The sequence below is a fragment of the Ursus americanus genome, chromosome X (assembly GCF_024610735.1).
Source record: "Ursus americanus isolate L20-20 chromosome X, mUrsAme1.1.p, whole genome shotgun sequence".
Lineage (NCBI taxonomy): Eukaryota > Metazoa > Chordata > Mammalia > Carnivora > Ursidae > Ursus > Ursus americanus.
The window spans coordinates 40,504,480-40,576,568 of record NC_142164.1 but is presented as its reverse complement, the minus strand read 5'-3'; the positions used below and the strand labels follow the sequence as shown (position 1 = coordinate 40,576,568).

The following is a 72,089-nucleotide window of genomic DNA, read 5'->3' as shown; positions in this document are numbered from 1 at the left end:
CATGGAGCACTGGGTGTTATACGCAAACAATGAACTATGGAACCCTACATCAAAAACTAATGATATACTGTATGGTCACTAACATATCATAATAAAAAAAATAAATTTTTGAAAATGGGAATAACTATAGTTGACATGCTAAAAAAAAGAATAAAAAAGAACAACTCTAAAGAAAAAAAGAATAAAAAAGAACAACTCTTCTTAAGAATATTTTGCTTTTCTGACAATCTTTTGGTCTGACTGTCAATATCTTATTTCATTTCTCTCTTCTGCTACACGTAGATTGAGATGGACTACAGAACAGATTTTTATTTTTGCAATTGTAGTTTTTTATAGAGCAAGAGACCAGGGAAGCTACAGAGAAGCTGGAACACATCAGAATGTGCTTCTGAGGACTGAGAAATCTTTACCTCCTTATTTGAAAAAAAGTTATATTGCTAAATTTGGAAAATAGAATATTAATGTGGGATTTGCCATAGTGAGAATAACCTCATATTGGTCCCCTTTGAGAAAAAGTAAAGGGTGGGAAGTATAGCAACTAGCCCACCACTATTATCTGGAGAATGGTATCAAACTAAATAAAGTATTTGCCACAGGTATTTGAAGGAAATATAATCAAACTGTCACCTATAGGGGTCTGAAAAATTATCTGCCTAACATTGTGATGTGTCACAGTCACTGCAAGTGCCATTGGATCTGCTGGGCCATATTGACCAAGTGGCAGAACAGTTTGCATGGCTTGGCGTACCACAGATATTTTTCTTGTTCTGGGCCCCACTCAAAACTGACAGCCTTGAGCATCCTCACTAAATGGGTAGGATTAACACTCCCAAAGAAGATATATAATGACTTCAAAATCCAAAGATGTCCATTAGGCATTTTCCTAGTAGTAGGGGCCAGTTGCTGCAACTTGTTCTTCTGCTTGAAGGATACTTCAATATTCTTTATACCTCTGAATCCCTAGAAAATTCACCAAGGAGCCCAGTCACTGGATTTTTTGTGGGGTTCATTTTCCACTCTCCAGCATGTATTCTTGCCACGATGGTTGCTACATCTTGCTTCATCAGCCCAATCAGCCTGATATCATCAATGCAATGGGACAATATAATGTCCTGTGGTATAGAGAGCTGACAAAGCTCTCTGAAGATTAGATTTTGACATAGGGCTGGAGAGTTAATATAGCTCTGACATAGAATGGGAAAGTAACTTGCTGGTCCTGCCAGCTAAAATCAAACTGTATCATATGGTCTCCACTGTTAAACATAGATGCCAAAAAGCTTCACACCTGGTTACAGCAGGATATGTTGCTTTTCTCCGGCAAAGAAACCACATCTTAAATAGCATCTACATTTGAGTCGTCATCTGACTGCTTTTACAATAATCCGCTGTTAACCTTTAAAATCCATCTCTGTCCTTCACAGGCCAGATCAGAATGTTGAATGGGAATGTTATGATAATCTCCACTCCCTGAATATTTCAAATCCTTGATGGCGGTGCTAACCTCTGAAGTTTCCTCCAGGTATACAACATTGCTTTCAGTTCACTATATTGGTAGTTAGAGACCGTTTTAGTGTCTTTCATTTGGCCTTCCCTATCTTAAGAGTTCATATTCTATGGATCAGAAACCAATTTGGGGATTCTTTCAGTTTCTGATTATGTCTATTTTACTTATACATTCTGTAATGGGAATAACGACAGGTTAGTGAGAGATTTGTCACTCACTTGAGTCAAAACTCCATTGGCATTTTTGGGGCACCTGGGTGGCTCAGTCGTTAAGGTCTGCCTTCGGCTCAGGTCATGATCCCAGGGTTCTGCTGTCGAGCCCCGCATCGGGCTCCCTGCTCAGTGGGAAACCTGCTTCTCCCTCTCCCACTCCCTCTGCTTGTGTTGCCTCTCTCGCTGTGTCTCTCTCTGTCAAATAAATAAAATCTTAAAAAAAAAAAAACTCCATTGGCATTTTGGATCTCCAGGAATTAGGATTACTTCAGAGTCAGTGTCTAGTAATCTCTGACAAATTTGATTTCTTCCCTGTTTCCTCATTGCACATTTACCCTGGTAAATAGATGCAAGTCTCTTTAAGGAAGACCAGATAAAGATTTACAAAATTTATTTCAGCTGGGTAGCAGAGTCTTTCTCCAAGGAGATCTGACCTCTTCTTTTTCACAGGGCACTGAGTCTATGAAGTGGCTCAAGTATGGAAATTGATGAGGAGCTGTGACTCATTATAGTGATTTAAGTCAGATTTCCATTCATTAGATATAGAGCTATTTGATCTCTACAGATGAAATAGAATTGAGTAGGCTGCCCATCTATTTTAGTTCTAGGGACACCATAACCTACTTGTCAACACCAAAGATCACTGTGAGTCAGAAAATTATTATTACTTAAGCTCTGCCACCTATTATAGTAATCATACCCATCTTGTCTTTTGCAAATATGTCTCCACTTGGCTCCTTTCAAACTAGGAACACAATGTTCCTTTTCAATTCAGGAAGCCCAATTTGATGGCAGCATTTTCCATTCTCATTTATGCCTTAACAAGATTATATATCAGAGAACCTCCAACGAAGCTGAGGCTCCCCTCAGGAATGTGTTTCTGACAGCTTTGGTAAAGAGAGTTTTCTGCACTTTTCTGGAAATCATAGTGGAGGTCTTAAGTGATAAATCCAGTCTATCTTTCCAAATCCTCTAAACCTTTGGATACCTTCATCTCCATTGTTCTAAGGAAGTTCTGGCATTTTAATTTCATTTACTGTAGGATATCTTTGGGTCCATGTTTCTGTCAAACAACCAAGCAAATTGTTAGGGTCATTCTCACCACTCAAGCTGACATATTAAATATGGAATATCTACTTAGTGAGACCATATAAATGAATTTGGCCCAAGGCTACATATTTTTTCATCCTGACCTAACAACTTGAGGATCTATTTCTACACATGTTTCATTGGTTTCTATTAATATAAGTGAAGAACATCATATAATTCATTTGATGTGTATCACATTTCTTCATAGGCTACACTTTTTACTTTATGCTCTGGAAGCTGCTAGGACTTGACTCTGATTATAAGTCTAAAAGCAATGGTAAGTATGTCCCATGATGGAGGTGTTAACTAACACTATGGTGGTAATCATTTTGCAGTACAGTAGCCCTTCCCTTATCTGTGGGCAGATATGTTCCAAGACCCCTAGAGGATGCCCGAAGCCATGGATAGTACTAAACCCCATTTATACTACATTCTTTGCTTTACATACATATCTAGGATAAATTTTAATTTATAAATTAGGCACAGTAAGAGATTAACAACAATAACAATAATAAAATAGAACAGTTATAACAATATGCCATAATAAAAGTTATGTGAATGTGCTCTCTCTTTCAAAATATCTTCTTGTACTGTATTCATCCTTCTTCTTGTGATGATGTGAAATGTTTAAGTGCCTACATGATGAGATGAAGTGAGGAGAATGACATAGACATTGTGACATAGTGTTAGGTTACTATTGGCCTTTTGATGATTTGTCAAAAAAAAAAAAAAAAAAGGATGATCTTGCTTCCAGACTGCAGTTGACCAGAGGTTACTAAACCTGTGGAAAGTGAAACCAGAGATAAGAGGGGACTACTGTATCTAAGTATATCTAATCAACACACTGCATACCTTAAACTTACATATATTACATGTCAATTGTATCTTGAAAAGTTGGAAAAAATAAAATGAAAGGAAAAACAATGATACATGGTATAGGTAAGTCCTGAGGCAGATCAGTAGTCCCTCAGAAGCCAACTGCCTCAGATAAGACAATTACAGGGTTTTCATGCTGCAGGATCCTGATCTGTTCAGACGTTGAGTGTAAAGACTGCTACTAATAGCAAAGGGAGAACAGCAGAATTTAGGATTTCAAGGAGTTTAGCTTCATCCTGATCCTCCTGTATGTCCCTACCTAAATTTTCATTGTTTCATCTTTTCCCTATCAATGTTCTAACTTTAACATGAGAGAACCCATGAGGTTGGAAAATAAATTTGCATCATACTTCAGCACTCCATGACACTATACTTTAGTTTTACTTTTCAGAAATCTCAGCCTCATGACTGCAAAAGATAATGATATGAGTACTCTGTTTTTTAGAGAACTCATAGATGGGATTTTGTTCCCTGTCCAAAATTTGCTCTGGGAATTTAAAGCTCTCAAAGCATCATGTTCTTTCTCAAGTTCTCTGAAGCGTGTAGATGCAAACAACCACCCCATTATAATCCTTATTTTCACTGAAGTGTTTGATAGCTGCAGGTATATTTTGGTCACCCGAAGTCTTTCCATGTACATGCACTTACTTCTAGGTGTCTACAGGTGATAAAATAAGAAACTGTTTTGCTGTTGCACACCATGAACTATCATTGTCCAGGTTAGGCTCACCTGCTTCCCACCTGTGTGACTTTGGACACATGCCTGAGAGTGACCTTTTCCTCACACCCTTGCTAGTGGCCTAGTAAGTCATTCCAAATAGGTTTAAAAAGTGGAAGAACTTTATCCTCTCAGTACTTTATTTCTGAAGATGGTTCTCCTTTTTGTGTTTTTTCCTACCAAGGTTGGTAAAAAACTGTCTTGCTTGGCTACATATATAATCTTATCCTGGATGGCTCTTTTGTGGGTTCCAGAGGTATGAGATGGCTTCATCTTGTTTAGAGTACCCAGGCCCAAACAAAGAGGGAATTTTCTTATTAATCTTCTTATTAATTAAAAATTAAAATTAATTTTTCTACTGAACTCCCCAATTCAATCAAAGCTGTACCACAGTTCCGTCTAACTGGAATAACTCAAATTTGTGTAACATCGTGCTTATTTATGTACTCTGATGGTGAGGTTGTGAGGTCTTCTGCAAAGCTACTTACTTGTTTGCTAGTTTCATCGTAGAATGATCAAAAGTTACTTAACTCCACACATCATTATCATTAACTCCACACATCATTATCCATTTGCAGGGTATAGGTTTTAGCACTTCCTGAGGAATGCAATTTCCCAAATATGACAGGCTCACTTTCTCTACTTGTAGTCAAAACAACATAGGGTACTTTGTTAGAGTTTGTTTCTCTTCTCCAGAAGCTTAATTTTTTTTCTCCACTTTCATCACACGTTTGTCTAATGATCATCTACACCATTTGGCCTTAGCATTGCCTCAGTGTTGGTCTGTTTTCTCTGAACCTGTGTAGCTCATCTTCATTAATTTTTTCCCTCCTTATTAGAGTTCTGGTGACTGTTGTAACTGGGCAATTTTCACTCTTTATATGAATCTCTGTCTAATAAAAAATTTACTCACATATATTACGTAGGTTCTACTTTCTCATCTGAGTCTTCTTTATCTCCAGGTTTTAACTTTTTTCATATTTTTCCATCCATTTATTCATTTCTAGCTTTGAAAGAAATATGTGAACATTGAGAAGTGTTTTAAGGCAGTGCTTGCAAAGGTGCCATAAAAGGATATGTTAATGGCATGACCCCATATATTTATACACATATATATGTTAATCTTGTGACCCAGCCAGATTTTAATTTTTATGTTACATGGGATAAAGTAATTTATGCCTGGAAGTCTAGATATTGAACACAATTATGTACTGAAGTTTTATTCTGTATACCATGATCCCGTATTGGGAATCCCCAATGACCGAATCTTTGCAGATTTTAATGTTTATATTTGCTTGAGGCATTAGGCTGAGGGCCCAAGGTCCATTGAAAAGCTACACAGACCTGAGGCCTTTAGGGAAGGTCGTCAGACATATCTAAGACATGCCTCCATTCTCTCATCTTTGAGTCTTGGGGTCATTCATGGCAACTGGGTGTTGGGATTGGGTTTGGGGCTTTGTGAGCTTTAAGAACAGTTCTACCCTGGGTATCTGTTATAGCCATCCTTAAAAGGGATTGCAACCCAGGTCTGTGTGTCTGTTGGAAAGGACAAAGCTATTAATGTTCTTTTGTGTCCTTCATAACCCACCGTTTGAAGACCTTTTTTTTCCTTCCATGCTTTTTTTTTTTTGAGAATTGTTGTTACCTTTAAATTTTTATTTACTAACTCATTAATTGGATCAGGAAGGCTATAAATGGCTGATGTTTAGATTAAGTGTCTACCTGTGAGGATGGATTTGTATTTTCTAGTTTGCATAGAAGCCTAACAATAACTTTATCAGAACTTTATAATGACATTCTGTTTTCTATGACACCTGGGTTATGCCCATATATCCTAAAACAGAAATATGTAGTAGTATATTTGCAAGCAGGAAAGGGAGGAATACCTGCGTTCACACCAGGTCTATTGAGTGCCCACCATTATTATGAGTTTTGTATTTTTTTAAAGGGGGCTATAACCGGGGCCAAGGGTCATCTGATCCTTTCTTTTGTGTGGGGGAAGGTGGTTGCTCCTGCCAAAGGAAGATTGACATCCTAATTGCGTACTGTATACTTCTTATTCTGTGATTTAAGATGACATGACACCTGTGATGGGAGGCTCTGGTGATTTTTGAATTCCAGAAATAGAGTTTTCCAAACATATTTTAATAACCCCAATCTCTTCCCCCCCTTTTCACTTCATCTCTGGTGGTGGTAGCTGATTCCTGTTGTCACTTCCTCTGTGCTATCTCAATGTCTCTTTCTTTTGATTCCCTTTCATAATTCCAACTTTTTATTTTTTTAAAGATTTTATTTATTTATTTGAGAGAGAAAGCACGTGAATGAGGGAGAGCACAAGCAGGGTGAGGGGCAGAATGAGAAGCAGACTCCCTGCTGAGCAGGGAGCCCCATGTGGGGCTCAACCCGGGAACTCTGGGATCATGACCTGAGCTGAAGGCAGACGCTTAACTGAGACACCCAGACGCCCCTGATTCCAAATTTTTAAAACAATGTATCATTAAAACCTATTTAAATAACTGTTGTGTGTTATTTTTTTTCTTTGCATTTGATTTTCAATAATTTCACCATAATGTGTTTAGGTGTAACGTTCTTTGTATTTGCTTTGGAGTTTGTAGCATTTCTTGAATCTTTTTGGATGACTTTCAATATTTTAGAAAATCTCTGCTATTTTAATTTCCTAGATTTCTTCCATTCATTCTATATTCCCTCTCATTCTGAGACAGTAATTACATCTCCCTTTAGTCCTTGCACCAAGGTTGTTGTTATGTCTAAGGCAGAGAACCTTAATTCAGGCAGGTGATTCAAGGCTGGAATTCAATCTTTGAGAGGGCTGATCAATTTCCAGTTAATTCTTATTCTTACTACCTAGTTCTTCATAATGCTTTACTGAAATTTTTGGGCATTCATACAGCTTTTTTCTGTATCAGACCCAAAAATCCAGTTTTTGTTTCTCAAGCCTCATGATGCTGCCGGAAGCTCTGCTCAGCTCTAAAATCTCTTAGATGCTGCTTTCAAGATCAGCAAATATCTTATGGGGAAACGCCTTGCCAAATTTGGGTCTCACCACTTCATGTTCTTTTGGGATTCTTTTCTCCTGCAGATTTGGCTGCCTCACTAGTTTTCTTATACCTTAAAGCAGGTAGTTTTTATCCTTTTTTCTTCTTCCTCATGGGTTTTTCTCAAGAAATTAGGTTTTCATTTCCAAAGCCAGAAATCTAAATAGGCTAATTTTATCATTTTTATTATTTTTTTATGGAAGTATGATTAACATACAGTGTTATATTAGTTTCAGGTGCATGATATAATGATTCAACAATTCTATACATTAATCTGTGCTCATCATGGTAAGTGTACTCTTAATCCCCTTCACCTACCTCACCCATTCCCCCACTCACCTCCCCTCTGGCAACCACCAGTTTATTCTCTGTTTTTGAGAGTCTGCTGTTCTGTCTGTCTCTTTTTTGTTGTTGTTGTTCATTTGTGTTGTTTCTTAAATTCCACATACGGCTAAAATCATATGGTATTTGTCTTCTCTGTATGACTTTTTTCACTTAGCATTATACTCTCTAGGTCCATCCATGTCATTGCAAATGGCAAAACTTCATTTTTTTAATGGCTTACTAATATTCACATCTTTATCCATTCATCTATGGATGGACACTTGGGTTGCTTCCATGTCTTGGCTATTGTAAGGAATGCTGCAATAAACATAGGGGCCCATATATCTTTTCAAATTAGTGTTTTAATTTATTTGGGTAAATACCCAGTAGTGGGATTCTTGGATCATATGGTAATTCTATTTTTAATTTTTTGAGGAAGCTCCATACTGTTTTCCATAATGTTCCCTAGATAGGCTAACTTTAAATTTCTATAGGGACTGCTGATTTTCCTTTCAAGGTGCTTTACTGAGTTCCCTACTTAGGTTATGCAAGTTATGTGTGTACTCATTTCTACACATCTTAATCAAGATGTAATATTATGAAGCTTTAAAAATATTTAACCTAATAGATGGTATGTAGTACACAATCGCTGTTTTGATATACATGTTTTCCAATTGCTATTAATGTTAAGCAAAGTTTCACATGCTTTTTGGGCACTTGCTTCTCTCATTAACATTTTTTTGGAGGTTATAATATATTTGATTATTCTCTGAAATCGTTCTAATTCATGATCACTTGGTCTGCAGACAGTATTTCCTGAAGAGTTCCCATCTTTGTGTGCATATAATTTATTTTTGCTCCATTTAAAATATTTTTGCTGCATTTCCAGATATATAGTCTTAAATGAATGCATTTGGTTGTTGATGACTGATTCACAAGTTGTGTTCGAAAATGGTAAACTGGATGATATAAAACTCTTGGTATTTTAGGGTATATTTTGTGAATGTCTTGCCAAGTTTAGTCAATCCTCTAATATAAAAATGTAAAAAATGTGAATTCTCTTTCTCCCTGATACAAAGTTCTACATATGTCTATGAAATCATGCTTGCTGTTTGTGTTTTCTACCCATCTGTATTCTTACATAATTTTATTTGTTATATCTCTTATTTTCTGAGCAAATTATGTTATAATCTCTCAGGAAGACCATGTCAGCTTTTGCAGTTTAATCACTCACTGTTTTAAATATTCAAATCTTTAATTATAAGTTCATAAAGCATTATATATTGCTTTCTGGTGGTTTATTACTTCAAACATTTGACAAACTATCACAAAATTTGTATGGCAAAGTAAAGGTACGTCAAGAACCAAGAACTATTTACATATGTGTGTGTGTGTGTGTGTGTGTGTGTGTATGTATATATAATTTAGATATATATAAAATATCTCTAAAATATGTATATTTTTATTTATAAAATTTTATTTTAAATTTTATAAATAAAATAACAAATATAAATTCTACAAATAAATTAATTAAAATATTTTTATAAAAAAAATATATATATATTTTAGAAAGAGAGAGTACACGTGCATGGGGGAGGGGCAGAGGACGAAGAAGAGAGAGAATCTTAAGCAGGCTCTATGTCCAGCACAGAGCCTGATATGGGGCTCAATCCCACAACCCTGAGTTCATGACCTGAGCCAAAATCGAGAGCCAGATGCTTAACCGACTGAGCCACCCAGGCACCCCAAGAATGATATTTTTAAAGAGAATATTAAGAATTTAGTTTTTATTATAATAAAAAGATTTGCTAAATCTTATTTTTAGAAAATATTTCTGGGAAGGATCTTTGCTTTCCAAAGGCTGGTATCAAAGTAAGAGCAGAAAGTTTCTGGCACTGGGGTAAAGGAGAAAAAAACAAGAAACTGCTACATTGGAGTCATGGCTGTATTTGGGAATGGGATTAAAGTAAGTGCTGCTATTTTGAAGCAATTCATTATCAGGATTTTCCCTTGTACATATACTTTTAAATCTACAGAGGATGAAGTGATGTTTGGAATATATTTTCTAATTTAAGAATCCAAAAATCTTTTCGCTGGAGAAATGCAGGTTACTTTTGCAACCAGCATATCTTTTTCGACTAAAAAGCAATGGTGGCAGAGTTAGAAAGCATGACAGAAATGAGGACATTTTTTGCGGGGGTGGGGGTGGGGGGGGAGTTACGTAACATAAAATTCAACATTTTAACGATTTTAAAGTATACAATTCAGTGACTTTAGTACATTCACAATATTGTGCAACCATCATTGTTTTTTAGTTCCAAAACGTTTTCATCACTCCCAAAGAAAAACTCTTAAACGTTAAGCAGTCACTCTTCATTTCTTTCTACCCCTAGTCCCTGGAAATCACTAATCGGCTTTCTGTCTCTATGGATTTCCCTAATTTGGACATTTCATAGAAATAGAAACATACACGTGGCTTCTTACAATCAGCATGCTTTCAAGGCTTATCCATGTATTAGCATATATCGTTACTTCACTTCTTTTTATTACTTAATACTATTACAGTGGATATGCCACATTTGTTTGTCCATTCATTACTGAATGACATTTGGATTATTTCTACCTTTTGGCCGTTATGAGTAATTCTATGAGCATACATGTACATGTTTTTGTCTGTTTTCAATTGTTTTGGATATACATCTAAGAGTAAAATTGCTGGCTCATACGATAATTCTATGTTTAACTTCTTGAAGAATCACCAAACTGTGCCATTGTAGCTGCACTATTTTACATTTCCACTAGGAATGTATTAAGATTCTGATTTTCCCCTGTCCTCACTGATTTGTTGTCTTCCACATTTTTGATTATAGTCATCATAGCAGTTTGGAAGGGGTGCCTCAGTATGGTTTGATTCACATTTCCTTAATACCTAATGGCGTTGAGCATATTTTCATGAGCTTGTTGACCATTTTTACATCTTCTTTGGAAAAATATCTATTCAAGACTTGCCCATCTTTTGAGTTGTGTTTTTGTTATTGAGTTGTAGGAGTTCTTTATATATTCTGTGTACTGGACCCTTATCACTTATATAATTTGCAAATATTTCCTCTCATTCTTGTGTTGTCTTTTTACTTTTATCATAGTGTCTTTTGATGCATAAATGTTTTTCATTTCTATGAAGTCCAATTTATCTATTTTTCCTTTTGTTGTTTGTCCTTTTGGAGTCATCTCTGAGTATCTATTCCCAAATCCAAGAACAAGAAGATTTACCCTAGGTTTTCCTCTAAGAGTCTTATAATTTTAGCTCTTACATTTAGGTAATTTATCTATTTTGGGTTAATTTTTATATATGGTGTGAGGTAAGAGTACACACGTTTATTCTTTGGCAAGTGGCTATTCAGTTGTCCTAGCACTGTTTGTAAAAAAGACTGATTTCCCTGCATTGAATTGTCTTGGCACCCTTGTCAAAAATCAGTTGATTTTTTAATGTATGGATTTAATTCTGGACTCTTAATTTTATTTAATTGATCTGTATATCTATCTTTATGCTAGTACAACACAATTTTGGTTACTGTAGCTTTGTGGTAAGTTTTGAGATTGGGAAGTTGAGTTCTCCAACTTTGTCCCTTTTCAAGATTTATTTGGCTATGCAGGGTCTCTTGAAATTCCTTTTGAACTTTAAGATCAACTAGCTTGTGCATTTCTGAAAAAAAAAGGCAGAAATTTTATAGGGATTGCATTGACTCTGTACATAAATTTGAAGAGTGATGTCATCTTAGCAATATTAAATTTTCTGATCCATGAAATCAGAATATATTTCTATTTATTTAGGTTTTCTTTAATTTCTTTTGGCAATGTTTTATAGTTTCAGTGTACAAGTCTCACACCCCTTGATAATATGTATTCCTAAGTGTTTATTTTTATGCTAATTTAAGTGGAATTTTTTCCCTTAATTTCTTTTTTTGGATTGTTATTGCTAGTATACAAAAAATACAACTAATATTTGAGTATTCATCTTGTATCCTGCAGTTTTGCTGAATTTGTTTATTAGCTCTATTAGGGTTTTTTGTGAATTTTCAAGGAATTTTTACAGCATGTCATCTGTAAATAGAGTTTTACTTCTTTTCCAACTTGAATGTCATTAATTCTTTTTCTTGCCTAGTTGTTCTGGCTAGACCTTCCAGTATAATGTTGGATAAAGTGGTAAAAGTGGGCATCCTTGTCTTGTTCCTAATCATAGGAACCATTGTTGTGATGTTAACTGTTTTTCCATGTTAAGAAGGATCCCTTTTATGCCTCATTTGTTGAATGTTCTTACCTTGAAGTGGTGATAGAAAACATGCTTTTCCTGCACCAATTGCAAAGATCATGTTGGGATTTTTCTTCGTTCTATTACTGAAGGTTATCCTTTTGTTGATTTTTATGGGATGAACTACCCTTGCACTCCTGGGATAAATCCCGAGATTTGGTCATGGTTTATAATCCATTTAACATGCAGCTGGATTCAGTTTACTAGTATTTTGTTGAGGATTTTTGCATCCATATTCATAAGACATATTGGCCTATAGTTTTCCTTTTTTGTAATGTTCTCATCTGACTTTATTATCAAGTTTAGCCTCACAGAATATATTAGGAAGTGTTCCCTTCTCTTCAAATTTTTGGAAGAATTTGAGAAGAATTGGTGTTATTTTTTCTTTAAATATTTGGTAGAACTCCCCATTGAAGCCATCTATTACTGAGATTTTCTTCTTTGGAGATCTTTGATTAATATTTAACCTCTTAACTGGTTACAGACCTATTAAGGGATTTTCCACTTCTCGAATCAGTTGTGTTCGTCTCTGTGTTCTAAAAATTTTCCCATTCCATCTAAATTATCTAATTAATTGGTTTAAAATTGTTCATAATAATCTCTTATATCCTTTTTATTTCCTGTAGTTTAGTAGTAATGTCCTGAATTTCACTTCTGATTTCATTAAGTTGAATGTTCTCTTTTTTTTCCTAGTCAGTCTAGCTGAAGATTTCATAATTTGTTGATTTTATTAAAGAACATAGTTTTGGTTTTGTTGTTTCTATTGTTTTTCTACTCTTCATTTCAATCATACTGCATATAAACTTTATTATTTCTGTCCTTCTGCTATTTTGGGAGTATTGTTTGTTCTTATCTTTCTGTTTCCTTAAGGCATAAAGTTAGGTTAGTATCCAAAATCTTTAAAACACTTACAACACTCAACACCCCAAAAAATGAATAATCCAATTAAAAAATAGGCAGAAGACGTGAATAGACATTTTTTTCAAAGACATCCAGATGGCCGACAGACACATGAAAAGGTGCTCAACATCACTCATCATCAGGGAAATGCAAGTCAAAACTACAATGAATATCACCACACACCTGTCAGAATGGCTAAAATCAACAACATAAGAAACAATAGGTGTTGGCGAGGATGTAGAGAAAGGGGAAATCTTCTGCGCTTTTGGTGCAGTGGCAAACTGGTGCAGCACTGTGGAAAACAGTATGGAGTTTTCTCAAATAGTTAAAAATTGAACTTCCCTACAATCCAACAATTGTGATACCATGTATTTACCCAAAGAACACAAAAATACTGATTCAAAGGGATACATATGCCCAAATTTTTATAGCAGCATTATCTACAATAGCCAAATTATGGAAGCAGCCCAAATGTCCACTGACTGATGAGTGGATAAAGAAGATGTGGTAAAATGGAATCTCTCTCAGCAAAAAAAAAAAAAAAACAAAATGTAATCTTGCCATTTGCAATGACGTGGATGGAGCTAGAGATTATTATGCTAAGCAAAGTAAGTCACTCAGAGAAAGACAAAGACCATACAATTCCACTCATATGTGGAATTTAAGAAACAAAACAAAAAAGCATAGGGGAAAAAAGAGAGAGGCAAACCAAGAAACAGACTCTTAGCTATAGAAAACAAACTGATGGGGGCGCCTGGGTGGCACAGAGGTTAAGTGTCTGCCTTCGGCTCAGGGCGTGATCCTGGCGTTCTGGGATAGAGCCCCACATCAGGCTCCCCCGCTGGGAGCCTGCTTCTTCCTCTCCCACTCCCCCTGCTTGTGTTCCCTCTCTCACTGGCTGTCTCTCTCTGTCGAATAAATAAATTAAAAAATCTTTAAAAAAAAAAAAGAAAGAAAGAAAACAAACTGATGGTTACCAAAGGGGAGGTGGGTGAGGGCATGGATTAAATATGTGATGGGGATTAAGGAGTGCACTTGTTGTGATGAGCACTGGGTATCGTATGTAAGTGTTGAATCACTATATTGTACAACTGAAATTAATATTATACTGTATGTTAACAAACTAGAATTAAAATAAAAACAAAAAAGCAAGTTAGGTTAATTGATTTTTTTAAGTTAAACAACTATAATTTGCTATAATTTGGCTTCTGACCATCACTTTTGCTGCATCATGTAAGTTTTGGTACCTTGAATTTTCTTTCTTTCATCTCAAAATATTTTTTAATATATCTTGAGATTTCTTCTTGATTCATTGGTTATTTAAGAGTGTATTCTATAATTTCCACACACTTGAAAATTTTCTACTTTTCCTACTGTTAATGATTTTTTTAAAGATTTTATTTATTTATTTATTTATTTATTTATTTATTTATTTATTTGAAAAAGAGAAACAGGAGAGGGACAAGCAGACTCGACACTGAGAACGGAGTCCCATATGGGGCTCAATCCCACAACCCTGAGATCATGACCTGAGCTGAAATCAAGAGTCAGAGGCTCAAGTGACTGAGCCAACTGTTAATGATTTTTTGTTTTATTCCAGTGTGGTCAGAGAAGATACTTTGTATTATTTCAATCTTTTTAAATTTATTGAGACTTGTTTTGTGGCCTAACCTATAGTCTATCCTGAGAATGTTTAACGTGTACTTAACAATGTGTATTTTGCTGTTGTTGGGTGAGTGTGGAGGGTTCCATATAAGCATATTAGGTCTAGGTGTTTTATATATAGTGTTTCCAAGTTTTCTATTTCCTTATTGATCACCTGTATAATTGTTCTATCTGTTATTGAAAGTGGGATTATTGAAGTGTCCAACTATTATTGGAGAATTGTCTATTTCTCCTTTCAATTCTGTCAGTTTTTGCTTCATATATTTTGGGGCTGTGTTGTTAGGTGTGTATGTTGTACATTTATTATTTTTATATCTTCTTGATAAATTGACAATTTTATCAGTATATAACATCGTAGTTGTCTTTTTAGTAGGATGAGATTCACATAACATAAAATTAACCACTGTAAAGTGAAAAATTCGATGACAATTAGTACATTCACAATATTGTGTAACCACCATCTCTAGTTCCAAAATGTGTTCATCTCCACAAAAGGAAACTTCGTACCTATGAAGCAATTGTTTCCAATTCTCCATCTTTCTAGACCCTAGGAACCACGAATCTGTTTTCTGATTCTATGGATTACCTGTTCTGGATATTTCAGATAAATAGAATTTCACATATGACCTTTTTGTCTGGCTTCTTTTACTTAGCATAATGTTTTCCAGGTTCATCCATGCATATATCAGTACTTCATTCTTTTTACAGCTGAATAATATCCCATTGTATGTACATACCAGAATTTTTAATCTATTCATTAGTTGATAGATTTTTTTTATTATGTTCAATTAGCCAACATATAATACATCATAAGTTTTTGATGTAGTGTTCAACAATTCATTAGTTGCATATAACACCCAATGCTCATCACCTCATATGCCCTCTTTAATACCCATCGCCCGGTTAGCCCATCCCCCACCCCGCTCCCTTCTGTAACCCTCAGTTTGTTTCCCGGAGTCCAGAGTCTCTCGTGGCTTGTCTCCTTCTCTGACTTCTTCCCATTTTGTTTTCCCTCTCTTTCCTCATGGTCCTCTGCATTATTCCTTATATTCCATATATGAGCGAAACCATATGATAATTGTCTTTTTCTGCTTGACTTGTTATTTACCTCAAAGATACAGATATAATGAAAAGAAGGGGCACACGCACCCCAAAGTTCATGGCAGCATTATCTACAAGGGCCAAACTGTGGAAGGAGCCGAGATGTCCTTCAACAGAAGAATGGATAAAGAAGATGTGGTTCATTTATACAACGGAATATTACTCAGCCATCAGAAGGATTTGCATCAACATGAATGGAACTGGAAGGTGTTATGCTAAGTTGATAGATGTTTGAGGGGTTTTTACCTCAGTAGCTATTGGGTATAGTGCTGCTATGCACATTTGTGTACACATTTTGTTTAAACACTTATTTTCAGTTCTTTTAAGTATATACCTAGAAGTAGAATTGTTGGGTCATGTGGTAATTCCATGTTTAACTTTGCAAGGAACTTCCAAACAGTTTTCCACAATAGCTGAACCATTTTACATCTCCACCAGCAATGTACAAATGATCCAATTTGTGCATATACTTGCTAACACTTATTTTCTACTGTTTTTATTATAGACATCCTAGTAGATGTGAAATGATACATCATGATGGTTCTAATTTGCTTTTTCCTAATGGATAAAATGTTCAAATTCTTTTCACATGCTTGTTGGCTAGTTGCATCTCTTCTTTGAGTAATGCCTTTTCAAGTTTTTGCTGATTTTAAATTAAGTCGTCTTCATTGTTGAGTTGTAAGTATTTGCCTTTAAATGTTTAGGTAAACTCCCCTGGATAGATGTTTCTTCCTGATAGAGTTCTGAGCTGGACAAAATAAAAGCATACTTTAACCTGGTTGTTCAGGGAACCACGAGAGAGGTTAAAACAAAAGCTACAATTTTTTGAAAATAAGGTTCATTCTACCCTTTCCAATATTGGGAATCTATACTGGAAATATGGCCTGCTGTTCAATGCTACCACTGATCTGGGAAGATAAGGATAGAGCCAAGGTAAGTTAAAAATGCAACAGAGCTCTATTACCAAGATTCAGGTATTTTTGTCATTTTTGTTATTATTGATTAACCATTCATCTGGTTCCTGTACACATCTGATTAGTTTCCAAAGTTCCAATAAAGATCATTCTGACAGTCTTTACCAATTTATTTATTGTTTTTGTAGAGAAACAGAATTTTGGAGTTTTCTACGTTTTCATTTTTACTGACATCACTTACTTGGAAATTTTATTTATTGTTGATCTTAGTTGGAGTGTGAAATACTGTGTGAAAAGTTTCCAGTTGCAATATTTCTCAAAGTGAACCATATTATGTATTTTAGCATTTTGGACAATCTTTTAAAAATTCATGTTTGTGCTAAATTTAGGATATATATATATATTATATATATATAATATATGGCCTTTAAGAGTATAGCATTACCCATTTACACTGCTGGTGGGAATGCAAGCTCATATAGCCACTGTGGAAAACAGTATGGAGGTTCCTCAAAAAGTTAAAAATAGAGCTACCCTATGACCCAGCAATTGCAATATGAGGTACCTACCCAAAGGATACAAACATAGTGATCTGAAGGGGCACCTGCACCACAATGTTTATAGCAGCAATGTCCACAATAGCCAAACTATGGAAAGAGCCCAGATGTTCATCTACAGGTGAATGTATAAAGAAGTGGTGTGTGTGTGTGTATTACTCAGCCATCGAAAACAATGAAATTTTACCATTTGCAACAACATGGATGGAACTAGAGGGTGTTACGCTAAGTGAAATAAGTCAATCAAAGAAAGACAATCATCATATGATTTCACTTATATGTGGAAATTTAAGAAACAAAACAGAGGATCATAGGGGAAGAGACAGAAAAATAAAGTAAGATGAAATCAGAGAGGGAGACAAATCATAAGAGATTCCTAACTATAGGAAACAAACTGAGGGTTGCTGGGTGGTGGGGGGGGGGGGATGGGGTAACTGGGTGATGGGCATTAAAGAGAGCACTTGATGTAATGAGCACTGGGTGTTATATGCAACTGATGAATCACTAAACTCTACCTCTGAAACTAATAATACACTCTATGCTAATTAATTGAGTTTAAATTTTTTAAAAAATGTAAAGGGGTGCCTGGGTGGCACAGTCAGTTAAGCAGCAGCCTTTGGCTTGGGTCATGGTCTTGGGATCCTGGGATCGAGCCCCACACCAGACTTCCTACTCAGTGGGAAGTCTGCTTCTCCCTCTCCCTTTGCCCCTCCCCTCTGCTCATGTTTGCGTGTTCTCTCTATTTCTCTCTCTCTCTCTAAATAAAGTCTTTAAAAAACTTTTTAAAGAGTACAGAGTTAGTTTAATTGTGACTCCCTGTTCCACTAAAATGGAGTAACTCCTTTCTTCCCAGATCCTACCTGTTACAACTAAAAGCCCTGGACAAACATAACATAACAAAGTAGCATAGAAAGGCTCTGAAATATCTAAAAAAGTGTAGGTTGTTTGGGACCTCAGAACTTGAGGAAAACATGGACGTAAGTTCCCTAAATGTCCTTATTGACTCCCATATTTCCATGAAAAAAAACACTACAGAAGGACCCAACCCAGAAACACCAAAAAGCACAGATAAATAAGCTCCAAGAAAATACCAGTCCCTGTAAGGAAAGGACCAGGAAAGAGTGGTCACCAACAGAAACTTTTTGTCACTACCTATCTTATTACAACTAAACACCAATGGAAAAATCTATCTTTTCCTCATGGTTTGCCAGGGATGGATGAGAAAGTGATCCCTCAGCACATTCCTCTACCCCACAAAAGCAAGTGCTGGTGTTAGTGAGACTGAACATGGTGCTGTGCGACTATTTCAGATCCTGCCAGGCAGAAGGAGACGACACTCTGATTCCCTTTCCAGGTGCTGTTGGGCAGTGAGGAGCTAATCTCCCATCCTTCTCCTAGAAGAAGCAAATGGTATGTATATTCTCTTGCCTGGGTAGTGTCAGCAGGGTTTAGTGGTGAACCAAGCATCCAAGTCTGCCTAAGAGCAACAAGATTTAATGAAGTGATGAGAGGCTGGAGCAAAGCAACAGTCTGCCTCAATCACCCTGCCAAATGCACCAGGATTCATGGAGTCCAATGAAGAGATGAACCTCTACATCTGCATGGCAGCAATAAGACTGAAGGAGGTGATGAGAAACAGAGCTATTAGACAACCTGCTTGCCCCATGCCCTGTTGTCAGTGGGGCCCAGTAGGATGCTGATACTCCAAACTGATCTGGAGCCAATGGTACTGAATGGGACAGTCTGAGGTGAATCTGCTCAACTGTTTCCTCCACTCCTGCTGTCAACAGTTCTCAGCGAAAGCTAAATTTCTTCCCCCACTCTGCAGAAATTTTTAATTTTTTAAATGTTTGGTAGAAATTACTAGTGAAACCATCTGGTCCTGGTTTTCAATGTGTTGGGAGGTTTTTGATTGCTGATTCAATCTCTTTATTTGTTATTGGTCTGCACATTTTCTATTTCTTCATGATTCAGTCTTGGTAAGTTGTTTTTCTGGAAATTCATATGCTTTTCTAGGTTATCCAATTTGTTGACATAATTATTCATAATAGCTTTTATAATTTGTGTATTTCCATGGTATCTGTTGCAATTTCTTCTCTTTCATTTATTATTTTATTTATTTGAGTCTCCTTTTTTCTTTTTTCCTAGCTAAAAGCTTATCAATTTTATCTTTTTCAAAGAACCAATTCTTAGTTGTTTTGTTCATTTGTATTGCTTTCCTATTCTCAATTTCATTTATTTCTGCTCTAATCTTTATTATTTCCTTCTTTCTGCTAACCTTGGATTTAGTTTGTTCTTTTTTCTAGTACCTTGAGTTGTGTTATTAGGTTATTTCTTTAGATCTTTCCTTTTTATTGATGTGTATGTTTATAAACTAAACTTATAAACCAAACTTTTCACCAAGAACTGCTTTTGCTGTATCCTATAAGTTTTGGTACATTGTACCTCCACTTTTGTTTGCCTTGAGATATTTTTGAATTCCCTATTTCATTTCTTCTTTTATGCATTGCTTGTTCAGGAGTGTTGCTTAATAGTTGTAATTTTCCAGCATTCCTCCTGTTATTAAATTCTAGGTTCATACAATCCTAGTCAGGGAAGACACTTAATATGATTTCTATCTTCTTGAATTTGTTGAGACTTGTTTTATATGTGCTTGAGAAGAGTGTGTATTCTGCTGAGGTTGGATGGAATGTTCTATATATGTCTCTTCAGTCCATTTAGTCTACAGTCTTATTCAAATTCATTGTTTCCTTATTGATTCTCTAGATGATCTATCCATTGTCAAGAGTAGAGTATTGAAGTCCCCAATTATTATTGTATTGCTGTTTATTTCTCCTTTTACTTCTGTTACTATTTCCATTCTATATTTAAGTGTCCTGATGGTGGGTGCATAATTATTTATAATTATTACATGTTCTTGATGAATTGACCCTTTTATCATTCTGTAGTGATTTTCTTTGTATCTTGTGACCATTTTTATCTTAAATATTATTTTGTTTGATGTAGATACAGCTGCCTTTGCTTTCTTTTGCTTACTATTTGCTTGGAATATCTTTTCCCATTCTTTCACTCTCAAACCAAGCATGTTCTGAAGCTCAAGTGAGCCTTTTGTAGGTAGCATATCATGGGATATTTTTAAAATCCAGTTAGCCATTCTATGTCTTTTGATTGGATAATTTAATCCATTTACTTTTCAAGTAATTGATAGGCAAGGACTTGTTATTGCCATTTTGTTAATTATTTTCTGTTTTGTACATCCTTTGTTCTTTGTTTTCTCACTTGCTGTGTATGTGTTCTTGTAGTTTGCCAAACATTTTGAAGAGGATTATTTTGAATTATTTGCCAGTTCATAGATCTCCATTTCTTTAAGGTCAATTATTGGAACTTTATTAGTATCATTTAATTGTGTCATTTTTATCTTATTCTTCACAATCTTTTTATCCTTGCATTGGTATCTGCACATTTGAATAAGCAGTGTCCTCTTCCAGATATTATTGGTGTGCTTTGGCAGGGAAGGAGCTTCACAAGTCAGTTTAGCTCAAAGTACTGTTTAGGTCAGCTGGTAGCATTCAAGAGTAGACTGGGCTTGCTATCAGGGTCTCTAGTTGGGTGACATTACTGCCTGTGCTCTTGGGGAGTGGAGGGGTACTCTTGCCTGGGCTCCACGGTTGGGTGTACCCATTGGTTGGGCTCCATGTTCAAGGAGGGCTTCATGCTGAGCTCTTTGGTTGGGAAGGGATGTTGGCTGTGTTCCAAGATCAGCTGGGTCCACTAGCTAGTCTCTGCAACCACATCTGATTTGGTGGGGCTTCCAGCTGTGCTCCCCAAACAACTGAATGGTGCCACTAGCTGGACATTCAGTTGTATGGGGACTCAGACTATGCTTTGAGATCAAGTGGAGAAATGCAGGTTGTGCCCTGTAGTTAAACAGAGCAATAAGCTGGGTTTTGCAATCAGGCAGGCTGTGCTCTGCTGTTGTTGAAGCTCATTAGCAAAGGTCTCTGGCCACAGTTAGGTAAGGCTAGAGACAATGTTCCACACTGGGGCTAGGTTGCAGTCTTAGCTGTCTGGTCAGCTGGGACCACAAGCTGTGCTTCCTTATTGCCCAGACTCACTGGCTGAGCTCCCTGCCAGGGTGAGGCCACAAGGTGTGTGGCTTTAGGCTTTGCTCTGCCATCTAGTGGGGTTATAGGCTGGGCTTAGTGGTACTACAGGATGGGCTCCAGTGATTCTCAGAGTCACTTTTCAGGCTCTCCAGTTATGCAGGATCAGATGCTCTGCTCAACAGTTGGTCAGGGCTACTGGCTTGACTCCCTGCCTAGGTAAGTCATTGGAAGGGCTCTGCACTTTCCAGGTGCCTTTGGCTGCACTTATTGGAGGGGTAGAACTTGGAAGCTATGCTCAGCAACTGGGCAAGACTAGAAATTTGCTCTTTTGCCAGGCAGAACACAGGATGTGTTCCACAGTTTCTGGGCACCTGTGAACATGATTTTCAGGGGGTGCCTGGGTGGCACAGTCGTTAAGCGTCTACCTTTGACTCAGGGCGTGATCCCGGCATTCTGGGATCGATCTCCGCATCAGGCTCCTCCACTGGGAGCCTGCTTCTTCCTCTCCCACTCCCCCTGCTTTTGTTCCCTCTCTAGCTTCCTGTCTCTCTCTCTGTCAAATAAATAAATAAAATCTTTTAAAAAAACATGATTTTCAGAAGGGCAGGACTGGTAGTTGTTCTTAGCAGTTGGGCTAAGGCAAATTAGTTCCCTTTCCTGGGAAAAGCCTTACAATGGGCTCCAAAGCTGGTATGGCCTGTTGACTAAGGATCCAAGTCAGGCAGAACTACCAACCAAGCTCCTTGGATAGAGGGAGTTATAGCTTCAATTCTGCAGATGGGCAGATCCACTGGCTGGGCTCTCTGCTCAGGCACCACTGTAAGCAGAAACAGCCCACCAAGATCTGAGTGCTGATTGCTGTAAGTCCCTCCCCCCTTCTCCATCTCTATTTAATCTCCAGTGATCAAGCTCCACAGATTTCCCCAGTGATCCCCATGAGATGAGACCTGGATGGGCCTCCCAGGAAGCATTCCACAATGCTGGGAAGCTGGATGTCCATCTTGGATTCTCTTTTTCTCACTGGAGAAACCATAAGTTCAGTGGGGTCCTGTCAGTGTGCTTGGCTTCAGGGAGAGGCAATGTGGTTAAAGTGAGGCCACTCTTCTGACCTTTCTAATGTGGTATTTCCCAGCCTCTGTGGTGCAGGGGTATGCTTCAGTCTCACCCTTGGGCCCTGAGATTTTTGAAGTGGTTTCTTGTCTATGAATAGCTGCTAGATGATCTTCTTGTGAGGGGAACTGATGTCAGGAATGACCTATGTCACCATCTTGAGGTCCTTCCTGCACTTCTCTTGAAGTATGTTAGATTCACTCATACAATGAAATACTATGCAGCAATAAAAAAGAAATTATGAATAAATTCAACATGGATGAATATAACATATGATGTTTATCAAAAGAAACCATCCACACAAAAGAATATAAGTTGTATAATTCAATTTATATGAAGTTCAAGATCAGAGAAAACTAATCTATGTTGATACAGGTCAGAAAAACTATTGGCTCAGTAGCTCTAGCTACTGATTAGAAAAGGCATAAGAAAATTTTCTATAATGGGTTAAGTGTTCTATATCTTGAACTGTGTGTGGTTATAAGAGTGTTTATATATGTAAAGTGACCCTGAGCTGTGCAATATTTATTTTAACTTTTGAAATGTGTACCTCAACTGAAAAAAAGTGAAACATGGTGGAAAAAATGCTGAAAAGTTAAAATTGCTAATTTAAAAATCACTACATTTTAGGAGGAAGAGTTAAGATGGCAGAGAAGTAGGGGGACCCTAAGCGTGTCTTTTCTTTCAAACACAACTAGATAGTTATCAAATCATTCTGAACACCCAAGAAATCAATCAGAGGTCTGAGAGAACAAAACTTGAAAGTCTACAAATAGAAAAATGACCACATTTTGGAAAGTAGGAGATGCAGAGAGTTGACTTGGGGGGAGATAGAGCTGTGGATAAGAACCTGCTTATGGAGGCTACTGCAAAGTATTATAAGCAGTGGAACACAAAATCTGAACTTTTAGAAGTCTGGTACAATGAGGACTGGCCTGGGTTAAAGGTGCTCAGGTAGCAAAGTGGGGCAGAACCCCAGGTATGAAAGCATGGTCTGAGGATTCCCTGGGTTGCAATAATAACAGATGGTGCCAACCATGCTGCACTGTTCCTAAGCATAGGGGCTGGGAAGCCAGCTGAGAGCAGGTCTTGGTGCTGGCTTTCCTCTCTCTTTTGCCATAAACTGCCAACTGCTGCACAGTTGAGTGACTGCATTCCTGGGACTGGCTGGCAAATGGCAAAGACATGGTGAGACCCTCCCCTGGAGGAACAGCACAGGTCCATGCCAGAAAAGTCCCTAAAATTTGGAGTTTTGAAACTCCGTCTCACGCCCGAGATTAAAAAAAAAAAAAAATCACCTCAGACACAGGCAAGGTAAATGCAGGGTTCAGGTGGAAACTGGGGACACAAGAGGTGTGATTGACTGCTCTTCTGTGAGGACTCACTAAAGAGTGAGTGGGGGGGAACTTTCAACTCCAGGGCTTGAGAGTGGGGTGCCACTATATTCAACCCTTCCATTAGCACTGAAAGCCATCAGGGAGTAAAAGAGCACCACTTAGTGGAAGCCAGAGTGGCTTACACCAAGCCCCATCCCCGCTGTGTCCCGGAGGTGCATTTCCACTGAAATAAGTCAGCCAGAGAATCAGCGTAGCGGGCCTCTCTCCCAGAAGACCAGCACAAACAACTCTCGCACCAATTCTACTGATCAGAAAGCTGCAAAGCTGCAGCTCTAGGGTAAATAAGATCTAGCTTCCTTTTTTAATTTTATTCCTTCTTTATTAATAATTACTTTTTCATTTATTGTCTTGTTTTTCAACTCCTTTTTAAATTTTTATTATTATTTTTAATTTATATATATTTTTAAATATATTTTTTAAATTTTTTGTTTTATCTTTATTTTATTTTATTATTTTGGAATCTAGATTCTTTTACCAAGCAGACCAAACACACCCAGGATCTAGTTTATTGGGGTTTTGGGGGGGGGGGTTGGTTTTGGTTTTTTTTTTTTTTTTTCATTTGTTTTGTGTGTGTGTGGTTTTTTTCATTTCCTTTCTGGACAAAATGACAAGACAGAGAAATTCACCCCAAAAGAAGGAAGAAATGGAAGAATTCCTAGAAACTTACAAACTACCAAAACTGAAACAGGAAGAAACAAAATTTGAACAGATCCATAATCAGTAAAGAAATTGAATCAGTAATCAAAAATCTCCCAACAAACAAAAGTCCTGGGCCAGATGGCTTTCCAGGGGAATTCTACCAGACATTTAAAGAGTTAATTCCTATTCTCAAACTGTTTGAAAAATAGAAATGGTAGGAAAACTTCCAAACTCATTTTACAAAGCCAGCATTCCCTTAAAAAAACATTTGACAATGTACAGCATCAATTCTTGATAAAAATCATCAACAAATTATGGATAGAAGGACCATACCTCAGTATCATAAAAGCTATGTACGAAAAGCCCACAGCTAATGTCATCCTCAATGGGGAAAAACTGAGAGCTTTTCCTCTATTGTCAGGAACAAGACAGGGATGTCCACTCTCACCATTGTTACTTAACACAGTCCTGGAAGTCTTACCCTCAGCAATCATACAACGAAAAGAAATAAAAGGCATCCAAATTGTCAAGGAAGAAGTCAAATTTTCACTATTTGCAAATGACATGATAGTCTATGTAGAAAACGTGAAAGATTCCACCAAAACAATGCTAGAACTGATACATGAATTCAGCAAAGTCACAGGATATAAAACCAATGTGCAGAAATCTGTTGCATTTCTATAAACCAATAATGAAACAGCAGAAAAAGAAATCAAGGAATCAATACTATTTGCAATTGCACCAAAAGCCATAAGATACTGAGAAATAAACTTAACTAAAGAGGTAAAATTTCTGAAGTCTGAAAACTATAGAACACTTATGAAAGAAATTGAAGAGGACACAAAGAAATGGAAAGACATTCCATTCTCATGGACTGGAAAAACAAACATTGTTAAAATGTCTATACTACCCAAGACAATCTACACATTTAATGCAATCCCTATCAAAATACCAACAGAGCTAGAACAAACGTTCCTAAAATTTGTACAGAACCACAAAAGACCCCGGATAGCCAAAGCAATTCTGAAAAAGAAAAACAAAACTGGAGCCATCACAATTCTAGATTTCAACTTATTTTACAAAGTTGTAATCATCAAGACAGTACGGTACTGGCACAAACACAGACAAATAGATCAATGGAACAGAATGGAGAACCCCGAAATGGACCCACAACTATATGGTCAACTAATCTTTGACAAAGCAAGAAAAATATCTAATGGGGAAAAAAAACAGTCTCTTCAATAAATGGTTCTGGGAAAACTAGGTAGCATCATGCAGAAGAATGAAACTGGACCACTTTCTTACACAATACACAAAAATAAATTCAAAATGGATAAAAACTTAAACGTGAGACAAGAAACCATCAACATCCTAAAAAAGAACACAGGCAACAACCTCTCTGACCTCAGCTGTAGGAAATTCTTACTAGACACATCACTAGAGGCAAGGGAAACAAAAGCAAAAATGAACTATTGGGACTTCATAAGATAAAAAGCTTCTGCACAGCAAAGGAGACAATCAACAAAACTAAAAGGCAGCCTATGGAATGGGAGAAGATATTTGCAAATGACATCTGATAAAGGATTAGCGTCCAGGATCTATAAAGAACGTATCAAATTTAACACCCCAAAACCAAATAATCCACTTAAGAAACCAGCAAGACATGAATAGACACTTTTCCAAAGAAGACATCCAGATGGCTAATAGACACATGAAAAGATGCTCAACATCACTTATCACAAATCAAAACCACAATGAGATACCACCTCACACCTTTCAGAATGGCTAAAATTAAAACACAAGAAACAACTGGTGTTGGTGAAGATTCAGAGAAAGGGGAACCCTCTTGCACCTTTGGTGGGAATGCAAACTGGTGCAGCCACTCTGGAGAACAGTATGGAGGTTCCTCAAAAAGTTAAAAGTAGGGTTACCCTATGATCCACCAATTGCACTACTAGGTATTTATCCAAAGGATACAAAAATAGAGATTCAAAGGGGTACATGCACCCTGATGTTTTTAGTAGCATTATCAACAATAGCCAAACTATGGAAAGAGTCCAAATGTCCATCAACTGATGCATGGATAAAGAAGATGTGGCATATATATACAATAGAGTCTCACTCAGCCATGAAAAAGAATGAAATCTCACCATTTGCAATGACATGGATGGAGCTAGAGTGAACTAAGTCAGTCAGAGAAAGACAAATACCATACTATCTCACTCATATGTGGAATTTAAGAACGAAAACAGATGAACATATGGGAATGGGGGGAAGAAAAAAGGAGAGAGGGAAACAAACTATAAGAGACTCATCAATATAGAACAAACTGAGGGTTGATGGAGGGAGACAGGTGGGGGATAGGCTAGATGGGTGATGGGTATTAAAGAGGGCACTTGTAATGAGCACTGGGTGTTATATGTTTAAGTGATGAATCACTGAATTTTACTCCTGAAATCAATATTGTGCTGTATGTCTAACTAAAATTTAAATAAAAAATAAAATGAAGATACTTAAAAAAATTCAATACATTTTGAATTTGCATACTGGTCAACAATCATATGCAAATATCTTTATTTTCCTCTTGAGTCAAGTTTAATAGAGAGTAGAACCACAGGTAATCTATAAATACACCTACTGTAATAAAACCTTTATTATAGGGATACCTATAAAAGGTACTTTTTAAACTTTGAAAGACATTTACTGTAAAAGTATTGTAACAGTGCATAATACCACCAGCACTGTGCTTTTTTCTACATACTTTAAGTCAGGGTATTAAATTTATTTTTAATGTCAGTAAAAGTGATAAGGAAACATTAATTTTATATCAGTATTCGCATATGCATATTTAGAGATTTAATGAGGATGATCATCTCCCTCCTTTTATACTTACAACTAAAAAAAAAACCTTGGACATAACATAGTAAACAAGCAAAAAGAAAAAAAAAAGCTGATCGTTGGAAAGTAGAAGACAGATTGACTAGGGACCTTGGGATTTAAAGGACACAGCAAGTGAGGTACTTTGGTTTCCTTATTGCCTCCCATATGCCCCAGACAGTCATTGCAAAAGCATCCAACTCAGAAACACCAACAGGCACAGACAAAAATAAATAAACACAAGTTCAAAGAAAAGACTATTCCCCCTGGCCAGGTAATGGATAAGTGTGGCTTAACAACAGAAAAAATTTTTGACAATACCCACCCTATTTCAGTGAAACACAATGAGAAACCACACTCATTCCCACAGTTTCAGTGGGGTGAACAGGAAGTGGATTGTCCATTCTACATACCTACACCATGGAATCTGTTGTACTCTGATTTCCCCACCTGGTCGTGTCAGTGAGGCTGGTCAAGAAGCTAATCCATGCTCTACCTGGTAGAAGCAGGCAGCACTGATTCCTCAGCCAGTTGGTGGACGGTCTAGCTGGCAGCTAATCTCCTATCTTCATTCCCTGCAGAAACAGGCAGTGCTCTAGTACATCTGCCAGGGCACACTGGCAACAAATGGTGACCTGGGTCTCCAACCCCACCTGGCATCAACAATGCTGAACAAGGCAGTGTAAGTCAGGGTTAGTAAACATTCTTCTCTCCCCATCCCTGCTGACAGTGAGGTCCATTGGGGAGCTAAACCTCCATACCACCCAGCAGCAACAAGAGTGAACAAGGAGCTACAGTATTGCAATGAGCACTGGGTGTTACATGCAAACAATGAATCATGGAACACTACGTCAAAAACTAATGAAGTACTGGGGCGCCTGGGTAGCGCAGTCGTTAAAGCGTCTGCCTTCAGCTCAGGGCGTGATCCTGGCGATCTGGGATCGAGTCCCACATCAGGCTCTTCCGCTATGAGCCTGCTTCTTCCTCTCCCACTCCCCCTGCTGTGTTCCCTCTCTCGCTGGCTGTCTCTCTGTCACATAAATAAATAAAATCTTTAAAAAAAAAAAAACTAATGAAGTACTGTATGGTGACTAATATAACATCATAAAAAATAAAGTAAAATAATAAAAAAGAAACTAATGAAAATTAAAAAAAAAAAAAGGAGGTATAAAGCAGAGCTTGTTGGCAAACCTGTCCTCCTCTCTGGTCTAAGTGGGGCCCAGTGTGGATCTGTGTTTCTACGTCACCCATCTGCAATAAGGAAGTGTGAGTCAGTGCCCCATTTTTGCCTGAGTGGTGTTGATAAAGTTGAGATAGAAGCTGAATATACATATTGCCTGGGCCTTATACTACACCTTAATAGGGGGAAAGCCTACTAAAAATTAAGATGAAACAGGATACAAAGTCTCATAATATGTAAGATACCCAGGATACAACTGGAAATCATTCCAAAAATACCAAGAACCAGAAAAAACACAAAATGGATGATAATAGAAAATACACAGATGCCAATGCCAAGACAAACAAGCTGTTGGAATTATCTGACAAGGATTTAAAGTAGCCATCATAAAAATGCTTGAACAAGCAACTAAAAGTTATCTGAAAACAAATGAAAATAAGGAGAATCCCAGTTAAAAAATAGAAGTTACATAATAGAACAAAATATAAATTTTAGAAATGAAACAATAATTGAAATAAAAATCGCATTGAGTGGGCGCCATGGCAGAGACAAAATTACAGAGGGCAGAATCAATTCATTTTCAGACAGGTCAATCGAACTTGCCTAATCTGAACAAAAGAGTGAAAATAGACTGAATAAAATGAAGAGTTTTAGTGATTTGTGGGACAGCAGCAAATGATCCAACATTCAAAAAAAAAAAAAAAGAAATCCAACATCCATAATTTTGGAGTCTCAGAAGGAGAGGAGAGTGGAATTGATAAGGTATTCAAAGAAATAATGCTGAAAATTCCCACATTTGTGAAAGACAAACTTACAGAAACCCAAGAAGAATACCAACTATGATAAACTAACAACTTCACACCAAGACACATCATAATTAAACTTTTGAAAACTAAAGAAGAAAAATATTGAAAGAAGCCAGAGAGAATATGGTGGCAGTGGCTTTCTCAACTGAGACCACTGGTGGCCAAAAAGAAGTGGCACAACATTTCCCAAGTACTGAAAAAAAAAAAAAAGAACTGTCAGCTGCGAATTCTGTTTCTGGGGATAATATCTTTTACAAGTGAAGGGAAAATAAAGATGTTCTAAGACACAGGAAAGCTAAATATTTTTTCTAAAAGCATATACAATTATTTTACAGAAAAATATTGGCAATAAAGACATTATAATCCTATTGTATCTCATGTTTTCAGCTCCTTTTCCCATTCTTCTGTATTATAGGTGATGGAAACCCATAGACTAATTTTCCCAGGTCCCCTTTACTGTTTGGTATCTACTAGTTTATGTCAATGGGAGGCACTGTTAGGAGATTAGAAGGTGGGAGAAAGAGAGAAGACATTGTTCTTTTCTTTTCTCATTTCTTTTCTCTTTTCTTTTTTCTTTTCTGTTTGTTTTGTTCTGTTCTCTTTACCGTTCCTTCCTTTTTTCTTTCCTTTCATTTTTCTTTTCTTTTTTGTTGTTTTCTTGCCATTCTTCCTGAAATTGCAGCAGCAGCAGCAGTGAGGTCCCTCAGCAGGAACACAGGCTCCTCAATGGAAATGCAGTCTTCTTGGTTCCTGCTCAGACAGAAGGGTCCCAGCTATAGTGGTAAGTCACAAATGCTCCAGCAGCCTAGGCAGCTGTGTGCTCCTAGCTCTGGCCTTAACAATGGCAGTGTGAGTTCCAGAAGCCTTGGTAACACAACACTTGCATGTGCTAATCCCCACAGCTTCTGGGCACTCATGGGCTTTGGCTCTGATGAGAAAAGTGGCAGGTGACTTTGAGCTTTTGGGCTTCTGTAACATCAGTGTTGTTCTCTCTTGCACACAGGAGTACAGACACACATACTTACACCCTAAAATAAATTAATAATTATTAGAATATGTTGATCTTCGCGTGTAATGATTATAGGCTTATACTTTTTTTCTTTCAACTATATTCCATGCATGAAGCCTCTGTAAGATCCCACTCTTTTCCTCTTCATTCTCACATCTCTACCGCATTCTCATTGACAAGATTCCTTCTTTGAATCCCTGGTGAACATAGATGCAAACAATCTCAACGAAATACTAGCAAACCAAATCCAACAATACATTTAAAAAATCATTCACCAAGATCAAGTGGGATTTATTCCTGGGTTGCAACAGTGGTTCAATATTTGCAAATAAACCAGTGCTGTATATCATATTAATAAAAGAAAGCATAAGAATCATATGATCCTTTCAATAGATGCAGAAAAATCATTTGACAAAGTACAACATCCATTCATGATAAAAACTCTCACCAAAGTAGTTTTAGAGGAAACATGCCTCAACATAATAAAGCTATACATGAAAAACCCACAGCTAATAACATCCTCAATGGGAAAAAACTGAGAGCTTTTTCTCTATGGTCAGGAATAAGACAGGTACGTCTTCTCTCACCACTGTTATTTAATGTAATACTGAAAATTCTAGCCACAGCAATGAGAGAGAAAAAAGAAAAGACATCCAAATTGGCAAGTGAGAAGTCAAACTTTTACTATTTGCAGACGACATGATACTCTATGCAGAAAACCCAAAAGACTCTACCAAAAAACTGCTAGAACTCATAAATGAGTTCAGTAAAGTCACAGCATACAAAATTAATGCACAGAAATCTGTTGCATTTCTATAAACCAATAATGAAGCAGCAGAAAGAGAAATTAAGGAATCAATTCGATTTACAAATGTACCAAAATTAATAAAATACCTAGGACTAAACCTAACCAAAGAGGTGAAATATCTATACTCTGAAAACTGTAAAATATACATTGAAGAAAGAAATTGAAGAGGACACAAAGAAATGGAAAGATATTCCATGCTCATGGATTGAAATAACAAATATTGTTAAAATGTCTGTATTATCCAAAGCAATCTGCACATTTAATGCAATCCCTATCTAAATATCAGCATTTTTCACAGAGCTAGAACAAACATTCCTAAAATTTGTATGGAACCACAAAAGATTCTGAATAGCCAAAGCAACCTTGTAAAAGAAAAGCAAAGCTGGAGGCATCACAATTCCAGGCTTCAAGTTATATTGCAAAGCTGTAGCGATCAAAACAGTATGGTACTGGCACAAAAATAGACACATAGATTAATAGAACAGAATACAAAACACAGAAATGAACCCACAACTATATGGTCAATTAATCTTTGACAAGGCAAGAAAGAATATACAATGGGGAAAAGACAGTCTCTTCCACAAATGGTGTTGGGAAAACTGGACAGCAACATGCACAAGAATGAAACCGGACCACTTTCTTACACCATACATAACAATAAATTCAAAATGGATTAAAGACCTAAATGTGAGATCTAAAGATATAAAAGTCTTAGAAGAAAGCACAGGCAGTAATTTCTCTGACACTGGTCAAGGCACATTTTTTAGATATGTCTAAAAGGCATATCTAAGGCAAGGGAAACAAAAGCAAAAATAAAGTACTGAGACTTCCTCAAAATAAAAAGCTTCTGGATGTGGTGTATATATACATAATGGAATACTATTCAGCCATCAAAAAATGAAATCTTGCCATTTGCGACTATGTGGATGGAACTAGAAGGTATTATACTAAGCAAAATAACTAAGAGAAAGACAATTATCATATAATCTCACTCATATGTGGAATTTAAGAAACAAAACAGAGTATCATAGGGGAAGAGAGGGAAAAATAAAATAAGATGAAATCAGAAAGGGAGACAAAGCATAAGAGACTCTTAATTATAGGAAACAAACTGAAGGTTGCTGGACGGGTTGGGGTTGGAGGGATGAGATAACTGGGTGGTGAACATTAAGAAGGGCACATGATGTAATGAGCACTGGGTATTATATAAGACTGATGAATCACTGATCTCCACCTCTGAAACTAATAATACATTATATGTTAATAAATTGAATTTAAATTAAAAAATAAAACAATATAGAAATAAAAAAAGAAAAAGAAAGAAAAAGCTTCTGCACAGTGAAGGAAACAGTTAACAAAACTAAAAGGCAATCTACAAACTGGGAGAAGATATTTACAAATGACATATCTGATAAAGGGTTAGTATGCACAATATATAAAGAACTTAAAGATTAATCCTTCCTCAGCCATGAGTGCTTCTAGCTTGAAAATGGTAGGATTTGGTACTATGGAGAAATTTTTGGTTCTGTACGAGGGTGCACATTTAAAAAGACTAATAAGAAAAACCAGAGAGGGGCACCTGGGTGGCTCAGTCGTTGAGCATCTGCCTTCCACTCAGGGCGTGATCCCAGGGTTCTGGGATCGAGCCCCACATTGGGCTCCCTGCTCTGCTGGGAGCCTGCTTCTTCCTCTCCCACTCCCCCGCTTGTGTTTCCTCTCTCGCTGGCTGTCTTTCTCTCTGTCGAATAAATAAATAAAATCTTTAAAAAAAAAGAGAAAGAATAAGAAAAACCAGAGAGCTCTTGCTAAAATGAGAAAATGTCCAGACCAGAAGAAATGACAAACCAGATGAACCAAATAAGCATGCAACATGAACGGCTGGAAGAAAGCTTTCAGGAACTTGTGAAAGATTACCAACATGTTATTGAATACCTCATTCAAGAGTAAAGATAATTCTGTTCTGTACAGGAAGTTTGCAAATTTCTGTACACTGTGATGTGGAAAAGCTAATGATGACTTTAATTTTAAAATCTTGTAACATTTATTTACAGAAAAAGTTATCTATCTTATCTTTAGCTGAATATTTTCTTTTGGAGAGATTGTATACTTTAAAAGTATAATAAATTCTTAGTTGTAATAAAAAAAGAACTTATACAATTCAACACCAAAAAAATGAATTATCCACTTAAAAAATGGGCAGATGTCATGAATAGATATTTTTCCAAAGAAAACATCCAGATGGCTAACCGACACATGAAAAGATGCTCAGCATCATTCATCATCAGGGAAATACAAATCAAAACTACAATGAGATATCACTTCCCAGAATGGCTAAAATCAATAATGCAAGAAACAACAAGTGTTAGTGAGGATGTAGAGAAAGGGGAACCCTCTTGCACTATTGGTGGGAATGCAAACTGGTACAGACACCATGGAAAACTGTATGGAGTTTCTTCAAAAAGTTAAAAATAGAACTACCCTACAATCCAGAAATTGCACTACTAAGTATTTACCCAAAGAATACAAAAATACTAATCCAAAGGGATATACACACCCCAATGTTTATAGCAGTATTATCTACAATAGCCAAATTATGGATACAGCTCAAGTGTCCATTGACTGATGAATGGATAAAGAAGATGTGGTGTATACATATACCACGGAATACTACTCATCCATAAGAATGGCATCTTGCCATTTGCAATGATGTGAATGGAGCCAGAGAGTATTATGCAAAGCAAATAAGCAAAATAAGCAACTAAGCAAAATAAGTCAGTCAGAGAAAGACAAATACCGTATGATTTCACTCATATGCAGAACTTAAGAAACAAAAGAAATGAACAAAGGGGAGAAAAAAAAAGAGAGACAGAGGCAAACCAAGAAACAGACTCTTTACTGCAGGGAACTTACTGATTGTTACCAGAGGGCAGGTGGGTGGGGAGGATGGGTAAAATAGGTGATAGGGATTAAGGAGTGCACCTATTGTGATGAGCACCCAGTGTTGTATGAAATTGTCAAATCACTAAATCGTACACCTGAAACTAATATTATGCTGTGTGTTAACTAACTGGAATTTAAATAAAAACTTTTTAAAAAATTCCTTCTTTGATATAGACATTTCTTTGCTGATTCTTCTGCTCTGACCTGTCCTTAATCCAGTATCTTCAAATATTGCCTATCCAAAACAAAGTTTCAAGCCTCCTTGGAGTTATAGGAGGAAATGACAAGGCCACCAAATGTGAGAGCAATTAGTAATCCTAAAACAAAAGAGTCTTATTAAAAGCACTGCTTTAATAGAAAACCAGGAATTAAGCACAAACCAATGCCCCAAGGATTTTTCCAGAGCACAGAAAATCCATGCTGGATTTCTCATCTCTATTCACATATGTTAATAGACCATATGTATCTTCAGATCCTCTGTAGTTCATTCGGGGCTTTGTTTTCTCTTTCTTCTATTATTGCTATGCCTTCATTAGCTTCTTGCTATATACCTAGGTAGGTTAGTACTAAACACTTTTAATCATTGTCACTTGGTTTATATGGTTTCATATATGATGGCATTAGTCTTCCCCACTTATAATTCTTTTTCAGAAGTTTCCTGGAAATTCTTGGATATTTTCATTTCAAGTGAACTACAGTATTGTTTTGATTACTTGTATCAACCCTAGAGGTAGGTATTAAGATTACTCACATTTTATGTTTATGTACTCAGGAAACTAAGGTAAATACAAGTTAAGGAACTTACTTAAAATCACGTGACTAATAAATGGCAGAGCTGAGAAATTCTTATCTATCAGATTGCCTATTATATTGCGAATATCAAATATGTAACCATCTTGGAATAAACCTCCTTGACAATTTATAAAGGCTAGACAGTGGGCCTTGGTGAATAGTCTCACACATATATTTTTATGAGAAAATGATGATGACCTCTATTTAATGTACATATAAGAATAATTCTGATCCAGCGTAGTCCTTCTTTTATGGGTCCCCTAGAGAGTCAGATGGCTCCTTCTCACTTTAGAGTCCTCAAGAAAGACCATAAAGTGTCCTGCTCTTGGCTTGTTAATCCCAAGAAGAGCTGTGTCTATACTATAACTCTAACCTGCTATCTCAGCGTGGGACAAGAGCTGGTTGTTGTTGTTGGTGGTGGTGGTGGTGGTTTTAATTCCTGTGCATTGTGATAATGCAGTTATCAGGAGTTCAGCAATTTTACATATATATATATATATATTTAAATCTTACTATTAAATCATTCTGTGTTCTACCTCACAGTTTCACTAGTCATTTGCTCTACGTAGGCTTTTAGTGTCAACTCAGGAACACAAAATCCCCAAAATGAAGCAAACTCAAACTTGTATAGGTGTGGGCAATGTATCAGAGGGAGTTCATTTCTCTCCACTGGAAACACTTTGTCCTTTACCACCATGTTCCCACACATTTGACCAGAGATTTGTCAGAGGGAGTTCATTTCTCTTCACTAGAAACACTTTGTCCTTCACCACCATGTTCCCACACATTTGACCAGCAATTTCTCAGCCCCCTTTGGCCCTGGCAGTGACTCACTGACTAGTTTGTCTTTCTCTGTATCTGAGTGCTCAACTCTAGGAAGTTCTTTTCTCCTGTTCTTTCACAGAAGGTGGGCAGCCAGTATACATTCTTATGGCCATACTATTTGCTTATAGCCAGTGTTGGTTATTGGTCTAAGCCTATGCCTTAACAATTGTTACGTGCTTTGTGTATTATCTGATAAATTTTGCTTTAAATAAATTTATCTCTAAGGTGTCAAATTTTATTAACTCACCAGTAATGGAACCAAAAAGATGACTGAGTCATTTGAAAGACAGTGTGCCAGGTCAGAAAGGATTTTGAAATGGAATGATTACAAATGTGGGAACTAAGAATGCTTACATAAACAAGTAGATTTTTTACCAATTTAAATTTCCTTTCACAAAGCTCTAAACACATAATGTCCTTAAACACATAATGTTCCAATTATTACCAAGGAAGCTTGTAACAGGATGGTACATGCTATCAGTCAGAAGATAACAAGCGGTCATTTAAGTAGCAAATGTTCAGAATATATCTGCCTGAGATTGGGGCTTGGTTTTATCTTCCAGCATTAGTGCGTAAATAGGGACATCTATCAGGAAAGCATGAAACATAGTCAACCGAGACTGGAAACAGATCACTAAGTAATGTTAGTGCCAGTAATTTTTTTCAAGCTGAAACAAAGATACAGAATATATAGTTTGCCCATTTCTTAGTTTGAGGATAATTTTTTCTTTGGCTGTCACTCCCCTGGTTTCCTCCTCCAAAAAGCAATAATCATTCTCACTTTAACTTACTGTTTGAGTAATCATTTTGTACAACTTTTGAATATAGCAAAAAGTAGACATAGGCTTACTTTATGTACCACTATTACCATCACGATTATCAGAAAGGTTTTTACTTATACTATTCCTTTAATTCAGTTTCCAACATCTAGGAAAATTTTCCAAATAAAATTCCAAAGTAAATCAATCTTAAAGGTAACAAACTAATTTTGTTTATGAACCTGGGCTTTTAGAGTGTGTTATTTTTACACATAACCTCAGATAGTCACATAAGTGTATTAATAACATTACTAAATATACACATTCCTTCTTATTGTATAATTAACAACTTTTAGGGTGAGAAGCTACCAAGACCTGATAACTCCTGCTGGAAGATTATGAAAGGAATAAAAAGCTCTGTTTTATTTTTTAAAGATTTATTTATTTGAGAGAGAGAGAGAGCACATAGGTGGAGGAGCAGAGGGAGAGAATCTTCAAGCAGACTCCCAGCTGAGCATGGAACCCTTTGTAGGGCTCCATCTCAGGACCCTGAGATCGTGACCTGAACTAAAACCAAGAGTCAGATGCTTAACCGACTGAGCCACCTAAGTGCCCCTAAAGCTCTGTTTTAAATGGTCCCTATTACTTCAGAAATGCCCTTTACCATTTTTACCTTATTTTTACCTCATCCAAAGCTATAGAATGAGGACTAAGAAATTCACCTCCATCTGTTTGCAATACCCGTTACTGTGCAGCAGTCTCCAGAGTTCCCCCCAAATTTCCAAGGTTCCTGACCTGCCAGAAAAGATATTCTTTCCTATCTGTGAGGCAGAGACCGTTTAGACAAAACAAGCACCAGTTTTCTGAAAGGTCTCTTTAGGCATCGTTACCAAGTGTAGTATTTGTTTCTTAATGGCAGGTGTGTTAATTCTAATTAGGTGATTTTACCTTCAAATGTGACATTTCCTGTATGGTTGCAGTTACAAATTTGATTTGATATCTGATAAACTACAGCATTGTTTCAATTACTTTTGTCAACTTTAGATATAGACATTAAAATTACACACACTTTATAGATGAAGAAAATGAGGTACCCAAAATTTGAGAAACTCATTTAAGTTTATACAAACAATAAGTAGCAGAATTGAGAAATAAGCTCATATCTACCAGTCTGCCTGTCATAATGGTAATATCAAACATGTAACCATCTTGCCATATGCCTCCCTGGCAATATATAAAGAGTAGGCCTTTTGAACATTTTGCCATATATCTACAGTCACCATCTTTAAGTCTTTTTATTCCCTAAAAATTCACATTTATGGTCTGTTTTTACATTAAAATGTCATAACATAAACATATAGAAAATTTTATGTTTCTGAATTCTAGCGGACTATACTCCATATTGCAATATTCTGGAGAATTTAACCTATTGAATCCCAAAGTTTGATGACATGAGCTAAAACATAACATTCTTAGCATGGAGTTTTTGGAGAATAACTGAATTTCATACCTCTTGGAGTGAGATACTTCTGTTACTCTATGATTTTGACAGAATTTTAAAAAGAGGATGAGGAAGAGAAGAAAAAAGGAAAAGAAGAAAGATAAAAACTGTAGTATAAGACTGTCCAAATAGAGAATATCAAGTACAATACCTAAAACATTCCAACTCAAACAATCATAATTAGATTTTTCTTATTAATTTCACTCAGTCCTTCCATAGTCACTGTAACTAATTCTTGTTCCATTCCTCTTGGATCAGCAGTCTACCTCTTGAAGTTTGCTTCTGGGCTGATATAGTCTTGGAAAACTTGAATTTCCTGTCTTTTATACAACCCATTTCATTGCAGCTCTAAGGCTAACTTTCTTGGGACTTTCTTCTATTATACACAACCATCAATCTGTAGCTTATGATAAGAGCCCTTAGGTTCATGTGTGCAGGGGAGGAAGATACAAGACCAACAGGCTTTGGTTAATTTATTAGAGTGATTGAATATATCAGGATAGGAGCCTGGATTTCCCTATTGGATAAAATATGTAAATATATGGACCTAACCATGACCTTTTCTTAGAGACTTAGGCAATATTTACTAAAAGTTAGTATAAAACATTTTATGAATTATGATTGACAAATCTTCAGGGCTTAAAAAAACCTTCCCATAAAATGTGGACCACAATCATCACTAATAAGCAAGGAATAATGACCCAGTAATAAAACCTTATACATAAATTTGTAAAAAGTTTTTGTGTCTGCCCATGCACATAAGAGCATGCTTCTACATATCCCGAAGAGGCAGTTGTTGAAACATATTTACATCAATAATACTTTAGCTATACAAAATTAACGTAAGAGTTGATTTTCTCTCTTTGACTTGACACTTTTTCTATAATGCATATCTGAAAAAAATAGTGGTTCTTCTAACACTGTGGATCCAATTACAAAATAAAGAACATACCATATATACTTTAGTCTGTTTTTCATTCCTCCTTTTATAAGGTGAGGGAATAAGCCTTTTGTATTATCTTCTAGCCATCTAGAAACTGCCAAAAATGATTTGTGTGTAAGAGACATCTTGACAGTTTTATTACTCTAAATTTAGGGTTAGACTTTGGAGAAGAAAATAACAAAAGGGTCTGTCTATTAGGGGAAACTGGCTGCTCAATTAAAACTAGAACATAGTTACCTAAGAACAAGGAACTGTTTTATTATTGGCTACCTTGTTAACCAGGGTGACAAAGCAACAATTAAAATAAGCACAGCAGAATATTGTATGTCAACTACACTTCAATAAAAAAGAACTATAAAATAAACATAGCAGAAAGAAGCACAACAATAAGTAAAAATTTTAGTTTTTCCTTAAATGCAGAATCTATGAATATGATAAGAGGCAGTATAAAAGGATACAGGTTGACTATTTTGAGTTGAAAACATACATTTGGCATGAGTCATAATGATCTCATTATGAAGGCAAATTGTATATTCTAAGATCATTTTTCATTTTAACTGTTTAGTCCTTTCCTTTCTGCTGTTCCAAGGTTGCTCTTCTTTAAATTAATGTATCATTATAGTATATATTTAAACATACAGACGCAGACACACACAAATGTATTCATATTATAGAAAGATTTAACCTTAAGCTCTAAAATATAATTAACTTCTCAGAATATTATAAGGTGATGCATACACCATATTGGTTTCAGCATTTTAATTTGAACTTTGTAAAAAAATAAATACTTTATATGTAAAATTCTAAATAAAAATTATTTCATTGCAACTTGATATGTTTGATGCTTTGTGTTTATGGATTCTGATTTTCTTAGGAATTTTCCAGGTATCCAAAAAATATTCACTCATTACTTTCAAAGTCTCAAAGTCAATTAGAGAACTTAGATATTAAGTTGACATTTAAAAAACCACAATCATTGCCATTAAAATTTTGGCTTTGTAATATTTCAGTGAAATCCTATATTATAATATAATCCAAATGGAATAATTGTAAGCCCACATATTGTGTAGCACTGTCTGAAGTTGGCAAGAACCAATCCTTTTGTAAAAACTTGGCTTACTAAAATTCAGTTTCTCATTATTATCTTAAACATTTAATGAGTAATGGTAACTTCTGTGAGTAGCAAAATCAGTTATATAGGCAATCTAGGAAGTTCAGATTAATCTTTCATAACATTACAATCCCAAGCAATGCAAATCAAAGAGGAGACAAGTGGGAGAATTTAGGTGGGTTACAAGTATCATAAAGCAGAGACTTCTACATATTTTTTATTGTCAATACTGTAAAAAATTTGTTGGTACCCCCAGTTCATATTTTTATAAAGTATATCATATATTAGAGTACAAATGATTTATTATAAGCATTTGAAAGTATTTATAAATAAATGCTTGTGAATAAAATGAAAAGAAATGAATTTTGGATATTTACTTCCTAAGCCAGACTAGATAATTTTATATGTGCTCTGGAGAATACGTATTTCTCTCTGTGGAGATCATTTCTCCACTACCTGTGTAGTCATGCCACTCTGCTACCAAAAGCCCTAAATGTTCTCTGTTAACCTCTGTAATGTTCAACTTTAAGGGATCATGTCAAACATTTCCCAAATATTAGTTCCAATTTTTACTCCAGCAGTGTACAAACCTTTAGTTTCTCCTCATCTTTACCAATACTTGGCATATTCAATATTTTATATTTTGGCATGTTTATTTTTTTATGTTCCACTGGCTTCTTTTTAAAGCATTTTTCAATACTAAAGAAAATTACAATAATATCAAAAACAAAAAAAGAGCAACCCTCAGAGTAGAAGCTTTTTGTTCTCAATAACAGCTTCTCAAGGTCTTCCCATCTTAAAGAACAAAGTTTATCAGTTCTCTGTGTCAACGTTGCCATGTTTCAAAGAACAATGTTTCTTAGTATTATGTCCTTGATAAACAGCAGAACTGATTCCTCAATTTTGCAAAAATTCTCACGAACAGAAACTGTCTTTATAGAATTGCAGTATTGAGAAGCTTTGGGTTCTGAAATTATATTAGAGCCTTTGAGAGAATGTGCAGTTAGAAATCATATCAGATATTACAAAACCAAAACAAATAGACTCTAATCTGGGACAGATCAAAATGCTTTGTATGCTAAAAGAGCCTCAGGAAGAGCTGACCAGCATTTTCTCCCACTTCTGTTAGAGCTAAACAAAATTTTCTTACTTGCCCAGTAATGTATTCCTATCCATTTCGGCATTATTATAATTTTGAGGTTAATTAGCAGATACATAAAAGTCTCTACAATTGTCACATCTTGGAAATAATGAACAAACTGCAACAACAACTACAAAATAAATGAAATAGATAAAACCAAAATGTCAGCTTTATTCAGAGGGGAAAGTGAATTGCAGGGTACTGCTCATTATGAGAGTGAAATGATACTAACAGAACCCAAGATTTAAGCAAACTATTCATCAGTAGAGGCCTTTCTAGTCTAGAAGCAGAACCTTCAAGTTGCACTATTTATGCTTTCTTCACAGAGAAATGAATATTAGGGGTAGGAAAGAACATTGTGAATTACTTGTGTCTTTTACCAGTTTCTCTACACTGCTATTCATTTCTTTCTTACGGAAATATAAGAACCAGTTCAGGAATATTTTTGTTTATCCAGTCATATTCATTGAAAAACATTTCTATGTTTGTGGTTGATTTTTTACTTTGGCTTATTGCAATTTTACTATTGATACATTTTTTTTCTCAATTTCAGCAAAGCCAGATTTTGTTTCAGGATTTTGTTTAGAAATGACCTAAGGAAGTATTAGACCTAAGTGAAAGGAGAGATAGATATATTATGTCCCAGGTTCGGATTCAAAACTGTAAATCATTAATTTTACTTAAAATAAAGTATTCATTCATAACAATCCCAGTCAAGACACTTAGCATTCTTTTGTAGTGGAGCTTGACTAGCAGGTTTCAAATTTACCAGAGACAAACTATAACAGAAGGCCTGAAAAAAACATGTAAGGAAAATTTTACTACATCTTTATTATATGAAAAAGAAATTTGCTACTTCTATTTCTTTTCTTTTTTTCTTTTTTGTTTTCAGGAAATCACCCATCTTAGGGGTTTGAATGGAAATTGAACAGACATATGTTGCCATTACGCTTTAAAATTCTTTAAGAGGACCAGTTCTTTCTTTTAACTGTATTTCTGTTTAACTTGTGATTCTCCTCCCTCTAAATGAGGGAAGGACCTCCTGCTTTCTCCATCACAGGGAGGGGGCGGAGCATTCCCTAGAAGCTTGGATGTGAGCTGTGCCTGGCCAGTCTTGCGGGAGGAGCCGCATTACATACAGACTTGGAGGCTTCCGCCGAAGAGAAGAAGCTTGGAGGTAATGGCTGTCGTAAAAGCTAGTTATTTTCGGTGATTTCTGGAAACTTTCGAGTAAAGGTGAGAAAAGAAGGGACTGCTGCTTTAGAGTAAAGGGAAAGGAGTGTCGTTTCGTGGGGGTCATTGTTTCTATGAGGGGATTAATGTCTGGATTTTGTATCCCTTCAGATATTTTAAAAGTCCACATTTTGAAAGTGGGGGAGGTGGTGATCAGATTACACCTGCGGAAAATATACTTCATGAGGTTGCCAAAGCTAACTTCTAAATAGGGCATTTTAGGTTTCAAACAAAAAGCAGTGGTAACAAGAAATGATGAAACAAAAGTTGAGAAATTAATCTTTCTTACTTTGAAAAAAAAAGATTGCGATAATCCCAAATGAAAAATGAAGTTAGTTGGGGGGTGTTGGCTCTTTATATTACTTTGGTTGTATTGTGTTTCTAACAAATCTTACTGTTGTGAAGGAATTTATATAGTGATAATCTCAAGTAATGTATAACTGTGTGGATTTAAATACTCCTGAAAATTAGGAGTTTGGTTATTTGTCAGGGGTTACTCAACGCCTTAGAAGAATTGCTTTTTTATGGATGTTCAGAAGGCTATCTTTGTCTACATCTCTACCTATCTATCAGAAAAGTATTCCTAATTTTACTATAATCTGAAAAATATCTGAAAAATCATAAGCTAAGGAATAATGGACATATGTTAATATAATAAAACACAACAAACAGTATGTCTAGTAATAGAAGTCTGAAAAGATGTCTGGAGGAAAAAAGAAGAAATTTTCCACTTCTTTCTTCCACATTTCACTTAGCATGTGGTAACTGTCAACATAAACGAAGAGAATTTTAAAACATGTGGGAGAAAACTACTTTCTCCAAAATGTGTAAATATATATAAATATGGAAAGATCTTCAAATATATGGGTGAATAAATGTAATCTCAGATAGTACATTCTAGTATATCTATGATGAGGGGAACAATCAGAGGGATTAGACTCAAATGTAAGCAGTAAACAACTCAGTGGTTGGAGTAATGATGGTGTGTATTTTCTTCTTCAGATTTTACATATCTTTAGAGGTTTTTGGAAACACGTAATGGAGCTGAGAGGGAGCAATCCATTTTGTTACAGATATTTAAATAGACACCACACATACTCAATTGTCTTTATCTGAAGGTGGATCTGAGAAGGCTGGTTATCTGGTTACTTGGGCTTTTCTTGCTATTCAGATATTTAGACTATTGTCCAGACTTTGGTTCAAGCAGAAGGTATGTATTTGCATTTTGATGCACTCTTGAGAAATAATTCAAAAATATTTAAAACATATTATAGAACAGTTACATAAGGTAGTGCATCCATAATGTTGAATACTATGCAGCTGTAAAAAGAATAAGCTAATGCAGTGAGCTAAATAATAATAAGAAAAGGTGTCCATGGTATATTCCAAAAATAAACAAATTGCAGAATGACCTCTATTATGTTAATACAATGTACGCTAGAAAAATCTGGAAATATGCATGCTGCTTTGTTAATTGGGATATAGGTGTAGTGGAGAGACAGAACACTTCAGCCTTCTGTATATCATATTTCTCCATTTAAAAAACCTTACTTTGAAGAGTAAGCTTGAACAATTTTCATTATAAGAAAATGAGATCAAATTTTAGAAATATAGACAACTCTTGTAAAAGTAATTCACAAAAAGATGATGTAAGAAAATATTTATTGATATTCAGAGATGATCAAGCATATACTTGTTTAAAAACCATGTACATATATAAATATCTGTAGGAAAAATCAAGAAATATGGAGAGCAAACCCTTATATTTTGACCATTGTTGTGGAGATCTGCTTCCTTTGAAAAATTAAAAGATGAAGAGATAAAATATGCATGAGAGATATTATAATAAATACACTAAAAGGAGGAATTATGATTCCATTTTTGTCTAACACAATTCTAAAATTGAGAATGAAAAAGTATAGAAGCCTAAGAAGGCTACTGTCTGGATAACTAGTTCCCACCCTTCCCCACTAAGTACCAGGGTATCTGCAGTTCTGTTTCTAGTCACAAGATGGCGCTTGCCAGGTGTCCTAAATTTTCTCCAGGAAACCATTTTTATGAAGTGCACAAACAAAGCAATGAAACATGTTTCATTAGCAGATTATGAGACAGTATGTGCAGTGTGATTGCAGTTTTGTTGAAATTTTTCACATGTATAACAGAAAAAGCACCCACACTAGGATTGATGTGAAAATTCAAATAGAATGCAATTTTTTTAAAAGGTAGCTACAAAGGGTTAGATATAGAAGACACCAGGCAACTATTATTTCCCTTCTTTCCTGCACCCAAATCATACTTTTCATGAGAGAGCTCATTTCAGCATGAAGCAAGTAACAACTGTATCACAGAGAGCATTTCAAATAATAACCAAAAGGGTGATAAACATGGCATCTACATCACAGATGAAATTTTACCTCATTCCTGTGTTTCAGAATGACACGCCTGCTGAAGTTTTGGTAGGGAAGTTTCTTTACACGTTTTCCACTGAATTGGTTTGATTCCCTGTCTCCTTTGGGACAGCCTAGGTTAATATCAAAGATACACATGACCTGGGGAATCTGCGTGTGATGCCATTTGAGCCCCAGAAAGGCAGTGCGACCTCGGAAGTGCTGAGCAGGGAGAAGGCTGTGCTGGACAAGCAGCTGGAGTGAGAATCAAGACAACCAGATCACAGGACCAGAGCCTCCACCATCCATGAGATACTAGGTAAAGTTCTTCCCATTTCATGAAATATTTCACGTTGAAATGTGTTGAGAACCTAGGGTATAATGCATTTGCTTCCTTCTGTAGCCATAGCATTTTGATCAAAAGCCACATTTCATACTAAAATTATGTTAGGTCGAGAATTAGCAGTACAATTTATTTTGTTTCCCATCCTGTAATTAAGAGTCATAGCTTCTCATTTTGGGGGGAAAAAATCTCATGTGTTAAACCACTGTGAAGAAAATTGTGCGAGAGTCTATTCGGGTATCTACCTGAGGTTTCAGCCAATGGCCTGACTCTCCATTCCTTAACAGCTAGATTGTCATCACCGTATACTAGATAACATAGTTACAAAGAAACCTTAAAACCTGCATAAGGTCTTCTGACCCTCCTTACGTAGACATCTGTATACTCTCTTGAATAGTATCTTATAGTGATTTAACACATTTAATTTTTTCCCAGCAGCCATCACGAATCTCTCACTCCTGAAGTCATACTCTTAATGAGGTTGGTGCTGAACCCTGCTATCCGTGTCCATGAGATTTTTGGTTGCTTTGGACAGACGGGGCAGCACTAGCAGTGTAGAAAACACAAAGCCACACATTCCCTCATGATAACCCAGTGGGGTGCAAAAGGCCCAAATTATCCAGGAACACAAATAATGTCCCTGACACTGCCAAAGCCACTCCCACACACATTCCCTTCTTATAGTACAATAGAAATAATAAAGACAGGATATTGGGTTTGTTATCATAATCTTTCTTCTCTGTTTTTGTTCCTCTCCCCCGAAACATGTTCCGTGTCTCTAACCTCGGCTGATACTCACTATTTATTCTTCTGATTTTTATCTTATCTAGCTTCATTTTCATTGTCCACATTCTTTCTGCTTAGCAAAGTAAACTTTGTGTCTGATCCCTTTTCTTTTCTGCCATGTTTTAATCTAATTCAGTTGTCACCCGATGAAAATATTTCTTCAGGTTCTTTTGTGAAGTCTCAGAAGGATAAGAGGCTACTGCAGGTGAGAACCATTTACTAGCCCTAGTAAGAAGAGTTAAGGGTTCTTTAAAAACACTGCTTTTCTAGAAAACCAGGCAGCTAAAACCAGATGAGTGACATATGTATTTTCCTAGCATATTGTGTATCTTTTGATTGATTTCTTGTCTCTGTTTGGCTGCACTGATTGAGCATATGTGCAAATTCAGTTTCTTTGTGGTTAAATTAGGACTGTTTTTGCCCCCTTTCCTGTACTTCCTGTATCATCTGTCTCTTCCTACACACTTAGACAGGTAATAAACTCTTTTTTATTGTACCATTAAATATGATTTAATATTTAGACAACCTAGGTTAATATGAGAGATGCATGTGACTCATGCGTCTTTCTTAACTATGCTATCTAGTGTGGGGAGATGACAACTTAGCATAGCTGTCAAGAATTTGATATGTTTCTCTCCACTGAACTAATAAAGGTCTCAAACCCACAACTGCCTGCCTGCCTGTTCGAACCCTTCAAAAACGCGACTCTGTCATAATGCCTCCATGACAAATTCTTAAAAGCTAGACATTGGATTCTGCCAACAGAAATCCATATCTCCTCACCAAAGACCCCTTGATGTCCTTTATTCAGATGGGTTAGCAGAATAATTTTGACCCAGTCTGACCCTGCTGTTATGTGTCTGTGGAAGAATGATGGCTTCTTCTTTCTTTAGATTCCCCAGAACAGACAGTTTTCTTTCTCTTGTTTGCTAATTACAGGAAGAGCTGTGTCATACTGCAGCTCTCTTTCTCCAACCTGAATAGTCAGAGGTGGCAGGAGGCAGTTGTGTTTACTTGTTCACTGTGATAATGGATGGGGTTGTGAGGGTCTCACCAAGGTTACTTATGTTTTATTTATTTATTTATTTTGGTTTGTTTTTAAACCTAGCATGACATTATCTTAAGAGAACTAATCCCCTGAATGATCCATTGGCACTGTGTAGGTTTTAGCACTTCCTGGGAAACAACACCTCTGTGTTAAAAATCTTAATTTAAATCTTACGTTCTGAAATGTTTTGTGAACACAGAAGCTCAGTAAGAGAGGATAGAAAAACGATTTTCTCATATTGAATTAGAAGTTGCAAACAACGAAAGCACAAGAAAAGGAGTTGCCAAATGTAAATGAAGATGGAATGAACTGGGGCATTTCTCTATGGAACAAATGACTGATTTTTCAGCCCCTGCCCAGGAAAAGCTATATCTTCAGGGGAAGGTACTGCCAGGCCCTGCAACACAAAAGAGATATGTCATAACTACTCCATGGCCAAGTCAATGCTATCATGCAGATATGACCAGTGCAAAAACATAGTGCAAAAAATATTTTTTAAATTTATGTGGAACTGTGAATGTACATCAAAGATGGAGAGTTCATAGATAAGTATGGTATAGTTATTGAAGGTGGTTGTAGTTCACCAGTGTGTTCGCCTGAAGGGACATGAAATTAAACACCATGTTCGCCAGAAGGGACATGAAATTAAACAATGCTCACTCTGGGGTTACGTTCACCAATTTCCTCATAGTCTGAAGGAAGGTAAATGACATCATCCTCTGTTCGACCAAAGAGTCAGGATTCCAAGCCCAGGAGGCAGTGAATACTGGTGGAGAAAGAAAACATCCTTTTGTTTGGGAGTCAGATAGACTTTGGCTTTAATTCTGTTTTGCCCTCTTTCCAGCTTCACGACCTTGCACATGAGCCAAACTGCTCATTTCCTCATTTTCTGGTCAACCATCCATTGTGTCATTTATTTGCATCTTTGTAAGTGAAATTAGTAGAAAAATCTCATTGTTCTTTACATTCGCATCTCTTTGATTATCAGGGAAGGTGAGTTCTTTTTCATGTATCATTCACTTTTAATTTTTAGTTTGAATGTTTGGGTTTTTAGAAGCCCGAGTGAATAGCACTTTCCTTTCTCCACTGAACAAATTGATATAAAACAAATAAAGTTGCAAGTGGGAGCCAAAATGTCAGCTTTTGTACCAGGGGAAGAGAAGTTGCAGGGCATAGACTATTGTGAGAATCAAGTGGGCCTTATAAATCCACATTTAAACAAATCTACCGAACAGCCTAAAGGCTTGCAATGCACAAAAAGGTGAGAGATACCTGTAGTTGAATAATTTGAGCTTGCTCACAGGAAGTAAATAGGATCAGGGAGGAACTATTCCCTCCGAATATTGTGAATTACCTATTTATATCCTTTGCTCAATTTTTCCACTTTGCTGTTTATTTCTTATTAATTTGGAAGCTCTACTGTAGATTCGAGATTTTTTTTTTAATTGAAAACAATTTTGTGAAGTTTGTTCTTCTGTTTTCAACTTTGGTTTGTTATGTTTTTACCATATGTTTTTATTTCAGTATATTCAGATATAGATCTTTTTTTCTGTAAGGATTTTGGCTAATGTTTTATGTTTAAGGAATGACTGTACTTGAAAAAACTAGAAAATGTTCCGAAGGATAAACGAGACAACTCGAATAAAGAGATATACCATGTCCCAGGGCCAAAGGAATAAATTTGTAGAGCTATAATTCTTCACAAATTAATGTATTCATTCATGGCGATCAGAAACAAGGACCTGACAGGTCTTTTTAATGGATGATGACCAGTTGGATATTGAAATCTTGTAGAAATAAGGTGCCAGAAAAGGCAAGAAAAATATGCAAGAGCTATTTTTAATTGGGTCTTTATTTTATGATAAAGGGATTTGCTACGTCTTTTCAGGAAATCACCTTACCCCTGTGGTTTGAATGGAAATTAAAGAGACACATGTTGCCATTTCACTTTCAAGTCTTTTATAAATGAACCTTTTTTTCCCCTTTAAGTGAATTTCAGTTAACTTGGCGATTCTCCTCCCTCTAATTGAGGGAAAGGCCCCCTACTTTTCCCATCACAGGGAGGGGGCGGAGCATTCTCTGAGAAGCTTGGAAGTGAGCTGTGCCTGGCCAGTCTTGGGGGAGGGGCTGCATTTCACGAGGCTGCAGCTGACAAGAAGCTTCAAGGTAATGGCTGTCTTAAAGCTAGTTATTTTCTGGGAATTTCTTCGGGCTTTGGTGTTACGGTGAAAAAAAAAAGAAAAAAAAAAAAACCAGACGTTGTTGCCTGGGAGAGGTGGGAATGGAATACGGTTTGGGGAGAATTGCTGTTATTGTGACAGAATCAATCCCCTGAAATTTTAGTTTCTCTGGATATTTTATGAAGTCCACAGTGTGGGAATGGGCGATCAGATTACAGCTTCTAAATTAAGACTTCAGTCAGGCATGCGTTTCATGTTAATTTTTGCATGGCATTCCATGTTTCTATTTTTGTTACAGATTGTATTATATTTTGATGTAAACGTTCATTATTCTACACTAAAAGTAACTGATAGAAAAATGTGAGCATAAAAAGTGATTGACACGTACAAACACAAATAGAAATGTACACGAACATATGTGGAAGGGATTCAGATATGCCGTTGAATGATAACATTTGTGAAAAATATATGCATTTTCCTGAAAGAGAACTAGACTCCCATGTTAACAGTCAGCATCTCTGAAGTGTTCAGATTACTGGGGATCTCAAAATACATTTTTATTTGGTTTCAGCATTTTTAGAATTGCTTTATTCAGTGATCATTTTTATAATGAGAAGAGCACAATGAAGCTGCAACAGTGTACCTGTTTGGTTTCAGACACATAAACATTCACAGACACGACAGACATGCAAACATACCCCCCTTGTCTTTTGCCGATAGTGGAAATTTTCCTGGACCTGATCAAGCCCGTAGCCTGGTTGCTCTGTTGGCTACCTCCCTGCATGTGTCCTCCTTGCAACTCATTCTTTCAGACCACAGGTATGGCTGTGGTCAGCAAGAACTATTTTTCTGTATCTTTTAAGTTTATTAGTGAGACAGGGGGTTTGGTTCATTTCTATTAGCAGTTTTAAAAATATCATGTGGCATGGTGCATCCATATAATTGAATGTTACATAGATGACAGATGAAAGTATGAACATGTAGTGATTTGAAAAAATGTCTGAGAAGTCGTATTAGGTGAAAAATGGAAATTGCAGAATGGCAAGCACTATACTATGTCATTTAAAGATAAAAGACTGCCTTAATACTGTATGTCTAACAAAATCACAAAAAACATAAGGCTGCCTGCTAATGGGATTGTGTGGTTGGAGACATAAGACAGTCTTTGCTATCTCTATGTAAAAATAATCCTTAATATATAGTCATTTTTTAACAGGAGCAGAAAAAAGTTTGAGATAAATTGTTACAAATTGGGGGTGGGGGGAAATCACATTTGAAGTGATTCATAATCAATGAAAATACTGATAGGGAAAAACTTTCAAACTATGCGCTTGAGCATGATGAAAAGCTGGTCTGAAATTATATGTATTCAGGTGTATTTGTAAATAAAGGTTATGGAAAAATATTCAGGAAACCATAGTATTAATTATTTTTCTAGAATTATACTTTCTTTTTATAAATCACATCTTTTCAATGTTCAGTTAAGTATGCAATTTTTCATCAGACCATTGGAAGTAAAGACATTAGCATTCCATTTTTTGCATAATGCATAACAAAACTCTAAATTTGAGCATGGTATATTCTAGAAGCCTGAGAAAACTACTGGCTTGGCAGCATGTAGTTCCCACCCTTCCATAAGAAGGACTTGGTAGTAACAGAGTGCAGTTCTGGTGCTGGTCACAAGATGGCGCGTGCCAGATTTTCCCAATTTTCTCAAGGCAACTATTTTTATGAAGTGTGCAAACAAAGCCATGAAACGTATTTTGTATTACCAGACTATGAGACGGCATGTAGAGTGTGATTGTAGTTTCATTGAAGAAAACTGTACGTGTCTAGAAGAAAAGGTCCTACATGAGGACTGATGTGAGAACTCAAACAGAAAGCATTTTTTTTTAAAGTAACTACATAGAATTCAGCCTATAGAAAACACAAGGCAGTTGTTATTTCCCTACTCCTCTGTCCTCACCTCATAAAGATGATATCAGCATGAACGAAATAACAACTGTGTCACAGCATTTCAAATAAGAACAAAAAAGGAATGTAAGCATGGCATCTGTATCATAGATGAGATTTTGTCTTATTCCTGTGTTTCAGAATGACACACCTGCTGAAGTTTTGGTAGGGAAGTTTCTTTACACGTTTTCCACTGAATTGGTTTGATTCCCTGTCTCCTTTGGGACAGCCTAGGTTAATATCAAAGATACACATGACCTGGGGAATCTGCGTGTGATGCCATTTGAGCCCCAGAAAGGCAGTGCGACCTCGGAAGTGCTGAGCAGGGAGAAGGCTGTGGTGGGCAAGCAGCTGGAGTGAGAATCAAGACAACCAGATCACAGGACCAGAGCCTCCACCATCCACGTGACATTGGGTAAGGCTCTTCTCGTTTCATGTTAAAACATGGTTAAGTTGAGAATATGCGGTACATTTTTTTTTTCTGGCTCAGTAGCCATAACATTTTAAATTTTAGATCACAGATTCTAGTGTTAGGAAAGAATTATCTTAAACTTCTAGAAAGGAGTTATACAAATGGAAATCTACTTGTGGAAGACTTGCAGGTCTCTGCCAACTGCCTGACTCTCAAGAAGTCCTTGAAAAACTACCGTAGTCGGTAGGTAGCTATGGCAGCCATTCCAAATACCTAACTCCTAAGCTCATCTTCCTAATGAGGTCATTGTGCTGTTGTCTGAGTCCAGGAGACACAAACCCCAGCATCTGTGTCTGACTGCCTTGGGTAGAATGGGCAGCAATGGCAGCTTTAAAAAGTTAAAATTACCTTAGGGGCACCTGGGTGGCTCAGTTGGTTAAGCGTCCAACTCTTGATTTCAGCTCGGGCTGTGATCTCAGGGTCATGAGATTAAGCCCTGCATCAGGCTCTGCTGAGTGGGGAGTCTGCTTCTCTCCCTCTCCCTCAACCCCTCCCCCCCCCGTCGTTGTGTGCCCTCGCTCTATATATAAAGTAAATAAATATTCTTTAAAAAGTTAAGATTACCCTAGAATAAACCTCAAGATGCCCCAAAGTATCAAAATATCCAATAATAGAAATGGTTTCGCTGACACATTCCTCAACACCCCCCCATCTCCTACCATACACACCCTCATTCATTTCTTATATGCAATAGTTATAATAAGGAATACATAGTGGGGCATTATAGAACTACTTCTCTTTTTCTGAATTTTCAAATATTTTTCTCAACCACAATGTTTCTTTGGTGCCAGGTATATATTCATCTTTTTGTATGTCTTCTCCATTTTCATTGTCCACCTTCCTTCTCCTTTGATGGAAGGAATCCCTTTGCTTATTCTCTTTTCTCTTTGCCTTCTCTTTAAGTGACTATTTTCTTACTCCCTCACTTAAGGGAATATTTCTTATCTCCCATTCAAAATCACTTACTCATGCTTCCTCACAGATTTTCAGAAGGATATGTATAAGCACTGAACGAGAAAACTATTTTGTTGCCCTAAGGCAATAGAGGCTTCTAAAATCACAGTTTTTGTGGTTACCTGGGCAGTCAGACACAGCCCAGTGACCTAAGGATTTTTCCAAATGATTCAGAGTTCACTGGTTGATTTCTAGTCTATATCCAGATGTACCAATCAATCACACACACATTCAGATCTTCAGTGATTCATTTTGAACTTCTTTTATTTTGCCTTTCTTATGTTCTTATCTACTCCTTGCTGCACACTTAGACTGTTACTGAACTTTTACAAATTTTTTTAACTTGTCCGTCTCTTTGCTTGTTAATCCCAAGAAGAACACCATAGCTTAGTCTCTCTACTTCAAAACTTAGATTGTAGTAAAGCTTTGTTTTTTATGTGCTGTAATGATGAAGTTGTGAGGTCCTCAACAAACTTTCTTTTAATATTTTTCCCATTCCATCATCCTGAATCTTAATTTCCTAGCAGCTTCAGCCATTGGCACTGTGTAGGTCTTAGCATTACCTGGGGAATACGAAATCTCCAGACGTGGCAGGTTTATCTTCTTGTGACCGCTAGGTCACTGTTTGGTATTTTTTTCTTTTTTCCTTCTTTATCATGTTCACATAACATTTGGCCAGAGACTATGGAGTCCCTTTGGCTGTGGCAATGATTCACTCTCTGGCTAGCCTTTTTCTTACCTGGGATACTCATTCTTAGTAAGCTTTCTTCTGATGTTCTTCCTCTTCAGGTGGGCTGACATTCAGCCAGTGAACATTAAAAATAAGGTTTTAACTTTGTTTATAGCCAGTTTCAGTTATTTCTTTGTGCCTATGGCTTATAGGGGTCATTCAATATTTTGTATATCCATTAAGTATCTACAATTCCTTGCTTTACCAATGCTCATGGTCCCCTCATGGTTTTTACAAGTGTTCTGACTGAACCATTTCCACTCTTTTATATGAACCTTATACACTAAAGATATTGGTATTCGTTTATTCTATAACCACACTGTCTCTCTTATGTTATTTGGCTTCTGCTTTCTCACTGGGGACATAATTCTTAACCGGATCTCTGTCTCCAGATTATGACACTTTGGCTTCTATTACTTCCTTTCCTTCCATTCACATAGTTGAGTGGTATGTGAGAACTTCAGTGTAGTTAAAGGCTCTGCCGATGAGGATAAGTTTCACAAACTATAAGGTGCTGATGTCATCTGGATTCTTGACATATGTCCTATTTAACCAACCTCTGATGAAAGAGATATTTAGTGAGTATATAAATTTATAGAAAGAGATACATAGCTGCATTAAAAGTCATGTGTCTTAGGTGACACCCCCAACATTTTAAAGTAAGTTCAGAAATATAAGTAAGCAAAAATTAAAGATACTTAAAAAATTGAATCTCTAACATATTCTTTGTACACTCCAGAAGATATTTTTACGCATACTTTGTGGTTCCCACAACCTTTTCTGGTATTCATGACCCAAAGCACAAATCGAACTCCTATATGTATTCCCATTACTCTGACAGTAAAATACAAACTTCTCATATAGGTTATATTCTGATTTTGGATGCCTTTTTGAGGCTCAGGTTTACTGAGGTATAATTTACATAGAGTTAAATTCACTCTTTTAGGCGTATAGATTGATGAGTTTTGACAAAGGTCTGTAGTCAAGTAATAACCAATAGATTCAGGCTATAGAATATTACTATAATTCCAAAATGTTCCCTCTTGCCCCACTATAGTCAGTATTCACTCTTTACCCTGATACCCAGGTGACCACTGATCTAATTTCTGTCCCTATAGGTTTTAATTTTCCAAAATATCTTATACATGGAGTCATATAATATATAGGTTTTAACATCTGGCTTCTTTCACTTAGCATAATGTTTCTGCTATTTACCCTTATTGATGTATGCATCAGTAGTTTATTTGTTATTCTGTTATTCTACAATTTGTGTATCTACTCATGAATAGATTTATAGTTTTTGGTGATTATGACTGAAGTTGTTATAAACATTCCAGAACAGATCTTTGTCTGTACATAAGTTTTTATTTCTCTTGGGTGAATATCTAGGAGTGGCATTCCTGGATTATATGGTAAGCATATGTCCAACTATATTAGAAACTGCCATACTGTTTTCTAAAGTAGCTGTGAGATCTTGTATTTTCACCAGCAATGTATGCGTTCTAGTAACTCTGCATCATTGTCGGCAGCTAATACTGTCGGGTTTTTTTGTCTTTTTAATATTAGCCATTCTTATAAAGGTGTTAGTGATGTCTTACTGTGGTTTTGCTTGCATATCCTTAATTATTAATAGTGTTGGGCATCTTTCAATGTGTTCATTTGATATTCATATATCTTCTTTGGTGATGGTCTATTTAAATTGGTTGTCCATTTTTTACTGGGTTGTTGATCTTATTATTGGATTATAGGAGTTCTTTATATATTCTGGTTAAAAGTTCTTTATTAGATGTGTGTTTTGCAAATATATCCTCTTGTGGATTTTCATTTTATTTTTTTAAGAGACGTCTTCAAGTTCAATTTATCAAATTTTTTACGGTGCAGGCTTTTTGTGTTTTAATAAATCTTTGTTTAAATAAAGGCCTCAAAGGTTTCCAACTTTGTTTTCTACTAGAAGTTTTATAGTTTTCACTTTTACATTTAGGTCAGTAATTAATTTTGAGTTAATTTTTGTGTATGGTCTTATGTAAGGGGTCAAGGTGAATATTTTTACATGTGATGTCCAATTTTTCCAACACTGTTTGCTGAAAAGACCATCATTTCTCCATTTAATTATCATTGTCAAAAATCTGTTGACCATATTTGCTGGTCTATTTGTGTTCTATTTATCTGTATGTCTATTTTATAGTACATAGTCTATTTTATAGTATAATATACTATAATAATAAGTGATAACTAAGAATATACTTGATTGCTATAGTCCTTTCTTTAGAGGAGGGAGAAGAGCAGAGGGAGAAGGAGAGAGAGAATCTTAAGCAGGCTCACACCCAGTACAGAGCCCAACGCAGGGCTCGATCTTACAACCCTGAGATCACAACCTGAGCCGAAATCAAGAGTTGGACACTTAACCGACTGAACCACCCAGGCCGCTCTTGATAGCTAAAGTCTTAAAATCAGATAGCATGAATCTTCCACTTTGGTATTCCTTTCCAAAAGTGGTCTGCTATTCTAGTTCCATTATTTTTCCATATGCACTGTAACGATATCTTTTCAATGCCTACAAAAAGTCTGCTGGGATTTTGGTTGAGATCGAAATGGTTCTATAAATATGTTTGGAGAGAAGTTACATCCTAAAAATAGTTAATCTTAAAGTCAATGAACACGATATATTTATTCATTTATTTAGGTCTTCTTTAATATCTTTAATCAGTTTTTTGAGGTCTTCAGCATATAGATGTGCACATGTTTGTTAGATTTGTCCTACCTTAGTACTTCCTGGTTTTTTTGATGATATTATAAGTGGTACTTTTTAAAACTTCCAAAATTTACTACATAGAAATAAATTATTTTATACTGACCTTACATCTTATGATATTGATAAACTTCCTTACTGGGTCTAATAGCTTTTTTTTTTTTATAAATTCATTGGGATTGTCTACATGGATCATCATGCCTGCAAATAAAGACAGGTTTATGTCTTCCTTTCCAACATGTATGCCTTTAATGTACTTTTCAGGCATTACTGTATTGGCTAGTATCTCCAATATAATGTTGAATGGTAGCGGTGAGAGTAGACATCCTTTCCTTGTTCCTGATTTTAGGGGAAGAGCATCCGTGTGTCACCACTGAGTATGATGTTATCTTCCAGCTTTTTAATAGATACCCTTGATCAGATTGAGAAAGATCCATTTAATTCCCAATTTTCTGAGCTTTTTTATCATGAGTGTTTATAGAGTTATGTCAGATGCTTTTTCTGTATCAATTGAGATGATCTTTTTTCCCCCTTTAGTCTGTGGATATGGTGAATTACATTGATTTGCAAATGTATAACTATCTTTACACTCCCAGGATAAACTCCATTTGGTCATGATATATTATCCTTTTTCTATATCCTTGGACTTTTTCTAAATCATTTTCTATATCGTTTATATACCTAACATTATTGGATCCATGTATTGTTTATGAGGACATTGATCTGTGGTTTACTTGTTATGTTTTTTTCTTTTCTAGTTTTGGTATCAGGTTAATGCTGGTATCAAAATATGTTGGAGATTGTATCCTTCTTTTTTCACTATCTTTTTTCACTATTATCATCTGGCTTGCGTAGCATACATTATTTTGCTTAGAATGGAGCCTGGTGTGCCAGAAGATTTTTCTCAATGATTTTTCTCCACCCTATATTCAGCAATCTCTTCACATCTGTGCTCCTAGACCGGGGTTCTCTCTGCACACTCTTGCCTATTTTGCAGCAGTAGGCTGCTGTTATTATTAGGTGCTAGCTTCTTGGTGAGGCAGGGAGTGCTCTTTGTTGTCCTGTCCAGCCTCAACCTTAGGGAGGCCCTGTGTAACTGGACCTTGAGGCTTGTGCTGGCTGTCTCAACATTCTTTCCTCTCAGCATGGTAGCTAACCTCTGATTTGTACTTGGAGTTGGTCTTTGGTGAGAGATATATTCTTACCCCTTCCTCATCAGTAGCTGACCACTGCTTTTATTCATGTAGGACCCTGGGCCTAAGGGTTTCCTACCCCACCTCAAGGTCAGAGGCTTTTTACTTCTACTCTACACCCCACCCCACCCACCTTCAGCAGCAAAGGATCTCTCTGCTTTTGTCCTGGGGATGGGAAGGTTTCCTGTCTCCCCCTCCCTGGGCACATGGGTTTTGCTTCTATACTCCCCCAGAAGCAGTGGATTTTTACATGTACCCAGGAGGGGAAGGTTTGTTTCTTCTCTTCTAGTGACTTAAGGCTTTTGCTTCTCACAATAGAAGGGTTTAGATAAATGTGTAGGGCTTTGTGTCTGTCCGCCAGCAATAGCTTATTGCCTTCTGCGTACCTCAACCAGTGACATGGGCTCTTTTTGATCTCCTGCTTTGTCCCTAGTCATGTGTGTGTGCTTCTGGTTAAGGACTGTGAAGAAGAACTTGGCAGTGAGTGAGTGTGTAAGTGTCTGGGATGTCAGATATTCCAAACTACACTAGCCCATTAAGAATGTAAAAGTTCATTAAAATTTGAGCTGATTTCTTTTTTACCTGTTTGCATGGCAGCCACCTCTGTCCCATGCTTTGCCAAAAGTGAAACAGTGAATGTGTCCCTCTTTAATAGGGCTGGTCACCCTTTGTAAGTCAGTTTATCAGAGTTCTCTGATGGGTTCAAGGAATGTTACAGTTTTGTAGATTATCTAGATTTTTATCATTGTTTACTTATGGGTGACATTCTCTTATGGTTTTTCATATCCTAAGTGGAAGTAGAACTGGTACTTTCTAATAATGTTATGTATGGGTTATTTTTGTTTTCTTTGTTATTAAATATGCTTTAGGAAGAAGCAGATGGTTTCTAAAGCATATTTATAAAGAGTGGATTTTTATACAATGGTTATGAAATGTTTCCACTTAAATTTTATTTTTTTAATTACTATCAAGTAAAATCATATTTTATAGTATCATATATAATACGTGACTTCTTTTTGTATACACTTCTTTGGACTTTACACAAGTATAGAGTCATATAATCACTACCACAGTCAGAATATAGAAGAGTTCCATCACCCCACAACTTTCTGTGCTATCCTTGTATATAGTCACACCTTCCCCCTACCTGTAATTCCTGGCAGTCAATGATCATGTTGCCATCACTATACTTTTCTCTTTTTGAAAATGTCATATAAATGGAATCATACAGTATTGTGGCAGACACAACCTAGGTGGCCTACCTCCTCCTGCAATCCCCCCCCCTTAAGAAGTGTGGGTATTAACTGTGACTAGTTTCTAATCAACAGAATTCAGCAAATGTGATGGTATGTCACTCACTCCCATAATTAGGTTATATAAGACAATTTTATGTTAGATTAGATGCAGAACCAGGTACAGAATTTTAAGTTCCAGTGACTCCCAAAACATAACTATTTCAAATTCATTAATTAACTCATCTAGTCATCCAGGCACATTACAGAGCATTTTCCATTTGCAGTGAGGTAGGTACAGTGTATCTTAGTGATTAAGAGCATGAACTCTGGAGTCAAAATACCTAGATTAAAATTCTGTGCACCTCATGATCTCTAGATATCCTGGTAAACATTCATTAACCTCTAAAGCCTTGTTTAGGAAATGGAAATACTCATAATACCCACCTAACAAGAGTTTGTGAGGCTCAAGGGAGACGATGTATACAGAGCCCTTGGCAGAGCTCGTGGCACGTGGTTAGAAACACTTGGGCTTCTACAGTCTTTGTCATTATTATGAATAATACTACTGTTGTTATGCAGAATGAATTGGTTATGGAACTGTCCTCCATGAAATAACTGATTATTAAATGAGGTAATATGTCAAGTGCTGGGAACAGGTTAGATACTATTAGATCTATAAGTATTATCTGTCTTCATTATAATAATAGTAGTAGTAATAACCTTTATTATTATTGGTTGTCATTCTTCTCCCCTTCTTTCACAGAACAGTGAAATATAAAATATTATCCAAGGAATTAATTTTTTCCTTTGCATTTTGTTTGGAAAATAGTAAGGTAGTGTAGCATTTCCTGATTTATGTGCAATATAGAAAATAGACAAATAAAAGAAATTATGGTTTTGATGTAATGACTGTACTTTATTTGCATTTGTTTTTTCCAAACATGTGAAATGAGAAGACAAAATAAGAAATATTTCATTATGAAACATATAATTGAATATGTCTATTTATTTAAATAAAGACATATTTATATTGGCCTGATAATCCTCTTTAAATTATATAGTAATACTTTGAAAGCTTTGAAAAGATTAATTCTGTAATATGAATATTACTTTTGTTAATGATTGCAAGATCAACTATTTTGTTCCACAACTAGAAACAGGGACTGGAAAACACAATGACTTAAATAAGATAAAGTTTATTGTGGCACTAAGTTAAAGTGTTTGGAATAAAGCCCCATTATTCAGGGGTTAAGGATCTTCCATCCCTAGGGAGTTGCATCCTTTTTCTAAGTCACTTGATCCAGAATGACTATCTGAATTCTATCATGGTCAAATTCTAAGGGGGAAGCAAGAGAAAGAGGAAAAGTGAAAAAAGCCCTAGTCGACTTTTTACCCCATTTAAAGGTACCTTTCTGGAATCTTTACAAGTATTTCTTTTTTTTTTTTTTAAGATTTTATTTATTTATAGAGACAGCCAGTGAGAGAGGGAACACAAGCAGGGGGAGTGGGAGAGGAAGAAGCAGGCTCATAGCGGAGGAGCCTGATGTGGGGCTCGATCCCATAACACAGGGATCACGCCCTGAGCTGAAGGCAGACGCTTAACCGCTGTGCCACCCAGGCGCCCCTTTACAAGTATTTCTGTTTACATTCTTTGGCAAGTAATTCCATCATATGACCAGTGGCTTACATAATAAGGGAGTCTGGGAAAAGTAATATTTTAAGAGTTTACACTGCACCCTGAATGCAACTGGGGTTCTCCTAACGAGGGAGAATGCAAACAGTACACTTAGGGTGAGCAACTAGAAGTTTCTGTCCCAGACATTATAACTATGATACATGGTTGTTAAAAAAAAAACATTAAACAAATAAAGGAAATCTATAAGAGATTGAAAACTTCCTGTGGCAGAGAGAATGGTATGGGGTTCACCAAACCCTATTTCATTTTCCTCCTGGGTCACAGAGAGATCGCTTTCCCTGGCCTCTATGACAGTTTTATCTAGTTGACTGTGACCAGCAGTGATGTTTGCCAGTCCTGCCCCTAAAACCTGTTACAGGATTCTCCAGCCTCCCTTTTCCTAAGATTGCTAGCCAGGTGCAAAAAATGCAGTGGAAGACTTCAAGGCTAAAGAAGATGGTACAGTCATAGACGGAAGAAGTTTAAATCTCTTAATGACTGCTAGGAAGAGCCATCCCTCCCCATTCTAGCCACTTGATGGCCTACATTGTACTTTGACATCAGGAAAATAAACTTCGGTGGCTCAGCCTCTGAGACTTAGGGGTTGTTTATAGTACAGAACATTACATACTCTAATTATTAGAGCCCTCAATAATATACCAGTCTAGAGATGATCTTCATTAATTTATTGGTACTTACTGTTCCAATATTAAAGCTTATATAAAGGTGGATTTTTATAATATATATGCTGTATGTTACATGATACAGAGACCAAATAAAACACTTTATCCTTAAATATCTTCATTCCAAAAATTATCACTAATGATATAGAAAATTGGCTTTCTAAGTTAAATCAGAAATCCAAATTTAAATTCAACACAAGAGACTTTTAATGAAAAAAATTTACAAAATACATTTCAGACATACAAATAAACAGAGACATGTAAATTTTTAAAAATTAATTATCCCCACATTGAATTGCCTGAATGAAAAATACCAACAAAATATAAGAAGAAGGAATTTCCAATTATTGACGAGGGTATGTAAAATGGACACTTTCCTGCCAAACCAGGGATTTTTCTGCCTTTAGTCAAAAATATCCATGTTTGTGAAGAATTCTCTGAAACTTTCCTAAGCATTTAGTAGAAGGACTGAATAAAAGGAAAGAAAAATAATTATAAAAAAGCCATTCTCTCTAAAATAATGTGCAGTTTGAGTGCATTCCCAATCAAGATCTTAATGAGCTATCTAAATGGAGGTTTATCAGCTGGCCTGTAAAGTTTACCTGCAAAAGTAAGGTGCTAGAGAAGGCAAGGAAAAAAGAATATGTTGGAATATTTTAAATTAGATTTTTGTTTTTTAATAAAGTGGTTTGCTAACCTCTTTTTGTCAAAAAATCACACACCCTCAGACTTGAATGGAAATTAAACAGACACTTGTTGCCATTTCACTTTAAACTTTTTTGGGAAAATAAACCATTTCTACCCTTTCATACTTAAGCAGTTTAATTTGGCAATTCTCCCTTCTCTAATTCAGGGAGACGCCTTCTGTCATCCCCATCACAGGGAGGGGGCGGAGCATTCTCTGAGAATCTTGGAAGTGAGCTGTGCCTGGCCAGTCTTGGGGGAGGAGCTGCATTTCACCAGTCTGCAGCTGACAAGAAGCTTCAAGGTAATGGCTGTGTGAAGGCTAGTTATTTTCCAGGGACTTCTCAGGATGCTAGAGTAAAGATGAGGAAAATAGGAAGGGTGGTCTTAGAGTGGTGGGAAGGGTGTGTGCTTTTGAGAGAATTGCTGATGTTTTGAAGGAATTGATCCTTTGGAAATTTTTTATCTCCCAATGCTTTGTAAGTACACAGTAAGAGAAGGGGTGATCAGATTACAGCCTCTATATTAAGGCTTTTCTGTGCAGCATGGCCGTTCATGCTAACTTATTGACTTGGCATCCCATGTTTATATTGTCAGACATTCTGTTACTCTTTGACTTTTTAAGCATTTATTAATTTACACACAAAAAATGATAGATAAAAATATTTGACAGCTTGGGGGAAAATACTGTAAATCGATTGCCATAGAGAAAGATTATGTATGTGTCATCTGCACATGAGTATGGAAAGGGGAACATGTATGTAGTTGTGTGAAGCCATTTGTACAACACACCCATGCATGTATATATGTGTGGTTAGAAGAAAATTTGGGAGAAAATAAACTGCTATGTTAACATTTCTGGGTGGTCAGGTTATTATTTGAATGTTATTTTGTAGTCTGTTTCAGCATCTTTAGAGTAGATTTCCCCATGATTATTTTTATAAACATGAAAGAAAAATAAAGCAGAAACAACATACCCATTTTGTTTCAAACACATAAGAATTCATAGACACATGCAGGCATGCAAACATACCTTGTTTTTTGCCGATAGTGGAAATTTTCCTAGACCTGATCAAACATGTAACCTGGCTGCTGTGTCAGCTACAGTCCTGCATGTGACCTCCTTGCAACTCATTCTTCCAGACCACAGGTATGGCTGTGGTTAGCAGGGCTGTGGTCTGACAGTGAGATAGAGTGGTTTGTTTCTATAAGCACTTCTTAAAATGATTATCCAGCTTGGTGCAATCATACAATAGAATAGTATGTATCTGGAGAATAGAAACATGAACTTCTACAGCTAGTGATTTGAAATGTCTGAGAAATAGGATGGAGCGAGCAAAGCAATTTATGGCATAGCATTTGTCATATGATCTCTCTTAAAATAAAATATGTATGTTTAGTGACATATTTATACTACTACTGGACTTGCCACAAGTCTGGAAAAACATGTCTGCCACAGTATTAATGGGATTATTTGTGTGGTTGGAGAGACAGGCTCTCTATTTAAAATACTGTTACTATATATTCATTTATTTGGTTTATATCATCAGGGAAAATATTGACATAAAATGTTGCAAATGTGGGGAAAACCTCATTTAAAGTAATTCATAAAAAATCATGTGGAAAATACTTTTTTGTGTGGAATGATGTTCAAACTCTTCTCTTAATTGAGATCTGACATTTGTTTGAAGTAATATGCATTAATTTATATATGTAAAAAATTCTGGAAAGATAGAAAATATTCCTAGTGAATATTTGTATAGAGCTGTACTTTATTTTGCATATATCTTTTTGTATCTTTTCAATTTTTAATAAGCTTCTGGATGTTTTTATAACCAGAAATATTGTAGTTGAAGACATTATAACCCTGTTATAATCCTACACAACAAAATCCTTGAGCCTAGAACAAAAAATTATAGAAGCCTGGGACAGCTCCTAGCTGGCTAAATGTAGTTCCCACCCTTCTCTCTTGAGAAGGATCTGATAGTGATTGAGGCCAAATCTGAACTTCTTGGGGAGGCTGCAGTTCTGGTTTTGGTCACAAGATGGCACTTGCCAGGTTTCCTGAATTTCTCCAGACGACCATTTTTATGAAGTAGGGAAACAAAGCAATGAAACATATTTTGTATTTGTGAACTATGAGACAGCATATCAAGTGTAATTAAAATTCTGTTGAAAAAATTATATACTTAAAGAAGGAAAAATCCACATAATGATCGATGTAAGGATTCAAACAAAGGTCTACAGTCTGGCTCATAGTAGACATGGGGTAATTGTTACTTCCTTTCCGTCTTGTCCCCACCTCACAGTTTTCCTGAGAGCAATTATTTCAACATGAACTAAATAGCATAACAGTATTACAGAGAGAGAATTTAAAATAAGAAGAACAAGAAGGAAAAGAAACATGATATCTAAATTGCAGATGAGATTTTATCTTAGTGTAGAGTCCCGCTGCCCTAGGTATAACATTAGGGGCACCAAAGTCCCACAGTATCTAATAACATAGAGTCCCTGACACACCACCTCTGTCAGTGTGTACACAAATTTATTCCTTAATATTCATGTGCAATAATAAGGGCGTGTTCTTGAATTTGAGATATTATAAAACCATTTCTCTACTTCTCATCCCCTGCATTACATTATATTGCATTTTTCTCCTCACCAAACATTGTTCTTTCTTTTACCTCTTCTCTGTTTGCAACTGCTCACTTCTGCTTTGACAAAACAATTTTTGCTGATACTTTTCTTCTTTTCCTTTTCCCTGTTCTAGTTTTCTCCATATTGTCCCATTCAAACCACGTGTTCACACATCCTTGGGAAACTTAGCTGGAGAAGAACAGGCCACACAAGCTGTATACCCTTTGTAGTTCTAAGACAAAAGAGGCTTTGATCAGAGTAGTAGAACTGTAGAAACTGCCTTAGCAGTGTCAAGAATAGTCAGACGCCTCAAGTTCTGATAGTAACCTCTTGGCACACATATCTAAATCATAATGGATGCTGAATATGTCCTGTGCAATTGGAAAGACCAGTTATGGCCAGCAAAAGTTTTGTCTAGATCTGAGATGTCATCAGACAGTAAGAGAAAAAAGACATTTTCCCTAGAAGTTCAAATACTCTCACTGGATGAAAAAATTAATGTGGAAAGCACAGAAACAAAGATTCTAAATAAATCTCAAATTGAAACCATTGCCTCCTCACTAGCAGCACAGTCAGAAGTCAGTGATCCACCTAGAAAGGAAACAGCCTATGAAAGGTCACTAAAAGTGGCACTGGATATTCTGAATGAAAGAACAAATTTGAGTCAAGCAAGCAATTCAGATGAAGAAGCAACCACTACTCTGTCTCAAAATGATCCACAAAAGCTTTCTGATTCACCCCCTCGTAAAAAGTATCGGAAACATGAAGGAGATGGAGACGACTTATCAAAGTGTCTTGAGGAAAGTGAAAATGCAACATCCCTGTTAGTAGCTAATTTAGAGAATAATGATTCCCTGTGTGATGATAAATCACAGGTGCGTGCAACCATTGATAATCTCACAAGTGAAATGGAAACAAAGTCATCAGAAAACTCCGGCTGGTACGAAACTTTTCCTTCACTTTCAGAAGATGAGGATGAAAAGGAAAGCAAGAAAAAGATTGATATCTCAGCAGTTATGCCTCTGTATTCCACAATCAAAGAAGAAGATGTATGCGTTAAAGACGAAAAGTTCACTCCAACTTGGCCGTCAGACACCTTCATTGTGCCCAAAGTTGAGAAAGAGGAGGCAAAGGATATTGGCCCAGAGACTCTGGCTGTTTCCTCTGAATGCCCTACTTTCTCAGAGAATATTGAAGACCCTGGAGAGGGTCCCTCAAATCCATGCTCAAGTACCAGCCAGAATCAACCTGTGGAATCAGAAGCAGGTGCTGCAGCATCCCCCAGGCGTTGTTCATGGGAATGTCAGGTTTCACGTAGTGCCTCTAACCGTGTCCTGGATTATTCACTCCTTCTTATGAATAATGAAACAAATCTTCAGAGACTGGATTTTGAAGAACTTGGGGAAGAACTTCAAGCTTCTGATAAGTCAGCACAGCTAAATCCTATTGATACTTCCATATTAGATGACAACGAGGAAGATGAAGAACTTCCACGCTTTGTTTTTAATTATGAGCCTCGTTCATTTGAAACAGGAATGATAGTCTGGTTTAAATATCAAAAATATCCATTTTGGCCAGCAGTGGTGAAAAGCATCAGGCGAAAAGAGAGAAAGGCAAGTGTGCTTTTTGTTGAGGTAAGCATGAATCCTGAAAAGAGAGGCATTAGGGTGCCTTTTAGAAGATTAAAGAAATTTGATTGTAAAGAGAAACAAGCACTAGTGGAGAAAGCCAGGGAGGAATACAGTGAAAGTATTGACTGGTGCATCTCGCTGATTTGTGACTACAGAGTTAGACTAGGTTGTGGTTCTTTTGCAGGCTCTTTCCTTGAGTATTATGCTGCTGATATTAGTTATCCACTTAGGAAAGTAATCAAACAGGACACCTTTAGGAACTTATTTCCAAAGCTGCATAATGAGAATTCTGGGGAACAGATGGTTGTGACTTCCCAGACCAAGAAAATGTCCTTCCAGAAAATTCTTCCTGACCGAATGAAGGCTGCTCGGGACCGAGCCAACAAGAACCTAGTGGACTTCATTGTGAATGCAAAGGGAACAGAGAACCATCTTCTAGCCATTTTAAAAGGCACGAAAGGGTCCAGGTGGCTGAAGTCGTTTTTGAATGCAAATAGGTTCTCTCCCTGTATTGAAACATACTTTGAGGATGAAGATCAGTTGGATGAGGTGGTGAAATATTTACAAGAAGTCTACAAACAAATAGATGAAAAGATGCTGACTCTGATAAGAGATGATAAAATTAAATTTATCCTGGAAGTTCTTCTGCCAGAAGCAATCATTTGTTCAATTTCTGCTGTTGATGGATTAGATTACAAGGCAGCTGAAGCAAAGTATCTAAAGGGACCATCCCTAGGATATAGGGAAAGAGAATTATTTGATGCAAAAATCTTATTTGAAAAGAGACGGAAACCATTAACAAATGAAGCTCAATAAATCTCTTGAGAGTCCAAACCGTAACAGGAAACTTTCATAGATATTAACTTCAAAAAGTCACTGAACAATTCTAACATATATTTTCCAGAAACGGGAGAGTTTGAGTACTGTGTTCACTTTTTTTTTTGCCATCTCTAGGATTTGCAAATATTACTACATTTTTGCTTCCTTTTCTTACACTTCTTCAGAGTCAGTTTTATTAACATATATCAGCAGTTTTCCTTTCCTGTACATTTTTAGAATGCATAATTCCTAAATTATTTTTAAGGGAAAGTACTGTTTTGTTTTTTGACATTTTTTTGTGTCTCTGCTGTATAGTTAAATACAGTGTGCACAATCATTTTAATATTAAAATTGCACTGGTGTTAGATATTAAGGGAGAGAATGAAAAAAAGTCAAAAGAACATCACTTATATATTTTTTGCTTAATTTTTATAAAATATTAGGTTTTGTCTTAAGATAGTTGAATTATTTTTCCTGCCATGCCTATTTATTTTTGGAAAAAAATAACTCTGAGACATGGAACCAAAGATAGAGAGATGCTTTGCTATATATTATAACTAATTGCACTTGCTTTTGCAAGAAAACAGTCCGGAATTCAAAAATAAAGTAAATAGATTACCCGCATGCAATCTATATGTGTGTGAATAACATCTCAGCATGCAGAAAATAATTTTGGCAGCCTTGAACAGGATTGTTCATTTTATGTTTCCCTGAAATTCCATTTTTGAGGGTGTCTGTTATTCAATAGCTGAAGGGTTTCTTAAAACAGGCTTTTGGCTGTCTTCATTACTAACAGTGACTATATCTTAATATAGCCTTCTGACCACATGTGGAAGGCACCTAGAGTCATTGTATTCACAGTCTGACTACTCTAGATTAGTGAGTCTAAGCTAATTGCTTAAGAGCCCATCTAGTTTGATATAAACTATAGAAAATGCAAGCACTTTGTTCTGAGTCTTGTATCTCTGAATACATAGTCATTTGTTTCAAACCAAGCAATCTTTATCATCTGGCTTTTTCGTGAAATAGTTCAAATTGGTTCCAATACTATAAATGCCAACTGGTAAATCATTCTTGGCTACTAGAAAGAGTAGATGGAGCAGAATCTGTGAATCTGGAAATGAGTCACAGAAAAGGCCTCCATTTGGCCAAAGTTGACAATTATCTGAATATGTTTTAAAATAAACAACTAAAAGTTAATGTTTGAAGCCAATGAAGTGTTGATTTTAACTTGAAACAAGACTTCAGTGAGAATAAATGTTAGGAGAGCTACTTTATTTTAAAACCTTGACATAAAAATAAATGCTAAAGGCTTAACATGAACCTGTCTGCATTTTTACTGAGTGAGACAAGTGTCACTCTTGGGTTTTTGTTATGTGTACACATGGCCACATGTTTATGTAAAATTTGCAAATGTTTGATGTTTTGACTGCAATAAAGCTATTATATCTTTCACTTTTGGATGGTCACTTTGTCATACTTCAGATTGTGCAGCTCCATAAGTGGTGTTTCTGTGAAAAAAATATATATACACACACATATATATTATAATTTGTCTGAAATTTTTGCCTGTTGTGGTCATAAGTTTAACACTTGTTATATGTTATCATTTTAAATAAATATTCATTTTCATGATTGATTTTGTATTATTTTAAAAGAAAGCCTTCTAAATTGTATAAGCTTCAGATTCCACAGAACCTTATTTGGACCCTGCCTGACAAAGACCAAGTCTCCTTGGGCGTACAGCCTATACCAACCCACATAGCTTCCTCATGATCCTGAGACGTATTTGACAACAGACATCACCACATTCTATGTGGATCTTATACCCTGGGAAAACACTATTTACTCTATAAAATTGTGTTCCTTTGATTCCAATCTTGCCCACCTTCGGTTTTCTCAGTGGAGTCAATCCTATCACTTGGTTCTAATATTTTCTTTACTACCTCATTCATTCATTCATACAACTGTGAGTCAGGAGAGCAAAGAATGTGTGGTTTAAAGCCCAGCTCTAAGCATTTAAGGTGACCCAAATGACAGGGTCAGATTTAGGATGCATTACATCATAATAGAAATATTTATTAATCTTGTGGACCACTCATATTTGAAAACCAGAGCCCCAGGCTTCCCCATATTTGTGAGTTCCTGGATATATGGTTTGAGGTAAAGGGAGGGTATGTGATTCCTCCTGGGATTTCATGTTGTGGCATTTACTGAAGTGAGGGAGATGTGTTTCAGATGTGCATCTATATTCTCTTTGGGTTTTTTAAAAGATTTTATTTATTTGAGACAGCAAGGGAGAGCACAAATGGGGAGGAGAGGAAGAAGCAGGCTCCCCACTGAGCAGGGAACCTCACATGGGGCTTGATCCCAGGACCCTGAGATCATGACCTGAGCTAAAGGCAGCTGCTTAGCCAACTGAGCCACCGAGGCACCCCAAATATTCTCTTTAAAGAGTTGGCATTTGGGGTGTGGGAGTAGATGAGTTTGGCTTCCAACTCTGTGGATCCTGAAATACCTTTCAGCCTGAGTGGTTGCAGAGGCAGGCTCTAAGACTGCCCTAATCTGAATCTCTAACCTAGGTTTGTTTGTCTGGTGGGAAGGCCCAACCTGTCACCTACGGTAACCCATTAGGTTACAGAGACCTTCATCTCTTTCAGTCATAAGGCAGACTGCTGAATATAAGGCACAGATTCTAATTGTAAGTTTAGAAGAGCTGCATGGAAACTTCATTCACATTTACAGGTCTCTATATCAATGTATATGTTCTAATAAAGAGTAGAACTCTGAGAACTGGAATGGTGATAAGTGTGAGAATCTCGAATATCTACAATCCCCTGAAGCCTCAGCTGAAAAAAGCAGCCCCCTAACCCTTGCTATTGGTGAGCAGCCTCCCTGTTCATAAAGACAAGGCAATAACCTCATCTAAGGGACCTACCTCAAAAGACATTGCTTATCTTACCCAACATCCATATTTTTCATTGCTTCCAACCAGAAGGGTAGTCTCTGTGTAGGTGGAAAATCCAGAATGAACTACACAGACTGGCTAATGTGTAATAACATGAACTAGAATAGTATATGTTGGAATTGACTTTGAGGACGACAAATTAGCAAGGAAGGAGGCAGAGTGTAAGTGAATATAGGAGAGTACTTACTGACTTGGGAACACAAACCTGTAACTCAGAATTCAATGACCCGGAGCTGCCTTAATATACTACTCAGGTGACATCTTTAAGCATGGACAACAGCCTATAGTAAATGAGATAGTAATACTGGAACTTCCTTGACAAATGCTGAAGAATTGGTGAAAAGATCAAAGGGAGTGAAGGTATTAGAAATGATTTATAGTGTGAGATAAGAGGACCTATCTCTAACCTATTTTCCCTGGAAGGGCAGAGAAGAGACTACTATAATGACTCTGTTGGTGAAGGGAAACACATTTTTTTTTATTTTATTTTTTAGATAGAGCGTGAGTAGGGGGAGAGGTAAAGGGAGGGAATCTCAAGCAGACTCCATGCTCAGCATGGAGCCCAACATGGGGCTCAATCTCACAACCCTGAGATCATGACCTGAGCTGAAACCAAGAGTCAGATGGTTAACTGACTGAGCCACCCAGGGACCCCGGGGAAACACATTTTTTCAGAAGCTCAGTGTTGGCTCTCCTCTGCAAACCATGATAAGAAGTAAACTATGTTGCAATAAAGATGATAAGATTCCAGAATGACAGGGCCCAGGTGGTGGCACAAAACTTTAGGGGCAAGTTAGCCATCATTACCATAATGGAAAACAAGGTCAGAGTGGAGTGAGGCTGATTTTGACTGACAGAAATCTGTGGCAATGCCTTACAGATAGTATTCCAAGGCTAAATGTATGGAGAGCTGACTGGGGTATTATGTCCTTTGTACAAAAATAAAAACACGAGACATGGCAAGTCAAAGTCTGATGTCAGCAGCTGTGGTGGAATATCATGGTCTGCCACCAAGTTTTCAGATCTACAGTTCAAGCTGTCCCACTACTGAGGCCATATGACTTAGCATATCTGATAGTGCTTACAGTATCTATGGCGGATCTAGTCATTCTAAGCCATAATATGGGAGTTGCAACACAGAATCCTGAGGTTCTCAACAAAAGGCATCCACCCTATACGAGTAAACTACTTGCTATTTAAAAAACAGGTCCTTGAATGCTATTAAAAGCTTAGTAGCTATTGAGTCCCTAACCAAGAGACAACAAATGACATATACAACAGATGCCCACCACAAACTGTATGTTATAAGATTCACCAAGTGATAAAGTTTGGCAGGTTTAAGAGCAGTCCACCCTATGATGGAAATGCTACATTCAGGATCCAGCCTGAGAAGGCACAAATAAATCAGCAGATTTCACAAACGAATATGCCATTGACCATTGTTGTAATGATGTCCCTCATGAGTTATAGGGTGATGTATGACCAGCCAATGGAAGAGAAAATTATCAAGCATAGTGTACAGATGTGTCAGCACATTAAATATCGATGATAGCTGTAAATGAATTGCCACTATACTTCAGCATCATTTGGAATAACCCCAAAGAATAATGTTGAAGAGAAAACCTCCCAGGTGGCAGAGCTGTGAGCATTACATGAGATCCTACACTTTGAATGGAAGGAGTAGTAGCTTGAGGTGATGTCCTGAACTGTGAAGAATGATTTGGTATGTCAAGGTCTTGGAAGGAGAAGAGTTGGTAATTGAAGATAAGAAAGTTTAGATAAGAGGCATGTAGATGGACTATGGGAATGGAAACAGAACATATGCATCCCTGTGTCTTATATTAATGGTCATCCAAGGAATTGGCTGTAGAGAAGACACTTAATCAAGTGGTTCTGGTGGCTCATGCTGTGGATGTGAAACAGCTTCTGTCCTCAATCATCTTAGTTTTGGCACAAGGTATGATGAATTGTCATGGTGGCAGAGATGGAGACTGAGCTTAAGCTCAATAGCACTGGATCTCTCTCACCAAGGGTGATTAAGCTACTGCCACTGCTGAAGGTATAATTCCCCAAAAGCAACATCTGATTCTGGGCCCTCAATTGTGCACCTTCCTTCAAGGATATCATTCAGTCAGCTACCTCATTCCATGTTGAATGTGCTGCATTCATTCTATCTTAGAATAAGTAGTGGCAGTTATTCATCGCCACAAAAATGCACACCAACTTTGGACCCATAGGATCACCTCCACTTGCCTGTAGTGGTGTGAAATTTCATAACACATCTTTGTTTGACTTTTCCACCTCCTTTGTTTCACCACTCATTTTTCTCACTCTGACTCACTAGAACCATTTGCCAAATGAACTATTCATGCAGAAACTGTTATTGGAACTCAGACAAAGATAACCAGCAATAATTATGCATATAATTTATAAAATATAAGTAGGTGCTGCTATGTCAAAATGTGTTAAAAATTTTAAACTTATTCATAAATGAAAGCTACTGAAAGTAAGTGTTCCAAGGGAGCCTGAGAAAATGGCAGAGTAAGAGGACCCTAAGCCCA

The 72,089-nt window shown here is 36.6% G+C and overlaps 1 protein-coding gene across 7 annotated transcripts; it reads left to right on the top strand.

The window, feature by feature from the left end:
- The first annotated feature begins 42,286 nt into the window (after positions 1-42,286).
- Positions 42,287-68,015, top strand: PWWP3B (PWWP domain containing 3B). 7 transcript variants are annotated; one of them, XM_087860378.1, is made up of 6 exons: positions 42,287-42,404; positions 44,922-45,107; positions 49,026-49,131; positions 51,328-51,513; positions 61,643-61,777; positions 64,244-68,015. In XM_087860378.1, exon 6 carries the CDS (start codon positions 64,464-64,466, stop codon positions 66,555-66,557), a length of 2,094 nt encoding a protein of 697 aa, XP_087716504.1. In that variant the 5' UTR covers positions 42,287-42,404; positions 44,922-45,107; positions 49,026-49,131; positions 51,328-51,513; positions 61,643-61,777; positions 64,244-64,463; the 3' UTR covers positions 66,558-68,015. The 7 variants fall into 7 exon arrangements, with proteins under 7 accessions (XP_087716504.1, XP_087716502.1, XP_087716501.1 ...); XM_087860376.1 differs by having other exon boundaries at positions 48,997-49,131; XM_087860375.1 differs by having other exon boundaries at positions 48,955-49,131; positions 51,333-51,513.
- The last annotated feature ends 4,074 nt before the right edge of the window (positions 68,016-72,089 follow it).

Coding starts and splice junctions, on each gene's coding strand:
- PWWP3B (XM_087860378.1), top strand. CDS start 64,464: ATGGATGCTGAATATGTCCTGTGCAATTGGAAAGACCAGTTATGGCCA.